Source organism: Phoenix dactylifera, chromosome 1 (genome assembly GCF_051530095.1).
Source record: "Phoenix dactylifera cultivar Ajwa chromosome 1, Ajwa_hap1_PhDact_Kaust_v1.1, whole genome shotgun sequence".
NCBI classification, from domain to species: domain Eukaryota; kingdom Viridiplantae; phylum Streptophyta; class Magnoliopsida; order Arecales; family Arecaceae; genus Phoenix; species Phoenix dactylifera.
In genome coordinates, this window is record NC_143190.1 from 74,642,728 (window position 1) to 74,714,816 (window position 72,089).

The window sequence follows — 72,089 nt, forward strand, 5'->3', positions numbered from 1 at the left end:
GCTTATTCTGGAAGCCGAGCCCAAGGACTCGGCGAAATTTTTCAGAGGATAAACCTAAATGCCTAGCGGGATCTCTTCGGAGCCCGACCTTAAAGTTTTGACAAGCTTGTTCTAGAAGCCGAGCCCAAGAACTTGGCCAAATTTTCGGAAGCTAAGCCTAAAGGATTAGCGAGACTTCTTCGGAGCCCGAGCTCAAGGACTTAGCGAATTTTCCTAAAGTCTAAACCCGGAGCCTTAATGCGATCCCTAAGCCTGACAATCTAGCGAATGCTACCAGAATCTAAGTCTATGAATTTAGCCGAGATTGAAGACTTAGAGAAATTCGAGGGAGAGGAATTCAACTTAAGCAGCCAAGGTAAAAGTTTACCTACTATGCAAAAAAGAGGCAAGCATAAATTTAGAAAAAAGCTCTCCATTGATAAAAGCCCGAAGGCTAAAGTACAAAATTAATGTTCGGCCGTACAATGACTTCAATGACCGACCTCATTTACAAAAAGGAAAACAAAACAAAGAAAAAGAAGAGACCAAGCCCTAGGAGGCTGCGGCTTCATCGGCATCGGGGTCGTCCACGATGATCACCTGGGGGTCCTCGGTAGGATTTGGCTCGGGACCTTCCGCGGCGACCTCAGACGGAGCTTCGCCAGCGGCCTCGAGAATGCCCCCGGCAACTTCCCCAGCGGGAGTCTCTTGAGCCGTTCACTCGGCCGTGCCAGTCTCGGCCTCGGCGACCTCTTCCTCGGCCTCAAGGATTGCGGGGAGATCGAACTCGCTCTCTTCACCGACCCCCAACCTAGGCCGAATCCCCCCGAGGTCAAGCTGGGGGCAGAACCTGTGCATCTGCCTCCGAAAATTTTCGAAGCCGCGGAGAAACCCATCCACAGCCTCCTCCTCCAATATATCGCGGAACTCCTCCGATTCCTTGAAGAGGTCCACTGCATTCTGGGCCTGCTCCAGTGCCCTTTTCTCTCGTGCCTCGAGCTGCTCGATTTTCAGGCGGAGAACCCCGCCCTCATACTTGTGGCCGACGACTTCGGCGCGCGCCTCGGCAAGACGCGCCTCGGAGGCGCGCAACTCCGACCTTGCCAGAGTGTGCGCGGCCTTCTCCTCCGCGAGCTGGTCAAGCGCTGATCGCCGCTCGGCCTCGGCAGCCTCCATCCGCGCGATGGCCTCCGCCTGCGCGGCCTCAGAGTCGGCGAGCCTCTTCTCGGCCGTCTCCAGCTACCTTTGGAATCGCCGAGCCTCATTCTTGCTTCCCGAGGCTATGAATACCAGTGTGTCGATCTCGTAGAGATGCTGCAGGAAAAACAACGATAAGTGAAAGTGGAGGAAATGCCGATAACCAAAGCCAAAATGAGAAGGCAACTTACCCGAGCAGCATTGCAGTACGTCTGATCGACGATATCCCCAAGCTCGATGGCTTCGAACTCGGCTCGGTCGGCCGGGAGCAACGCGCGGCGAAATACTGCGCGCGCGACATCGCTATCTCGGAGGGCCGAACTGCCCTCACGGATCGGGGACTCTGGGTCACTAGACCCCCTCCTAGAGTGATCTCCGGCCCCCGAAGAACTCGGCCCGCCCGAACTCACGACGGCGGGGCGGCACGCGCTCGGGACCCTAGGGCCTCTGCTCGGCTCAGGGCCCGAGCGCCGCAGACGGACGATTGGTCGACCTGCCCGTTGATAGATGAGGGCAGGGCAAGCTGGAGGCGCTGAGTCCGACGCCCCTCCAGAACCCGAGCTCGCGTGCTCGGTGGCTGGGACCCTTTCCTACACAGATCCGGACGTTTCGGCCCCAAAGCCCCTCGCCTCGGCAGGAGCAGAAGTGGAGGCCGACCTGGCCTTCTTTTTGGGCTCGGGAAGAGCCCCGCCAGCCTCGGCTGCCCTCCTCTTCAGTTGGCCGAAAAGGGATGTGTTGCTTGTCACCATGTTGGGAATGTCTGAAAAGAAGAAAAATTCTAAGTGTTAGATTAGTGCTAAGAAAAGAAGGAAAGAAGCAAATAAGGCAAAAGACAGCAAAGTGAAGAAGGAGCAGTGCGACTGCTTTCACCCTCAGGGCGCGCCGAGCTCAAGCTGACGTTCGCCGAGGCCTCCTCGCTTAGGAGGTCGGTTAGAATGATATCCTTCCTGAGACTACGCAGAGCGTCAAAAACCCTCTGCTCGTCCGCCGAAAGCTGGGTGAGCCTGTTGAGGGCCTTCATCCTGGGATGCCCCCACCTCGGGTCAAATCCCCACGAAACCTCGGACGAAGGGAAGAAAAACCTCCCCTTCCACTCATGAATAGAGGAAGGGGCACCTCGGAAGAGTGACATACCGCCCCGAAAGGTGAAGTAAAGCCACTCTCCGTTCGCCGGGTACAACTTCAACAAGAAGCACCGGCGGAAGACACTCACCAAGGTCGGAATTCCGTGCGCAAGGCAAATGGATAGGAACCCAACGATGGTTCTCCATGAGTTCGGAGCGAGTTGTGCTGGGACGAGCTGGTACTCCACCAGCAAATTGTTCACGAACTCGTGAAGAGGGAACCGCAGGCCAGTCTAGAGTGTCTCAACGTACACCCTGATCCGACCTGGAGGAGGTCTCGTCATCCGATCCTCCGGCCTCGCAGGCTCGAGATGAAACCCGGGCCGGAAAAACAATCGGGAACGGACGAGCTTTAGCTCCTCCTCAGACAGGTTAGACCCGACCTCATTTGGACCAAGACCCATTTCAAAAAGAAGGGCAGAGAAGAAAACAAAGAACGAAGAAAGAAAAGAAGAAGAAGAAGGGGAATCCCCGAGCCAACGTGGGAAAATGACCAACAAAGGGGTCACCGGAAATCGCCTCAGGGCACCGTCGGGAAGGCTCGGTCACAGCTGGGAAAAGAGAAAAGAAATAGAGGAAGAAGGGGAAGCAGCAACAACAAGCGGCCAAGCAAGACCTTTCTAGGGCTAAGTTAAGGGGTTTATATAGATCCTCCCGACGGCCCAGATCAGCGGGATTGGATCCCGCCTTCTGTTCAGATCGTGCCACATGTCGGTCCCAAAAACCGAAGCGACATATTTAATCTGGATCGACGCTTCGAATACAGAATCAAGGTGCGTCCCATCGGATCTCGGAGCCCCATCATGAGCCCACCATGCGAGGCGGCCTCCACGGGCGAAAGGGCATCGCCCCATCTCCTCTCATTAAAAGTGCCCCGAAGCGCGCGGAATGCCGGAATAATTTAAGGTTTCCTGGCCCCCACCACTGCAATAAAGGCAACTACTTCCTACGCCCGAGCTCGCAAACGGCTCGAACTCGGAAGTCGGAGGGTAGTGTTGGGGGAATATAAATTGTCCCAAAGTAAGTGAGCACATCGCCGGCACATCATCAGAGGCGCCCAACCTCGGGACGCCCGACCTTAGAGGCGCCTGATCTCGGGACGCCCGACCAGGCGCCCGACCTCGGACGTCCGACCAGGCGCCCGACCTCAGAAGCGCCCGACCTCGGACGCCCGACCAGGCGCTCGACCTTAAAAGCGCCCGACCTCGGACGCCCGACCAGGCGCTCAAACTCAGAGCTCGCGACTTGGCGCCCGACCTCAACATTCTCGACCTCGGATGCCCGGCCTCACCATCCACCCGCCGCAATTGCAACTCGACCGGGGACCATGCCCTGCTACCGCTGCCAACAATTAATGCGCATGGCCTCTGCTGATTTCCGGCTCATTCAACAATCAATGCGCATGGCCGCTGCTGATCTCCGGCTCCCTCAACAATCAATGCGCATGCTATCTATGGATCTCAAGCCCTCCACGGCAAACAGCTGACCCGCTCGGCTACGTCCGATCAGCCACGACGACTCGTTGGCTTCGGCCTGATCTCCTACGGCAATGCATTAATTAATACGATCATGCATTAATTCATACGACAACTCGTTCGCCCCATCACATCACAGGTAATCCTTTACCCCTTTATAAAAGGGGAACCCTTCCATCTTAGAAGGGGTTGGACTCTGAAATTCCTGAGATATATTTCCTCTCCTCTCATACATTTGCCCCCTTTGACTTAGGCATCGGAGGGCCGGTGCTAGAAACTCCGGCCACCGGCTTTTTGCAGGTCCTCCGGAGGACGCTACCCGCCGACGGACCACCACCCGCCATCTCATGCCGGAGCTCCTCCTTCTCAGCCGATGGTCGCCCCCGGATCCAATTTCCAGCAACAATCAGAATAAAGTTTCAAATCCAATCACAAATACTACGATCAATTTATGATCAGTCACATATGGACTGTAGTATCTCTTAGTCCATATTGGCTATAGATCAGCTCTACTCTAGTAGTATGTAACAATCTAATATGTCACCCAAAAAGACTAGACATAACGTATTATTTGGGCTCCTTGGTTCTATATATGTATTCAAGATTTACCTTATGTGTTGCCACCAAAACTTGATCGGGTAGTCGGAATGCTCTTGGTCAGTTGGCACTCCTGTGAGACAGCGGTTCACGGCATACTCGCTGCGTTGTACACTAAAGAAGAAAGAAAGGCCTGCTAGATTTGCTCTGGTTAGATCCTCCGGTACTCAAGTTAGAAAGAACTCTGGGAACAAAAGAGGAATAAGTGAGAAGACCAGAAAAAATAGAGTATGAAAGGAAAAATGCTGTGTATCCTCTACACCCTGTATGTGGGCCTTTGTTTATAGACAAAGAGTCTTCCTGGCCTTTGATGGAGAGATATTCAGACTTCTTTTATCTGGATCAGCCCGAGTATTTGAATTCGAATCAAAAAACGTTCATGTTCCGTCATATGTCACCGTCTGGTCGGCCTATTTTGGCCATAATATGTACTCACGTGAATCCTCGTACAGCCCAAAGGTCAAGCCCAAGCCGTAGCATCTTCCCTACTCCCACACGTCACGGCATTCCATGGTCCGTACCGTCCTTGTGATCCTCTTCCACCTTCACCTCCAACCCTTCCAACCTTTGTCTCTCCTCTACCTTATTTTCCTCCCATTCTATCACCTCCCTTCTTTTCTTCCTCCTCTCCCTTGCCCCCTTAATTTTCTTCGCCCCCTCCTCCTTCCTTTTCCCATTATCCTTCGTCATCGTCATCCTCTCCTTCGCTCTCCCCCTTCTCTTCTTTACTCTTTCCCTTGCCTCATTCCCATGATCTCTCTCTCTCTCTCTCTCTCTCTCTCTCTCTCTCTCTCTCTCAACTGTCAACCTCTACTCCACTCTTTCCTTCACTCTCCTCACCCCCTATATTCGTCCCCATGCCCTATCAGATTGGGCTTCGCTCGTCATAGGTCCATTTGGGCTTTTGGGCCTAGTTTGAGTTTGGGCTCCAATCATCCTCGGGTCGGCCCAATAAAATTTTGGGGGTTTAGCTCCAGCTGTAGACTAAATAATCTTTTGTACTAAGCTCAATAAAAGGATGGATCCAACCTAGCATGGCTTGTTTTCGGTTCTACTCCATGGCTTTGTTATACATTTGTAGCTATTGAGTCTGATGGGAGAAATACTCGATACTCTGACCTTGAACTTGACCGACCTCTCTGTCCTCAGACGTAAACCGAAGCAAATGACTTCAGCTCAGCAAACTTCGACTTTGACCGAGAAGTCGTCGGATTCAGAAAACAATCAACACACGTCGACAAGTACTGACAACCCCAACAATCAACAGTCCTGTCAGACCGTGATCATGGTAGTTCCACATCCCGCATCAGATCTGCCCCCTACTCAGCCCACACAGACTAACCTCTACACCGCGCCCATACCACCAGCTACCATCTGGCGTTATTGTACGTCACGTCGGTCCAGGTAACAATAAGGTTGGCTTCCATATGTAAGGGGAACAACTCAGGAGACTTAAGGTATACAATACACTACCTTTCTCACAAAGTCCTCACATTGCTAAAATCTCTTCTTTTCATACTGTTGCCTCGTTTTGATTTAGGCGTCAGAGGGTCTCACCGTTTCCAGCCAACCTTAGGATTGTCCGAGCTGCGCTCTCATCTTTGTTTGGATACGGCGGCAACAGAATCCTTGCTTGAATATGTATGTTCTTAAGAGAAGTTTAATGTGGTGTATAAAATGGCACGCCTATAGAGAGTTGTACTACTAAATAGGTGCGAGGCAACCATTAGATCTTTCCAGAGAAGGATTCATGTTCCTTCGCACGTATCTACCTTAGAATTGTCCGAGCTGCGCTCTCATCTTTGTTTGGATATGGCGGCAACAGATCTTTTCAAGCAAAAGAATGACAGAGCTCGGAGCGCTCTGAAATCTGTGCAATAGATGATCCAGCAGTGAATTCGCGCTAAGGAACGCGAATCCTTTTTCCTTCTTTCCCTAGTCCAATTTTTTGCAGGTAATTCTTCTTACCGGCCAGTTACTTTTTCCGTATTTTATTCTTCTTTCCATATTTCCTCGTGCCTAACGTACTTCTCACTAGATTTACCCACTGGTAATCGCGAGACTTTTAGTTGGACCAGATCCCACTCTGAGTTGGTGGACCAGTCCGTCCCGAAAACAGCATGGAGGCGTCCGGTACCATGGAGGCGTCGAGGACGATGAGGGGCCCATGAATGAGATGTGTCCACGTGATAGTGCGATCACCAGATGGTAATGAAGTAACGCCCACGGAGATGGTATGAAGTAAGGCCCACAGAAAGCCCAGGATTAGGATTGGTAATGATCCCATCTATCATCATCCCCTACATCTGATTTTTTTTTTTTTTTTTTTTTTTTTTTTTTTTGCACGTAAGATGCAACCTCAGAGCCTACTTTTGTGAGTCTCAAGACCTTGTGACCCCAAGCTGTTGGCTCTCACCCTGCTGTGTCTGATATGGACGGGTCACGGATCTTCTCATCTCCCCTTTGTTTCAAATAGGGTCCATTCTCCGACCATGGAAATACGGGATTGGGTAGACTCCATCGAGATACATCCACCATGGTACGGAGGCCGCCAACTGTGACAAGGCCCATAGTTATCGTGCTAATAAGGAACGGCTAGAGACCCGGCACCGGTTGAGGCACGAACTTGAGACTGATCTCGACTCGATGTGGGCTCCTCGCCAGGGTCCGCGGATCCAATTGATTATTTGGAGTAAACGGCTTTGAAGCGGCGCGTGGCCTTGGCAATCGGGGGGAATGAAGGAAGGATAGCGTGGACCGGACGTGGGATCCCTGGTCCCCTTGTGCGCATGTGACCCATCCCAACTGCGGCACGTGAAGGCTGCGGTACCTGTGCCCCTCCGTCTCCCTCCCCACGCTCCCGATCGTACGCCCTCCTTTGCTTCTGACCGCCTGATGGGAATCAGAGGGCCGTCTAGGGCCCGGTTTCCAACGCCTCTGCGAGAACCGAACTGGCATGCACATAGTAAGGGGAAAGCGGATAGTGCCACGTCTCGGACGACGCTCTCGGATCGGTGACAATCCACGTGACGGGACGGGATGTAGGTGGAGCCCCCACAGGTTCCCGCACGCACACCCAGTAGAATCTACCTCCCAAACTGTGCCGTAGAATTGGCGCAGCGTGATCCGCTGCCCTTCCGTCGGTTACCGCGCCCACGGTCTATCATCAGCACGGTGGAGCTGGACCCCTTTAAACGTGGGTCCCCCCCAGGGACAAAGAAATCATGGTCCTTATGAACAATGCGGCCGAGTATTACGGTACAAAGAAAAAGCGATCAATGAAAGACACAGGCGACCATGATTTGGAAGTAATTAATGACAAAGGCGATGCGATAAATGGGCAATACTTTACATCCCGATGACGGTACCATAATTATGCTGATCATTAGCAGCAGCGTTACCGTCGCCGCTGCTGTCATTTATCAACTGAAAATACTCTTATTATCGCTGCTGCTGATAGTACTAGCAGGAGCACGGGCGGTAATGCTAGTGTTGAAGAGTTGGTTATCCGGCGGTGGCGCCACGTCATCGTCGGCCCGCCAGGCGGAGGCGGAGATGAGGGGACGGCTATGCCACCCGAGCGTCAAGCAACCATCCACCTCTTGGACGCAGTAGCCCTCGCCGGAAAAGAGGGTGAGCAGCATGCTGGCCTGCTTGAAGGCGTTGGACCCGAGGTGGACCGCCTTCAGACCGGCTCGGCCCAACCGGGCCCGCCACCTCGCGAGCGGTTCGTGCCGCTCCACCCGGGCCGCCCCCTCGCAGCACACGATGTTGCAGATCTCCCGCTGGAGGTACAGCTCCGCCGCCATCATCGCCTGCTGCTGCTGCAGCAGCAGCTGGGCGGGACCTCTTCCGCCCTCCAGCGAGTCGAACATGGTGGAGAAGTAGAAGAGCGCCTCCGTGAACCGGTCCAAGAAGGCCGGCTTGTTGTGATCCGCCTCCTGCTCCACCACCGTTACGATGTTGGGCCGGAGTCCCACGATCCAGCCCAGGACCGAGTCGATCGGCGCGGCGCCGTCATCACCCGGGTCGCGGAGTAGGCGGTGGAGCTGCAGGACCGAGTTGACTGCCACGGCCTCCCCTGGGACAACCTGGAGCATCCAGGGCCGCACGTCGTCGAGCCGGGATGCGGCGACCCCCCGGAAGGCGAACCGGACGCGGACCGAGCGGGCGAGCTCGGCGAGGCGGAGGCCGACCTCGCGGAGCGCGTCCCGGCCGTCCGGAGAGGGTGGCCCGATGCCGGTGAGGCGGAGGAAGGGGGGCCCGCCGGCGCGGAGAGCGAGCGCCTGGATCAGGGCTGGCCACTGGAGGCCGTCCATCAGGTTGAAGTCGATCACGTGGACGCGGTCATAGCCGTCGAAGGCCTCCAAAATCGCCTGATTCGCCATGAAGTGGGCGAACTTGAGGTAGGGGCAGGCCTCGTAGAAGTGGTGGTAGAGGATCTCATGCTCCGCCGCCGATCCGGCGACGGAGACGGTGGAGGAGGAGGAGAACGAATAGATCCGCCTGCAGAGGGCGTCGACGAAGTACCCGGCGACCTTCCCGATCCCGAAGCCGGTGTTCACACGCGTGAGAACGACCCGCATCTCCTTGGTGATGGTCCCCGCCAAGCCGGAGTCGCCGCGCTGGACGGCGTCGGCGCAGCTCATGAGGAGGTGAACTAACCGGATGGCGGAGTCCTCCTCCTCTTCCTCCCGCTGCCGGGTGGCGGCCGCGACGACGGCCATCTGGTAAGGCTGAGGAGGGAGGGGAAAGCACGTGGGATCTGGCCACGTGTCAGCGGTCGGGGAGGCTGGAAGGGGCCCCGCCGGCCGAAGGGAAGGGGCGAGCTCCGTGAGCATGGAGTCGACCCAGGCGGTGAGGTCGGAGGGGTTGTAGTGGACGGCCTCGGCGGCGGCGAGGTGGTCGGCGGGGGCCCCGCCGATGGCCGACTCTAGCCGCTCAAGGCTCTGCGCCACGTGGTGCAGATCCGATGATCGGACACGGTAGCCGGCGCCCGCGAGGAGGCCGTCGATCTCCGCGGCGGAGCATTGCTGGCTGGAGTCGGCGTCGGACCACCCACTCGCGGCCGTGCCCGATCCGAACGGGTACGGTCCCATCTCCTCACGCTCCCAGACGCGTGCCGCAGGGATAGACGAACAAGGAGGAGGAGGAGGAGGAGGAGGGGAAGGGGACGGAAGCTGGAGACCCCTCTCTCTCTCTCTCTCTCTCCATCTTATTTTTGGAGACAGGGGGAGAGAGAGAAGGGTGAGTGACGTTGGCACGGGTGACAAGTACACGTGGCTGGCTCTATTATCGAGGTGCAAGGACACGTAAGCACTAACTCGAGATTTTGGGTGAGTTTTTGCTTTTCTTTTCTTTTATTTTTTTATTAATTAGAATTTGGTGGTTGGTTGGTCACTTTGGCTACGCATCTGTTCTTCTCGAGACAGCGACGTTGCTGGTGCCGTTACGAACTTACGATGGTTTTCTTTGTTGAAAACTTGGGTCGAGCACTTGGATACGAGAAGAACCCCGAGGAGAAAAAAAAACCCATCACGCTGCTGTAGCCACGAGGGGCTTCCAATCCCGTGATAACCCAGGTCACGTTCTCCTATGCGTGGGTCCCCGTTGCTTTGATAGCGGGTTCCGAATATAGGGTCTTTTGCCGCGGACCTACAACTTCCGTAACTTTAAAATCCTATGTGCGATCCCCATCCAACGCCCACGCTTGCACCCACTCTGTGCGACGTGGGCCCTCCATGATTGGTTATTAGGGGTTCATCCGGTGGAGGTGTGCCTCTCGGTGCTATTAGAATAGGTCTCCATCATTATGAAAGGCAGGCGAAACGATCAGGTGGTGGTGGTGGGGCAAGAGTCGCTCTCGGGGTGCGGGGGGGTCTCAATCGGAGCCGTCCAAGCTCGACCCGGACGGCTACTCTGTGGGTCCCATTCGTTGAATCGCAGGGGACCGGCAGCGCCAAGTGGCCGTTTCATTGAATGGACGGATAAGATTGACGGAGCTTCTTGGAAAGCGGTTGCAGCGACGGGCTGGACTGGAACCCAGTCGCCAACGGGGTCCCGAAAGTAACCAAGCGGCCATGGTCCCTGGGAACAGGTTAGCATGAACTGCACCTGGGTGCACAGCTGCATGCCTAATTTTCGAAGCTTGGCTGCCCATCCGTCGTGTTACACTGCAAATAAGTCTATATTCCGCCGTTGAGTGCCTCAATATTTTTTGGGATGTAAAATCTTGTGAAAATATTTTTTTGCTAAGTCTTTGGTGATAATATTTTGGGTCATGGGGCTCTATCAATATTTATGAATAATATTAATCTTCTCAGATCATACGGCCGGTTAGGTTTTTATATACATAAAATGTGGCGCCTAGTATTAATTTTTTATGTAGCATTAGATTTTAAATAAGCAGTCGAATACAAGTTTTTTGCTTAAAAAAGTGCTTATAAAACTTGTCCATGTCAAATGGTTAGCTTTTAGCATCAAAGAATCAAGTGTTTATAGTCTTTATCCATATTTAGGGTTCAAACTAGAAGGGCAATGGTTACGATCATTTTAGTAATCAGGACCTTTTTGAATTCAAATCAAAATTGGAAAGAGCTAATTTGCTTATCACATTAATCATTTGTGTTAGGCACGACGGACATAATTGGATGAGCCCTATGGAAGGGCTCATAATCGAATAAGCTTCACATGATATGTGGAGCAATCATGGAGCCATGTATGACCTATTCAATTATGTCCGGTGTACAGAGCATGAATGGCCATGATTGGAGTGCCGTCCTTGTCTTGCTCGTATGGATTTTGAAACCTACTCAAAAACCTAATTCCATATCCTGGTAATCTTATGAATGTGTTAAAAGTTTTTGCCCTGAAACTTGCTTCCACATAATTTTAAATGATCATTGATACGACGTTATTATTTTTAATGGTAGGTAGAAGGCATCCATTACTTGTTTTGCAGGAGATTATTGTTGAGACAATAATGTATCCATCAGCTAGCAATTATTAGATTATAATATAAGCCACCTCATCAAGATAGCACAAGTGTGCAATTGTTGTAATATATTTTATTAGGGCACCTAGGTTGAGGATTCAGAAAGCATGCGATGGGAAAAAAGTTTAGTGATCGAGGGTGATGACGTTTTGGTATAAACTATGATAATTTCCTATCCGACCAAACTAGACTACACAGATCTGCATCCCCAACATCAACCTAAAGGGATGGGACCACTCAATCTTTATATAAAATTTCCAACTCACCATTATTTTCAAGTGGGTTTTCTTAATTCACCATGGTCTACAAGTAATTGGACATTCACTTATATATCATGAATGTAACAAGAGAATTTGAAGGTTATTTATGCCACAAAAGACTAAAATATCATGAATAGTATCAAAGGTTGGTACAATTTGACTCATACAATGAGAAAGTGGCTCAAACAATGTTAAATCTTAAGACATTTTGTCAAAAAATTAAGAAGCTTAGGTTGAGTCAGTTGCACATTTGTTCCTGGCCCCCGGAGTATATCAACTATTCAATTGAGCGTACCACCTGTTCCGGTGCAAAGTGCAAGTTGATATTTAGTACGAACCGATACAAAATGGGCCAAGTGTGAAGACTAGGTGTGTGTAGGTGGATAGCTACAATGCTGCGAGGTTTCAACAACACTCTTTCACACTCAAATAATTATATTATATTGCCTTCTATGTAGGAATATAGAAGTTGGGTAGAAGGTACACTAAAATATTTATCAATGCCATCTCGTGAATAAAATTTTTTTATTTCTTGCACGCGTGTATGTCCCCCTTTTTTTTCAGTGGCATCTAAAGTTTGAATTCTGAAGCTCCTGCTAAGCAAGTCCCTAGATGTGAGGTGCCAACTTCTATATTACCATGACATGCATGGTTTATCTTAATGAATAACGGAAAAATATAGTCTAAAAGTCTATAAGAATTACTAATTTTCCAACAAATATAATTTAGATAGATGTAAACTATTTTTTTTTGGTAAAAATGACAAATTATATAGCTCTAAAGTAAGTACATCCTGGCAGATCACGAAAAAGTAAAGAGTACAAAGAGGAGGAAATATCTTCTATAGATGTCCAAAAGAACTCCTTGAAATAGATGTAAATTATTTACGAATTAGTATCCATAAGAAATATGTGCATGTCATTGGCTATTAAAAGACAGCAAACAACTCATGCTGCATGTTCAACTAATTCTAAATAGCTGGTGATTATTGCCAAAAAGATATAGATGATCATATATTCCTATTAGATATGGTTGACGCAAGCAAACTGCACTTTCAACGCCAGCGGCATGAATTGGACCTTAATGGTGTACCAACTTGCAATATAGCACTCATGTCTCATGGAAGCAAGGTCTTGAGAAAATTATATCATGGGGAAAAGTTGCCGAGAATTAAATCCTGATGGAATTTGATCTTTTCTCTCAGAAGATCAGGAAAGCAGTATTGCCATAGAGGCAAGGAGTCGATGACGTAATAATAGCAGGTGAGGGGACCAAGAGCAATGCCTCTGGGTTACTTAATGCGTGGAGAGAACGTAACCGTAGGGTGGTGGCGGGGATACAACGTAAATGAATGCCCCAGCGCAGAGTGGAGAAGGAAAATATTATTTGGGTGGAGCTCGGGACGAGTGAGGACCAGAAAAGTGGATGGGCGTGAAGCGAAACGTCCGCCGCAGCAGGCTTTGATTTGCGTCTTTCCCGCAGTTTTCGCTGGCACCGACACGATCGCACGGCGCAGTGTGAAAACCGAAGTGAAAGAGGGAGGCTCCAAAGATGCCTCCCTTTTGCTCCCGACTCTCGAAAAGCGTCAAGGGCTGCCATCCCGTCTTTTGTGTCTTCCAGAGGATTGCGCCATGAATGCCTTCTTTCTCCATTGCTTGTCATTATTTATGCTGATACACTATCTAGAGCTCTTCGGTGCACAGTGATCACCCAGAAGTTAGAGAGCAATAGGCCGGTGCCGGGTGCCACTCCGATCTCTTACTTCCTTTTTACCGATGATTGTTTATTGCTAACCCGGTCAACGAGGTAGGATGTTCGGGTTATTTGTAGAATTCTCCGGAACTACTATGCAGTATTAGGTCAACGGGTTAATTTGTCTAAGTCAGCTATCTGTTTCAGCCCGAAGATCAGACCGGCAATGAAGACATCCATTCGGAAGATTTTGGGGGTGAGGGAGCATGATGGTACACTGATATACCTGAGGTCCCGATCACCAGCCAGCGACTGTGTGCCACAAACTGCTCCTCTCTCGAGCAGAGTATCAGGCATAAGTTGGAAGGGTGGCAGATGCATACATTATCTATGATAGGTAGGATTACCCTGGTGCGGTCAATGCTATCTTCGATCCCTGTACATCTACTATCCAACGCTTTCGTTCCAGTGGCACCTTTGAGGTCTCTTGAGCAACTTTTCAGAAACTTTTTATGGGGGAGGAGCAGTGGTAGAGGGGGCATCCATTTGTTGGCATGGGAGCTATTTGTTAGCCGACCAGATATGGGGATCTGGGGGTGCAGTCCCTGATGGTAAGACGAGAGGCCTTAGCGGCTCGATATGTAGCTAGATTTGTGCTTGAGCCAGATAGCATGTGGTCCTCTTTGATGAGGGCCAAGTATGGTGCCCTATTGCCCGATACTCGTGCAGGCCAGCATCACTCACCAGTCTGGAGGAAGATCTGTGCCAGAGCCGCGCTGGTTTTCCGGAGATTAGATGGGCCACTGGTGATGGACGGTCTATCGATGCTCCGAAGGATAGTTGGGTGATCGAGCAGCCACTCAGTCGGTTGTCGATCTTGGTGGACACGACGAGGCTAGCTGGGTATAGGGTTGGCGACCTGCTGGACTGCGGGTGGGAGGGGGGAGGTTTGTTGGAGGGAGGGGCTGGTTTGGAAGGCTTTTGGAGAGCAATTGGTTGAGTTGGTCTTGGCTATATCAGTTCCTGCCTGGGAGAAGCCAGATAGGCTAGTATGGGTGCCCACAGGACGATCGCGGGCGCAAGCCAGGGACCTTTATGTTCTGGTCAGTAGGGAGCCAGCTCGGCAGATCAAAGGAGGATGGATTTGGAAGATGCAGATACACTCGCAGGTGGCCCTCTTTGTTTGGAAGGTGGCATGGGGCAGCTTACCGACTAGGAGTCTGTTAGCCTGTCGTGGTGTTCGGATCACTCCGTGTTGTGAGGATTGTGGGGATATTGAGGAGACCGTTGACCATGTTCTTCTGTTGTGCCCCAGGGCTAAGGCGATATGGAGTGGGCTTCCGGGTCTGCTACCTCACTCAGTGGAGTGGGCACAGGATTTGATTCATCTGCTGAAGGCCTCCATGCTGAGTCTTAGTACTTTTGAGGCCGAAATACTTAGGGCATATCTGGTTTACCATATATGGTCGGACAGAAATGCTGGTCTCTTTGACGGCAGGAGGTCATCCTCGAGATTGGTGGTGAACAGAGCTATACTTTAGGCAGGGGAGATCACTACCGCTACTCCTATGTTCTGTTTCGGGATGGCTTGGAACATCTGGGGTATCCTATCCGCTATCACAGCGCCTAGGTTCGTCTTTGTTTTTTGGGTACCTCCACTCATTGGTCATCTCAAAGTGAACTTCGATGATATTATGACGTCGGATGGTGTATCGGGGGGTGTAGGGTTTGTCATTCGAGACCATCTTGGCAGTTTGATAGTAGTTGGAGGTCGTCGCACGGCTGGACTCACTGCTCTTGGGGCAGAGCTTTGGGCAACTTGGGAGGGGATCTCCTATGCGAGGCGGGTATTGGGTACAGAGTGTGTGTGCCTCGAGAGGGATTCCTCCATGGTGATTGACTAGATTCGGGGAATGGACAGGTATGGTGATGGTCATCCTCTCATTCGTGAGTCCCGTAGACTGCTTCAGGAGCCGAGAGATGTTTAGATAGCACGTGTTCAAAGAGGCAAGCAGTGCAATTGATTGGGTCGCTTCTATTATTGTCCGGCATTCTGGAGAGTCTCTATAGACATCGGTTGACGACATTCCCCAACCCTTGCACTTTTTGCTTTCTCTTGATTTGGTAGGATGTACTCAAGTTAGAGGTATATGAATTACCGTTTAAAAAAAAAATCGCCACGATCTTCTTTTTTTTTTTTCAACTAGTCAGCCGCACTGTTCGTCAAGGTCCTTTGTAGGGCCTTAAAATTTTAAAAAGGACAACGAGGACCAACACAAATCCAACTAATACTTCCAATATTACACCTAAGAATCGGGTCTCACATTCGATCCATAATTTTAACTTCTAACTTTTAGGAAATGCATTTGGCTCCTCGAAAGGGTTCTGAAGTGCCTTTTTATTTTAGGTAAAATGATTGGGTTAAACGAATCAAGTATAAATATATCCATAAAATCAGAAAATAAAAAATTCAAAAATTTAGCTGTTGAGTTCCATTCTTAAATACCTTCTGAAACATGGTTTTCTATTCTACATCCGGACCTGTACTGAGGTCAGGTTCACAATCTTTCCAAGGACATTCATGGGGAGCCAAAGCAGTACTCTTTAACTTTTTATGAGATGGCTAAGATTGTTGGAATTTTGAGGCTTGCATCTTAAAGCTAACATGCAATAAAGAAATGAGTTTACATCTACTATAAAATTTAATATTCTAAGTAGAAAAATAAAAATTTAAATTATTGAATGTGACCTGGATGATCTAAAATATATGCATATACATACATGAACACATAAATATATATCTAAGTTCATATATTTTTGAAACTCGCAGTCTATATATCAAATTATTATAAGCAAACAGCTATAATAAAACGATATAATATGTCGATTTCGCTAGAACTTGATACATAAGCTAGGGTGATTTTTTGTATGTGGAAACCATAGCTCGAAGGGTGTTGAGCTCTGGTCAGTCAAGGATGGCGTTGTAGGCCGATCCGATCCTGACCACGAGAAAGTTTAACTTCACAGTGCTTTCTCGAGGTGCGCATCCGGTGGTGACTAGTAGGCTGATGATCCCCTATATCCTATGAATCCGACTAAAGGAGTGCTCATTTTTTCAAGTTGCTCTACAGTCATTTCCATTCTTTGAAATGCATCATAAAATAAGACGTCTGCAGAACTTTCATTATCTATCAAAATTCTTTTTACATCTAAATTTGCAATGATGAGAAAAAGAACTACAGCGTCATCATGGAGGGTCTCAACACCCTTCAAGTCTTCATAAAAAAAGGAGATGACTTCCGTAGTGCGAGAACGCTTTGAGGAAGCTCCTTCTCCCTGGCTCGGTGCTTCAGATGCCTTAGCTTGCCCCCCTCTGATGGTGTGGATGATGCCTGCAACAGATCGATTGTCGTTCCACTGCTCGGGCGGCTGTGGGTTCTGTTTCTCGAGCTCCCTCCTTTCGGCCCAATCACAGACAAACCGGCCCAACCGACTTTGGCAAATGAGTGCCTTGATCTCATCACGGAGTTGGTAGTATTTTTTTCGGAGTTGGTACTTCCGAGCTCGGGCCAACATCTCCACAAAGTTGGCGGAAAAGTTCTTCTCGATGGAGAAGAGGAACTTGTAGGATCGAGCTCCAGTCTTCAGCGCCGACATGACGATGGACTGGTCAAGATCGCGAACCTCCCATGTAACCGAGGTGAAGTGATCGATATAGTCTTTTAGAGACTCTCCCTCTTACTGCTTGATGCTAAGAAGGGAGTCTAAAGTCCGGCGCTGCCGCCAACTGGCAGCGAAGTGGGTGGCAAACTATCTGCCCAGCTGCTCAAAAGACAAAACTAAGATAAGCCGCAGTCTAGTGATACTCCCTTTCGTCGGACGCTATATGTTGCTTGGCAGGAGAATGACATTGCAAGTGCTATCCTATGGATTCACACCTGTGTAGAGGGAGTGCAGGTTGGCCCCCTGCCTACTGTAGGTCTTGAACAGCAGCATTGAGCATTTGAATTTGCTGGGCGAGCAGGTTAAACTGCTCTAGCTGGATTTGGGGAGTTTAGTCCGCTGGTATAGGTGCTGCAGGGGGTGGACTTTGGAGCGAGTTGCCGAGAGTTGGCACCTGGCGCCTCAATGCATTTGAAGCTCCTTGGCTCCTTAACCTCATGATCACGACTCAGTCCCTTCCTCTAGCGCCAGATGTTGTGGTTCGAATTTGGCCCGAGGGTGATCACGCCGGAGGAGTCGGGGAGCTTCCGGTTGGGATGGAGAAAAAGTACCACCTCATGGGCCCTAGCATACTTGCACAAAGCTTTGGCCGAAAATTCCGGCGAAGGCCCTCCGATGGCTAAGTTAGCCGGGCCTTTTTTGTGGGGGGAGCTTTCTGAATACCTTTTTTGGTCTCCACTAGCTCTAGACCACCTATGATGGCTTACTAAAAGCTTGTAAGGGCTTGTTGAAGAACCTCCCCCTTCGGGTCTTCCTCTCCTCTTTTTTTATGGGGTCAGGGTGGCGGTTGTTACCTGGATCTCCGGCAAAAAAGTGACTAGCTGGCCAATAGTTGGAGATGGCGTGTGTCGACAAGTGTGGTGGGATATGACCTTTAACGGATACGGCAAGATATAACCTTTGATAAGTGCAGCAAGATATGGCCCTTGATAGGTGTAGCAGGGTACGATCCTCGGTGGGTGCATCATGGTGGTGAGGTTGGTGCAGTAAGCGTGGAGGTTGGCCTAGCCTCCTTAGTTTTGGGGTCTACAGGACACCCCGAGCCCAGCTCAGAGGGCGTCATTGGAGGTACCTTAGGTCACGCAAATCGAGCTCGCGGTCGACATTACAGGATGCCCCGAGCCCAGCTCGAGGGGTGCCATTATAGATATCTGCGGTCGCACGAGCCGAGCTCGCGGTCGACACCGTAGGGCACCCCGAGCCTAGCTCGAGGGGCATCATTGTAGATACCTACGGTCGCTCGAGCCGAGCTCGTGGTTGATACAGCGCAGGGCGCCTTGAGCCCAGCTCGAGGGGCGTCATTCGTAGATACCAGAAGCGGCTGCTACTGGTCGTGTCAGCGGAGAAATATGGCCGAGGTCGGCTCGTCCTTCGGCAAGGTTTGAGGTCAGACTAACTCCAGTGGATCCGAGGTCTGGCCTGGTCGGTACTGAGATCTGCTTTGTTGGAATGAGGTGGCTCCGTGCCGGAGTAGGACGATCCGTTTTGCCCCCTATCAAGTGCCATCCTATAAAAAGGCTCGGGTGTGATATGCTGCAAAAAAGGCGAACCAGTCAGCCACATTATTCCTCAAAACTTTTTGTAGGACCTTAAAATTCTAAAAAAAACGAATCCTGTTGGAGAAAAACCCAAGTCGCGCCAGCCCGGAGGCGCTCGACCAGAAGGCGCCCGACCAGGGGGCGCCAACCTCGCAACACGAGAAAACCCAAGTAGCGCCCGACCAGAAAGGCGCCCGACCAGAAAAGCGCCCGACCAGAAAGCGTCTGACCAGGAGACGCCGACCAGAACGCGCCGACCTCGAGACGCTCGAGTCAAAGGCACCCCACTGAGCAACTGGCTCGGCTCGGCACCCGGCCAGGTGCCGAGCCCTGAAGATGCCTTGTCTAAATATTTGACCCCAGCCTAATTCCTTAGAGAGAATCTGACAACTAGATATCTAACTCCACCGTACTCTGCTACCGTCGTCAAGCCATTAAGGCACGTGACCTCCGTAGGCCTCCGGCACACCCGATCATTAATGCGTGTGACCCCTGCGGGCCTCCAGTGCACTCAATCATTAAATGAACACGGCCCAAGATGATCTCCGGATCACTGGACCATCAAAGCGTATGGCTCTTCCTGATCACCGGTTCACTCAGCAATTAATGCACTTGCTATCTACGAACCCTAAGCCCACCACGGCCGGCGGTTGAACCACTCCAACAGGTCCGATCAACCATGACAATTCGCTGGCTCCGGTCTGATCCGGTCTCGTTCTCCACAACGCCATTAATGAGCATGATCGTGCCTAATTATCACGAAGAAGACAATTTCCCCTGTCACCTCCCAGGTAACATAATATCCTTCTATAAAAGGGAACCGGGGGAAAAGGAGAAGGGAGAAACGAACAAACATTCTCCTTTTTTACTCCACTCATATACGAGCCCCCTCTGACTTAAGCATCGGAGGGCCGGCGCCGGAGATCCCGGCCATCGGCTTCTTGTAGGAATCTCCAGGAGGACGCCACCAGCTGACGCGCCGCCGCCCACCGTTCCAGCAGCAGAGCTCCTCCCCTCTCAGCTCGCGGCCGCCCCTGGGTCCAATTTCCAGCAACAGTTGGCGCTAGAGGAAGGGCCCGAGTCACGGCCATGAAACTGAGGAGCAAGGGAGCTTCTAATGCTTCTCGACGTCCCCCGCCCTGTCCTGGACACTCTGTCCAAAACTCGCCGCCTCCGGCCGAGTCAACTCCCCAAGTTCGGCCGGAGCAGTTTGATGCCCTGGTGCAACAAGTCCGGGCCTTGGCCACCGCTGCCCAAAGCCTGCAACCTAGGGGTATCCCGACAGCACCGCTCCCTCCAGCCCCAGTTCAGCCGGTGCCTCCTGCAAGCGGGTTCCCCCTCCGAGGTCAGGACTCCCAAGTTCAGGCCTCCCTCTGGAGAGAGCACCCGGTGAGAGGTCCTGGCGGCTGGCCACAACCATCAGAAGCCGAATCAGTCCCAGGACAACCTACGCCAGAGCGGACCGCCGTGGCGATCCTCCAGAATGATGAGCTCGACAAGAAGGTCGAGAGGCTGGAGCGCCAGATTGAGGCACTCCATGGAAGGAGGTCGGGACGCGATGGTGACTTCGAGTTCACCACGAGGTCCCCCTTCTCCCAACAGATTGAAGATGAGCCTGTCCCGCCAAGATTCAAGATGCCCCAGGTGGAGCCTTACAACGGCAAGACCGACCCCCTTGACCACCTGGAAAGCTATCGGGCCCTAATGGCCCTGCAGGGAGCCTCGGAGGCTATGTTGTGCAAAGCTTTCCCGGCGACACTCCGAGGACCAGCCCGGCTTTGGTTTATCGAGTTGAAGCCAAGCACCGTTTCCTCCTTTGAGTAACTTGGCAGACAGTTTGCCAGCAACTTTGCTGCCAGCCAACCCCAACGGCGGACCTCGGACTTCCTCCTTGATATAAAACAAAAGGAGGGAGAGTGTTGCCCAGATAGACAACCCAAGAGGGGGGGGGGGGTGAATTGGGTTTTAAAATAATTTAGATATTTCAAACGTTGTGGATGACTAATTAAAACTATTGCAAGTTGTTTAATTAAATGCTATGTGCTGTGAGTGATAAGAGAGGAAGAAGAAGAGAGACAATCAAACACAAACACCAAGTTTTATAGTGGTTCGGAGCTAACCCTTGCTCCTACGTCCACTCCCCAAGTCTCACTTGGGAATTCACTATAACCCCCTTGGATTACAGCCGGTTGTTTTTCAAGCTCACAACCAAACTTGTTGTTTTACGAGCTCACAACGAACTCGGTCGGTTTTTCCAGGCTCACCGACTAGAACCACCCCGATTGTTTTCCCGGGATCACAATCAAACCCTTACACACGTTGGTTTTAATCACTAGGCTCACCAACTAACCTCTATACCCTTGATTCAATCTCCCGATTGAATCAAGCAAATACAAGTTGTAAATAAATTAGACAAACAGAAAACTAAGCTTCTCAAAAGCAGATGGAAGACAATATAATCTAAAAGGAGTTTAGAAGCCCTCAAACGCTTTTAAGTTGGAGAAGAGGAATGGCTTCTTAAACTTCGGTCTCCTCTTGAATGTGTGTCGACTTGAATGCAGGAGGAGCTTCTTTAATTGCTGGAAAGATGTAGGTGGATGCAGTAAATGCAGATCTTCCCTTTTTCTCGTTGAAGAACAAGTTGCAGAGTTGAATGCTTGAATACTTGGAGTGGAATGGTTGTTTTCTTCCTTGCTACAGTCCTCTGTGGCTATTTAAACCAACCCCCACGGAAACTAGCCGTTAGAGAGCTTTTTCTGCCCGTTCTGCACACTCTGTACAGTCTGACAATGTGTCCGTTGGTGGGTTGGAGTCGACTCGCGCGATCAGGAGTCGACTCGTCTGTAGCGGAAGTCGACTCATACTTTTCCGGAGTCGACTCTGCAACTGTTCCAGATTTGAATTAAAGTTGCCTTCGCGACTGGGAGTCGACTCGTCTTGACCCAGAGTCGACTCGCCAACTTCTGGAGCTGACTTGGCTTTATCGGAGTCGGCTCATCCCATGAAGTCCGTGGACGTATTTTTGAATTTGGTCCACTCGAGTCGACTCGACTGTCCTGGGAGTCGACTCGGCGCTCAGAGCCCGAACTCCCTATCTTCTGTCTTTTGGCTCGTCCAGCCTTGGAGTCGACTCGAGCTTTCTCGGAGTCGACTCGGCTCTCAGTTTCCGAAACTTGGTCTTCTGCCCTTTTGATGTGAAGCTGCCTTGGAGTCGACTCTAGCTGTCTAGGAGTCGACTCGAATCTCAGAGGCAGTAACTTGGTCTTCTGTCTTCTTTGTGGTCGCGGAGTCTCGGAGTCGACTCGCGTAATGCGGGAGTCGACTCGAATCTCAGAGTCCAGAATCTGCCCTCTGACTTTTTCTTTGTGTACTGCTGAGAGTCGACTCTTGCTGTCTTTGGAGTCGACCTGCCAACCATCGGAGTCGACTCGCGTTCCACTGGAGTCGACTCGAATCTCAGACCCGAAAACTGCTCTCTGACTTTTTCTTTGTATTCCTCTTGGAGTCGACTCTTACTACCCTGGAGTCGACTCGGTGAACATCGGAGTCGACTCGCACACTTCGGGAGTCGACTCGTTGACAGGTTCTGAGTTGAAGCTTTCTGTTCGTCTGTCTGTTCCCAGTCGGAGTCGACTCGTACTGATCCGGAGTCGACTCGAGCTCGTGCCAGTGAACTTGATACGCTTGGAGTCGACTCGTGATACTCTGGAGTCGACTCGAGTCTCAGACTTTGGTTCAAGCTGACTTCTTAACTTATCCAAAAATTATAAACCAAGTCTTGAGACACTTAGACAAGATTTTCACTGAAACACTTAATTGAATTCATTAGTAAATAAGAAATATACTCAAATGCTTTGAGCTCATCAAAATCAAATAGGGTTTTAATCAATCACTCCACAATCTCCCCCTTTTTGATGATGACAAAACATTGAGTATATGTAAAGTGAATTGCACAATAAACAATCAAATAAAATCCATAAATGAATTCAAATGTCTGGTAATTCAATTTATCCAAGCTTGAAAGGAGTGAAACAATAAATTTCGGAGTTAAAGCTCCCCCTTTCATTTGGAATTATATAAGCCTTCATATCATGCATTCAATTGTTTGGCTTATATATAATTAATGATTTAGCTTTCTTAAAATTTCAGATTCTCTCCCTCAACATATGCATTCTACTTTGTTTTGATTCTTTGAATTTCCTTTTAATGCTTTGAAGTTTTTGAACTGAAATTTTGGTTTTTAGAGGAAAAATCTGTCAATTTGTTCTTGAGTAGGATTCAGCTAATCTCCGAATATCTCTTGAATAGATTCTGGAGATTACTCCATTAGGAGCCCCAAAAGAGAGATAATGAGCCTCGAGGTACCGAATCCACTTAGAACAAATTTGTGTGTTTTAAGAGTTTATCTTTTTATTGATTTCCATTGATTCCTTTTACATATTTTATACATATTTTTCCTTTTACATATTTTATACATATTTCTCCCCCTTTTACATATTTTATACATATTTCTCCCCCTTTTTGTCATCATATCAAAAAGGAGGTAAACAGAACACACAATCAAACATAGATCAAAAGGCACATTATTGAAGAAAAATGCGGCTACTCATTGTATTAATTTGTGTGTAAGTACATTTCAGAATACAATAAGTAACGTAAAGCAATACATGTCAAAGCAAAATACAAAAAGTAGCTACGGTCTCCTCGAGGATGTAGGTCCTCCTCTCGAGGATGTGGCTCCTCCTCTCGAGGATGTATCTCCTCGAGGCATGCGCTCCACGAGTGATTGGACCGCATTGGTCACGTTCTCTAGCTGGCGAATGATGGCCTGGATGGCCCTGCTCTGTGTCGTATCCAGCTCGAGTACTGACTTCTGCAGTCCGTCCAGCTTGTCGATGAGCACATTCGACAAGCGCTCGGCCCCTGCGGTGGTGGTGGACATGTCACGGCCGATGTCATCCCGCATCCGTCGAGTGGTACTCGTGACCTCACTCATGCTGTGGAACTGGGCCTGTATCAAGGTCCTCATGTTGTATATCTCTTGCCACACCTCAGCCGTCATGTCTGTCACGGCTGTCAGGGAAGGGACCAATGCGGAAGATGTGGGCGCAGGAGAGGGAGTAGGCACCGAACCTCGAAGCTCCCGAAGCAACTCATCCCTCAGATCTCGGACTATCTCCTGCCGCAGCTCCCGGAGCTGCTCAGAATCAATGCGGACCTCCATGGATGGTGGAGCCGAGGAGGAGGGTCCGGCGGAGGTGGTAGGAGCAGGAGTGGATGGAAGATCTGGTAAGTCTAGAAAGTCAGAGTCTGGCTCAGGACTGGGGGAAGGTCTGGTGGTCTGTGTGGTGAGGAAAGACTTCCTAACCCAGATCCCCTCTCTCTTCCAAAAGCCCATCCTGTGTAGGGTCCCTGCACGCGTGCGATCAGTCCATCGCAATACGCGAAAGGGTTCCCCCTCAGGAATGGGAATCTCGTACTCCCTAAACAGAAGAGTGAATATCATGCCGTATGGGAGGGTGAGCCTAGGTCTATCTAGGGGCTCACACGGATACCTATAGATGAGTTTGGGGAAGTTGATTGGAGTGTCCTGAAGAATATAAAACATCAGAGCTAGGTCTCTCTCATTTACAAAATCAAATCTCCCTGTCTTAGGGAAGATGGACCTAAACAATATACTCAAGAGGATCCGCACCTCAATCGGTAGTGAGCTAGCGGATACCTCGTCTAGAGGTGACTGGGGTGGATGCCCTAGAACGGCCGTAAGGGCCTCAACCCTATCCTCAGGGTGTGTGGGAGCCACCCCTACTTGTGGAAGGTGGAGGATGTGGGAAATGAGATCCTCCATAACGAACAGAGGGACACCGGCTACTGTGCCCTCGATACCCCCATCTCCCTGATGGACGGTACCGTAAAACTCTCTAACAAGGCCAGGGTAAGTGGGGAGGTCTAATGTAAGGAAAAACTCTAAGCCCTGGACCCTAAGCCTATCACCTATGGTGAACCCTTCCCGGGAGAGATAGTCGAAGTCGACATATCTCCCGGTGGTGATGGCCTTCCCGGCCAATGGCCTCACGGGAACCGCCCTAGGTGGGGAACGAGCCGGAGGTGGTGGCCCGCGGGATCGTGCCGCGCCTTGGAGCGCCGCTCGGGACCGGCCTCGGGTCGGGACCTCTTCCGAACTACGGTCTTACGCGGCATAATGACCTAGACGGGATAAAAAAAAACTAAAGGACGGAGAAAGATCGACGGAGAAGGCTTGGGACCGACCGGGGACGACCTAGGAAGGGATGAAAACCCAAAGACCGGTGAAGAATCGATTGGAAAAAGCCTTGGGAAGGATTGGGGACGACCTAGGAGTCGGCTGTAGGGCTTGTGAAGAGTGGCGGCTTGAGAAAGAAGTGTTTTCGAAACGACAAATCTAGGGTTAAAAAGTCGGATCCCGACTGCGAGTCGACTCCACTGAGTCGCGAGTCGACTCCAGAATATGCGCGAGTCGACTCTCCTTATGCGCCTGTAGACCTCGAGTCGACTCCCGACTATATGTGAGTCGACTCCCCCTCTGCTGCCATCTATGCGAGTCGACTCCCGCAAATGCGCGAGTCGACTCCCCCTTAGGAGCCGACTCTGAAACTTACTCGAGTCGTCTCTAACTTTGGCACGCACCTAAAAATCATGCTTCGTTTGTGCCAAACGAGGGAAAATCACTAAATTAAGATCTGATTTGATGATCATTGAAGAGAAACTCTATTTTAACCACAAACTAATCATCAAAATCAATGAATCTAGTGGAAACTACCACTAGGATGGATCAATCACTCCTAATCCCCTCCTAAGCACACTAAACCTCTCTTCACTTAGGGGTTTTGTAAAAATATCTGCTAATTGATCATCAGTACAAACAAATTGGAGTGTCACATCACCATTCAATACATGATCTCTTATGAAGTGATGTCGTATCTCAATATGTTTAGTTCTTGAATGCTGAATTAGATTTTTAGTTAGATTAATGGCACTTGTATTATCACAATTAATGGGAATTTTATCTTGTTTAATACCATAATCTTCTAGTTGTTGTTTAATCCACAAGATTTGAGCACAACAACTCCCGGCTGCAACATATTCAGCTTCAGCAGTAGATAATGCAACCGAGTTTTGTTTCTTGCTAAACCATGAGATAAGGTTTTCTCCTAGAAATTGACACGACCCTCTGGTACTTTTTCTATTAAGCTTACATCCAGTGAAGTCTGAATCTGTGTATCCTATTAAGTTTAGGCTAGATTCTTTAGAGTACCATAGCCCTATATTCTTAGTTCCTATTAAATATTTAAAAATTCTCTTAACTGCAACTAGATGTGATTCTTTAGGATTAGCCTGATATCTAGCACACATGCAAACACTAAACATAATATCAGGTCTACTTGCAGTAAGATACAATAAGGATCCTATCATACCTCGATACAGTTTTTGATCTACAGATTTACCTGATTCATCTTGGTCTAATTTGCATGATGAACTCATGGGGGTGCTGATTGATTTGTTTCCCTCCATATCAAACTTCTTGAGCATCTCCTTGATATATTTGGCTTGATTGATGAAGATGCCTCCTTCAGATTGTTTGATTTGGAGTCCAAGGAAGTAAGTCAGCTCTCCCATCATGCTCATCTCAAATTCACTCTGCATCAAGTTAGCAAATTCTTCGCAGAGACGATTGTTAGTAGCACCGAAAATAATATCATCAATATAAATCTGTACTAACAGCATATCTTGGTTTTTCTTTTTCAGAAATAGAGTTGTATCTACATTACCCCTAGAGAACTCATGTTCTAATAGAAATTTGCTAAGTCTCTCATACCATGCTCTAGGTGCTTGTTTCAAACCATAAAGTGCTTTGTTCAATTTATAAACATGATTAGGGTATTGATGATTTTCAAAACCAGAAGGTTGTTCTACATATACCTCCTCATTAATATACCCATTTAAAAATGCACTTTTTACATCTATTTGAAATAGTTTGAAGTCCTTAGAGCATGCATATGCTAATAATAGTCTAATAGCCTCAAGTCTAGCTACAGGAGCAAAGGTTTCATCAAAATCTATACCTTCTTTTTGATTATAACCCTTTGCTACTAGTCTAGCCTTATTCCTTATAACAGTTCCATTTTCATCAAGTTTATTTTTATAAATCCATTTAGTACCTATAATTGGATATTCAGAAGGTCTCTCAACTAGATTCCACACTTTGTTTCTAGTAAATTGGTTTAGGTCTTCTTGCATTGCATTTATCCAATTTACATCATTTTCGGCTTCTTCTATATGTTTGGGCTCAAAGTGTGAGACAAAAGCTAGATGGTTATTCAAATTCCTAAGGGATGCTCTAGTCCTAACCGGTTGAGATGGATCATCTAGAATTAGTTCTTTAGGATGCCCGTGAGCATACCTCCAAGCTTTAGTTAGCCCATGATCCACAATAGCCTCTTGGCTTGATGATGCTCCTTCACTCAACTTTTGATTATCATCTTGTAATGCCATCTCATCTATCTTTTCTTCAAGAATTTCAACATCATCATCAAAATTATCTTTCTTACTAGAGGAGATGTCACTAGAATCATCAAAAACAACATGTATAGATTCTTCTATAATTAAGGTTCTTTTGTTAAAAACTCTATAGGCTTTGCTAGTTGTAGAGTAGCCTAAGAAAATTCCCTCATCAGATTTAGAGTCAAATTTACCTAGATTATCTTTTCCATTATTATGAACAAAACACCTACATCCAAAAATATGAAAGTAATTAACTTTTGGTTTTCTGTTTTTCCAAAGTTCATAAGGTGTTTTCTTTATGATGGGTCTCAATAGAACTCTATTTAATATATGACAAGAAATATTAATGGCTTCTCCCCAAAAGTACTTAGGGAGGTTACTTTCACATAACATAGTTCTAGCCATTTCCTCTAGAGTTCTATTTTTCCTCTCCACAACTCCATTTTGTTGTGGTGTCCTAGGTGCAGAAAAATTATGGGTTATCCCCTTTTTACTACAAAATTTCTCAAATGACTGATTTTCGAATTCGGTACCATGGTCACTTCTAATAGCTATTACTGAGGTATCTCTAGCATTGGTTACTTCTTTATGGAATTTCTTAAAAACAGAAAATGCTTGATCCTTATGTGCTAGGAACATGACCCATGTGTACCTAGAATAATCATCTACAATAACTAGACCATATTTATTTCCACCTAGGCTTGTTGTTCTAGTTGGTCCGAATAGGTCCATGTGTAATAATTCTAGAGGCCTAGAGGTAGAGACACATTTTATGGATTTAAATGAGTTCCTAGATTGTTTGCCAAATTGACATGCTTCACATATTTTATTCTTTTCAAATTTTAATTTTAGCAAACCTATCACGGAATCTCTTTTAACTAGTTTAGTTATTGTGTCCATGCTTGCATGCCCTAACTTACGGTGCCACAACCAACTAGCATCATTATCCTTAGTTTCATTAACAACTAGACATTGGTTATGTTTTGCAAGATCTTCAAGGTCTACAACATATACATTTCCTCGTCTAATTCCTTTAAAAACTAAACTATTATCATTAGGGTTTGTTATAATGCATAGTGATGGTTTAAACATAACATCATACCCTTTATCACATAATTGACTAATGCTTAATAAGTTATGCTTAAGACCATCAACATATCTAACATTATCAATATAAGTAGAAGGGGTGATTTGAACTTTACCAATACCAATGATGTGACCTTGGTTGTTGTCTCCAAAAGTCACAGCACCTCCCTTCTTAGCTTCAAGGGTGAAAAATTGATCCTTGTCACCCGTCATGTGTCTTGAGCAGCCACTGTCCAAGTACCAGCAGTTTTTGTTGACCTTGGCTGCAAGACACTCCTACACAAGTAGATCATATAATCTTAGGTACCCAAGTTTTCTTGGGTCCTTCATGGTTAGTCAAATTGGTTCCTTTTGGAACCCATACCCTTTTAATTTTTCTTTTTGTTTTACTTTTCCTATAGTCACATACATTTGCCTTATGTCCTATAGTCCCACAACAAAAGCAGGTTATTTTCTTAGTTTTAGTTTCCCCAGCTTTAACAAAGAAGTTACTAAGAAGTTTTTGTTTATTTCTTGGTTTATACCCTAAACCCGCTTTATTAAATACTGCTCGTTGACTATTGAGTATCATATTTAACTTTTCAGAGCTATATGTAAATTTTTCAACTAAGGGTTTGTATTTGTTAAGTTCTTTAGTTAGTGTTTGATTTTCTGCTTTTAGATCAATAAGTTCTTTTGTGAGATCCTTATTTAAGATTTGTTTATGTTTTTTAAGTTCTGAAAATTCCTTAGTTAGTTTTTCATTATCTTTAGTTAAGGTATTAGTCTTTTGAGTTAAAAGTTGGTTGCTTGTCTTAAGTTCTATATTTTCTTTGGTGATTAAATCCTTATCCTTAACTAATTTATCGTATTTATGTAGGTATGATTGATAAGCTATTTTTAGTTCTTTATTCTTAAGATTTATTGCCTTATATTCTATCATTAATTCATTAAATGCATCATAAAGTTCATCAAAAGAAAAATCAAGATGCGTGTCGGAAGTTACCTCATTTTCATTGGCCATGAAGCAGAAATTGGCCTTCTCTTCTTGTTCATCATCCGATGAAGAGGATGATGAATCGGAGTCGGATAGTGTTGTGACAAGAGCCTTCTTCTTCTTGTACTTGCTCCCCTTTTTCAGTAAAGGGCACTCAGCTCTTATGTGACCCGGCTTCTTGCACTCGTAACACCCAATCCCCTCATTTTCCCTTTCCTTACCTTTGTCCTTGCGGTAGGAATTAGAGGGGCCTCTCCTTTGATGATAGGACTTCTTGTGGTTGATGAATTTTCTGAATTTGCGCACAAGAAGTGCCTCACCATCATCTTCCTCATGTTCTTCTTCTTCACTGCTGCTACTGCAAGATAAGTCCTTGTTAGATGAAGTAGATTTTAGAGCTATTACCTTTTTCTTATGGGAGGACTCTTCCTCGTTGTGTTGTTTCATGGTTAGCTCGTGCGTCATTAGGAATCCAAGAAGCTCCTCAAGTGGTAATTTGTTCAGGTCCTTGGCTTCTTGGATTGCGGTCACTTTAGCTTCCCATGACCTTGGTAGACACCGAAGGATTTTCCTGACAAGCTCACTGTTAGTATAGTTCTTGCCAAGGCTTTTTAGGCCATTGACAATGTCAGTAAACCTAGTAAACATGCATGTAATTGTTTCATTAGAATCCATTTTAAATAGTTCATATTTATGAACCAAAATATTTATTTTGGATTCTTTGACTTGATTCGTGCCCTCATGGGTCACTTCAAGTCTGTCCCAAATCTCTTTTGCAGAATTGCAAGTAGAGACCCTATTGAATTCATTTCTATCTAAGGCACAATAAAGCACATTCATAGCTTTAGAGTTTAGTTGTGCCTTTCTCATGTCATGTTCATCCCAATCCTTTTCTAGTTTGGGTACCGTGACACCCTCTACATATATGGATGGGATGTATGGCCCATTTACTATAATGGTCCACATCTCATAGTCTTGGGCTTGGATGAATATTCTCATCCTAGCCTTCCAATATGAGTAGTCGGATCCATTAAAGAATGGGGGTCTTTGGGTGGACTGACCCTCAATGTGGGAAGATCCAAATGGAGTTGTCATTTTGATCTTTTACTCTTGGGTGGAAGAGTTTAGGCTCTGATACCACTTGTTGCCCAGATAGACAACCCAAGAGGGGGGGGGGGGTGAATTGGGTTTTAAAATAATTTAGATATTTAAAACGTTGTGGATGACTAATTAAAACTATTGCAAGTTGTTTAATTAAATGCTATGTGCTGTGAGTGATAAGAGAGGAAGAAGAAGAGAGACAATCAAACACAAACACCAAGTTTTATAGTGGTTCGGAGCTAACCCTTGCTCCTACGTCCACTCCCCAAGTCTCACTTGGGAATTCACTATAACCCCCTTGGATTACAGCCGGTTGTTTTCCAAGCTCACAACCAAACTTGTTGTTTTACGAGCTCACAATGAACTCGGTCGGTTTTTCCAGGCTCACCGACTAGAACCACCCCGATTGTTTTTCCGGGATCACAATCAAACCCTTACACACGTTGGTTTTAATCACTAGGCTCACCAACTAACCTCTATACCCTTGATTCAATCCCCCGATTGAATCAAGCAAATACAAGTTGTAAATAAAATAGACAAACAGAAAACTAAGCTTCTCAAAAGCAGATGGAAGACAATATAATCTAAAAGGAGTTTAGAAGCCCTCAAACGCTTTTAAGTTGGAGAAGAGGAATGGCTTCTTAAACTTCGGTCTCCTCTTGAATGTGTAGTCGACTTGAATGCAGGAGGAGCTTCTTTAATTGCTGGGAAGATGTAGGTGGATGCAGTAAATGCAGATCTTCCCTTTTTCTCGTTGAAGAACAAGTTGCAGAGTTGAATGCTTGAATACTTGGAGTGGAATGGTTGTTTTCTTCCTTGCTACAGTCCTCTGTGGCTATTTAAACCAACCCCCACGGAAACTAGCCGTTAGAGAGCTTTTTCTGCCCGTTCTGCACACTCTGTACAGTCTGACAATGTGTCCGTTGGTGGGTTGGAGTCGACTCGCGCGATCAGGAGTCGACTCGTCTGTAGTGGGAGTCGACTCATACTTTTCCGGAGTCGACTCTGCAACTGTTCCAGATTTGAATTAAAGTTGCCTTCGCGACTGGGAGTCGACTCGTCTTGACCCAGAGTCGACTCGCCAACTTCTGGAGCTGACTTGGCTTTCTCGGAGTCGGCTTATCCCATGAAGTCCGTGGACGTATTTTTGAATTTGGTCCACTCGAGTCGACTCGACTGTCCTGGGAGTCGACTCGGCGCTCAGAGCCCGAACTCCCTATCTTCTGTCTTTTGGCTCGTCCAGTCTTGGAGTCGACTCGAGCGTCCTCGGAGTCGACTCGGCTCTCAGTTTCCGAAACTTGGTCTTCTGCCCTTTTGATGTGAAGCTGCCTTGGAGTCGACTCTAGCTGTCTGGGAGTCGACTCAAATCTCAGAGGCAGTAACTTGGTCTTCTGTCTTCTTTGTGGTCGCGGAGTCTCGGAGTCGACTCGCGTAATGCGGGAGTCGACTCGAATCTCAGAGTCCAGAATCTGCCCTCTGACTTTTTTTTTGTGTACTGCTGAGAGTCGACTCTTGCTGTCTTTGGAGTCGACCTGCTAACCATCGGAGTCGACTCGCGTTCCACTGGAGTCGACTCGAATCTCAGACCCGAAAACTGCTCTCTGACTTTTTCTTTGTATTCCTCTTGGAGTCGACTCTTACTACCCTGGAGTCGACTCGGTGAACATCGGAGTCGACTCGCACACTTCGGGAGTCGACTCGTTGACAGGTTCTGAGTTGAAGCTTTCTGTTCGTCTGTCTGTTCCCAGTCGGAGTCGACTCGTACTGATCCGGAGTCGACTCGAGCTCGTGCCAGTGAACTTGATACGCTTGGAGTCGACTCGTGATACTCTGGAGTCGACTCGAGTCTCAGACTTTGGTTCAAGCTGACTTCTTAACTTATCCAAAAATTATGAACCAAGTCTGGAGACACTTAGACAAGATTTTCACTGAAACACTTAATTGAATTCATTAGTAAATAAGAAATATACTCAAATGCTTTGAGCTCATCAAAATCAAATAGGGTTTTAATCAATCACTCCACAGAGAGTCCCTTAAGGAATATTTGGACCGATTTACCGCCACGACATGGGAAGTCCGGGAGCTTGACCAGTCAATCGCCATGTCAGCACTAAAGATTGGAGCCCGGTCTTACAGATTTCTCTTCTCCATTGAGAAGAACTTTCCTGCTGACCTCACTGAAATGTTGGTTCGAGCGCGGAAGTACGCGAAAGCCGAGGAAGCTGTTTGCATTAGACGGGGCGGGGCCGAGCAGACTTCCAAGAAGCAGAAAAGATGCCGTGAGGAGCGCGGCCATCCTAGAAGCCCGTCCCTGCGCCGAGCTAAGAATCCGCCCCGTCTGAAGAGTCCACCCCGATTACGGGGACCACCTTGGCAGAGGTCACCGCTTCGCCCGAGGTTTCCACCACAGGCCCGCATACCCGACGGGAGGTACGAAAACTACACTCCCCTTACTGCTCCTCGGGCCGAAATCCTCATGGAGATTGAGGGCCGGGACTATTTCCGGCCCCCGCCCCCGAGACGAGATCCCGGAGCCCGGCGCGATCCCCGGAAGTACTGCCGTTTTCACCGGGATCATGGCCATGATACGGAGGACTGCTTCCAGCTCCGAGACGAGATCGAAGCACTCATTCGCCGAGGGGTGCTCGATCGGTTTGTACGAGGCCGGCATGAAGAGAAAAGGCGAGCGGAGAGAGCCGCACAGCCTGAAGATTCAAATGCCAACAAGCCCATCGCCGGCACCATCAACACCATCCGAGGCGGGGCCTCGGTCGGAGAAGCCCCAGAGGAAGGAACCTCCTCGAAGCGCCTACGCGCCTCGGAAACCATCTCATTCTCAGATGAAGACTTAGAGGGAGTCGAAACTCCCCACGATGATGCTGTGGTCATCTCGATGATTATGAATAGATTTGATGTAAAACGCATCTTAATTGATAATGGAAGCTCGGCGAACGTTTTATATTTTGATGCCTATTCTAGAATGGGGATGACAGGAAAGCAACTACGGAGGATGAATGCCCCGTTGGTCGGATTTACTGGAGACTCAGTCCCAGTAGAGGGCGAGGTCAATCTCCTGGTCACGGTCGGGCTCGCCCCCCCCGGAAAGTACCGTGAGGATGGGCTTCCTTGTGATCCGCCTGCCCTCGGCTTATAATGCCATTCTTGGAAGACCAGGGCTCAACGCTCTTCGAGCCGTGGTCTCATCTCGCCACCTGCTTATGCGATTCCCCACCAGTCAAGGAGTCGGCGAAGTACGTGGGGACCAAGCGGTAGCGAGACGACGCTACATGGCGACCCATGAGGCGAAGCGACCGGCCGAGGTACCGGTCCCAACAACAGACCAGCCTTCGGCTGAAACTCTGGAGGCACGGGTCGGCCCTCAGAAGGATCGGATAGAGCCCGGTGAGCTACTAATTCAAGTTCCTTTGCACGAAAATTTTTCCGAGCTAACCGTGCAGGTTGGATCTGGCCTCAATGATCGCGAAAAGGATCGCCTCGTCAACTTCTTGCGGAATAATATGGACGTCTTCGCCTGGTCATCCGCAGATATGCCGGGGATAGATCCGGAGGTCATGGTTCACCGACTTCAAGTAAAACCAACCTCCAAACCTGTGCGACAAAAGAAGCGAGGTGCCGCTTCATCCGGAGGTATCCTATCCAGAGTGGCTCGCCAATGTGGTCCTCATCAAAAAGGCTAGTGGGAAATGGTGCATGTGCGTGGACTACACCGACTTGAATAAGGCCTGTCCAAAGGACAGCTTCCCACTCTCCAGCATCGACCAACTCGTGGACTCCACCTCGGGACACGAGCTATTGGCATTTATGGATGCCTTCTCCGGATACAACCAGATCCGGATGGCGCCAGAAGACGAAGAAAAGACGGCCTTCATCACCGATGGGGGTACCTATTGTTACAAAGTAATGCCATTCAGCTTGAAGAATGCTGGAGCAACTTATTAGAGACTGGTCAGCCGGATCTTCAAAGACCAACTAGGCCGAAACATGGAGGTCTATGTTGATGACATGTTGGTGAAAAGCAAAGCGGCGCAAGATCACGTGACCGACCTCAGTGAAGCATTCTCCACACTCCGAAGGTACCAAATGAAGCTTAACCCGGCTAAATGTGCATTCGGAGTCACCTCAGGCAAATTCCTTGGCTTCGTAATTACGCAGCAGGGAATTGAGGCCAATCCTGAAAAGATCCGAGCGCTCCAAGAGATGACGCCTCCAAGGACAGTCAAGGAGGTACAACGGCTTACGGGCCGAGTCGCGGCCCTCGGAAGATTCGTCTCCCGATCGGCCGAGCGCTGCCTTCCATTTTTTGTGGCTCTTAAGAAGCCAAAGGACTTTCTATGGTCGGCCGAGTGCCAGCAATCTTTCGAAGTGCTCAAACACCTTCTTGCTTCCCCTCCTCTGCTCACAAAGCCTCAGCAGGGTGAACTCCTCTACCTGTACTTAGCAGTTTCCCCTGTAGCGGTGAGCTCGGTCCTGGTTCGGGAGGAGAGCAAGCTCCAAAAACCGGTATATTACACCAGCCGGATCTTGAGGGATGCTGAGACCCGATACACAAAGCTGGAGAAGACTGTTTATGCCTTGGTCATCTCAGCTCGGAGGCTCCGGCCCTATTTTCAAGCCCACACAATGGCCGTGCTGACCGACCAACCAGTAAAGCAGATCCTGCAGAGATCAGATCGTGCGGGCTGGATTACTAAGTGGGCCGTCGAGCTCGGAGAGTTTGACCTCGAGTACCGACCCAGACCGGCGATCAAGGCGCAGGCACTCGCTGACTTCATAGTCGAGTGCACTATACCGGACGAGGCCGAGCCTGAACCTGAGCCCGAACCTGAGCCCGCGCCAATAGAGCAGACCCCGAGCTCGGCATGGGCCCTGCACGTTGATGGTTCTTCAAACTCGGGGGGTAGCAGAGCGGGTCTCATCCTTACCAGCCCGGATGGCGTGGTTGTCGAACAAGCTCTACGCCTTGAGTTTCCTGCTTCCAATAATATGGCAGAATACGAAACACTCATCGCCGGGCTCAAGTTAGCCAAAGAGCTAGGAGTGAAGGACCTGAGGGCCTTCAGCAATTCCCAGCTCGTCGTAAACCAAATTCTAGGTGACTTCGAAGCCAGAGACCCCACAATGCAGGAATATCTCCGGAAGGCACGGGACCTCACCTCGACCTTGAATTCTTTCCACATCCAACATGTTGCCAGGTCAGAGAACCTTAGAGCAGACCAGCTGTCAAAGTTGGCGTCCTCTCGCATGAGCGAGCTTCCCAAAGCGGCGGCGCTGGAGTATCTCCAAAAACTCAGCACGGAGGAGCCCGAGCAGGCCCTTTGCATTGAGCTCGAGCCAAGCTGGATGGACGAGCTCATCAGCTATCTGCGGGACGAAGTCCTCCCCAGTGATGAACGTGAGGCTCGCCGAGTGAAGCGTTCCGCCGCCTGGTACATATTGTACGAGGAAAAGCTTTATCGAAGATCTTTTACCTCTCCCCTCCTCAGATGTCTCCACCCGACAGAAGCGGATTATGCAATGCGTGAAGTCCATGAAGGGATTTGTGGGAATCATCTGGGGGGACGAGCACTAGCGCATAAGATTTTGCGCCAAGGATACTACTGGCCGACACTCCAGAGGGATGCCTTGGACTTCGTCCGAAGATGCGACCGATGCCAGAGAAACGCCAATGTCCAACGTCGACCCTCAGCTCCGTTAACCTCCATTAGCTCCCCCTGGCCTTTTGCCCAGTGGGGGACTGACATCTTGGGACCCTTCCCTCTGGCGACCGTGCAAAGAAAATTTCTAGTCGTCTCCATCGACTATTTTACCAAGTGGATGGAAGCTGAGCCAGTCGCCCGGATCACCGAGCAGAAGATGCGGGATTTTGTCTGGAAGTTAATAATCTGCAGATTCAGACTCTCCCGCATCCTTGTATCAGACAACGGCCGCCAGTTCGACAACCTTCGCTTTAGAGAATTTTGCTCAGAGCTTGGCTTCGACCACCGTTTCACCTCGGTCGCGCACCCTCAGACGAACGGAGAAACCGAGATAACAAATCGTACTATTTTGCAGGGGCTCAAAGTCAGGCTCGACAAATCTAAAGGACAGTGGGTCGAAGACCTATACAATGTCCTGTGGGCTTACCGAACCACGTTCCATGTCCCCACCGGCGAAACTCCCTTCAATTTAACATATGGAACGGAAGCCGTCATTCCGTTGGAGATCGGACTCCCTTCTCCAAGGGTAGAACATTATGACGCCAGCTCCAACTCCCCACAGCTCAGAAATAACCTGGACCTAATTGAGGAGACAAGGGAGGCCGCCCGAGTTCGCATGGCGAGGTACCAGCAAAAAACAGCACAGTACTACAACGCCAGAGTCAAAATCAAATCCTTCAAGGTAGGGGACCTCGTCCTTAGAAGAGCTGAGGCCTCCCGGCCGACCGAGCAAGGGAAGCTGGCTCTGAACTGGGAGGGACCTTACCGAGTCGCACGTGTCCAACGGCCCGGAGCGTACAATTTGGAGTCTCTCGATGGGACTCCCATCCCACAAAGTTGGAGTTCCGAAAATCTCCGGGTGTACTACCAGTAAAACCCCAAGGGGTCCCCCATTATAAATCTCACTTTTCTACAACAGCTTATGTGCAATTGCTCAAATGTGCCAAAATTCTCCTAATGATTGTCTCATGACTACCAGACTAGGCCCAGCTCGTCAATCGGCACTGAGCGAAGCCGGTCGCCTTAACGAAACTCCGGAGCATCGCCATCGAGCTCGGCTCGATCTCCATCGGCCATCGAGCTCGGCTCGATCTCCATCAAACATCGAGCTCGGCTCGACCTCCATCGGCCATCGAGCTCGGCTCGATCTCCATCAAACGTCAAGCTCGGCTCGATCTCCATCGGCCATCGAGCTCGGCTCGATCTCCATCAAACATCGAGCTCGGCTCGATCTCCATCAAACATCGAGCTCGGCTCGATCTCCATCGGCCATCGAGCTCTACTCGATCTCCATCAAACATCGAGCTCGGCTCGATCTCTATCGGCCATCAAGCTCGGCTCGATCTCCATCAAATATCAAGCTCGGCTCGATCTCCATCGGCCATCGAGCTCGGCTCGATCTCCATCAAACATCGAGCTCGGCTCGACCTCCATCGGCCATCGAGCTCGGCTCGATCTCCATCAAACATCGAGCTCGGCTCGACCTCCATCGGCCATCGAGCTCGGCTCGATCTCCATCAAATACCTCGACTACGGTCGGGATGCCCCGATATTTCGAGATGATGGAGTACCTTCGTGGTCTCCCCGAAAATGTTCGTGATCCAACAGTTCGAGATGCGGTCCACCATCGAGCCCGGCCCGATCTCCATCGACCATCGAGCCCGGCCCGATCTCCATCGACCATCGAGCCCGGCCCGATCTCCATCGACCATCGAGCCCGGCCCGATCTCCATCGACCATCGAGCCCGGCCCGATCTCTCGTGATCAGCAGAATGTTCGTAATTGGCGATGAACATTCTTGATGGCAACTGGTTCCTATTATGCCGGCGTCCCCAGAGAACGGACTCCGAGCAAAAGAGCGTCCTCAAAAGTTCGCCGAGGAGCAAAGCTGACGACCTCGGCGTAAGACGCTTGACCCCAATGGTACCAGGTACCCCTTTCGAACAATGTTTTACACTCATTTACTTCATTCCTGATTAAGCGCCTGAATGAAACCCCGACTAGCGTCGAGGTACCTGGCCGGGCCAATCGTTGCCTGGCCTCGCCCGTCTCGCATGCACTGCTCGACGGCGAACTCTAGCCTGGTTTTACACCGACAGCTCGACGAATCTCCGTCCCGAGCTTCGGGATATTGGACTTGCTTTAAGTCGGAAGAGGTCCGACAATCCGCATCGGCAACCCGAGGTCCGAGCTTGCGGAGTCCGAACAAAATTCGAGTTGGGTTAGTGACCTTTGGTCCTAGGGCTCGGCCGAATTCTGAGCCAAGCTCGAGAAGGCTCGCCGAGCCTAAGCGTATTTTCTTTTTCCTAAACACCGCAACATCGCTGACCAAAGGTCCGAGCAATGGAAACTAGGGACCAGAGCTCGGACTGGGCAAATGTGCCGAACCTAAACGTAGGTCTAACTACGTAGCGGACGAAATTGGGGCTGCGGAGCCCAGGTCCTCGGAACCTAAAGCGGATTCGATTGAAGAAACCTAGGTCTACTGCGAATCGAAACATAAACCAATCGCAAGTTAAAAAAAGGATATTCATTTAGGGGAGCCCGAAGGCTAAGTACAAAGTTTGGGCTCGGCCTTATAACAATATGAAGGCCATCCCGATTTACAAAAATGAAGAATATGAAAAACCTAAGGCTCGACCCTATTGTCTTCGGCAACTTCGAGAACGGCTGGTTCATCCGCGGCCGAGGTCTCTGCGTGACCGTCTTCAGTGACCTCGGGAGCAGCCTCGGGCGCCCCAGCCGGGCCCTCCTCGGTGGCCTCGTCGACCGCCGGTGCTTCCACCTCTGACTCTTCGACCCTCGCTCCTGGTTGAAGCAGATTAAGGTCGAAGTCGGGGAGAAGTCGCCGCAATTGATTGCGAAAGTCCTTGAAGCCCTGGATAAGCCTGTTCACGCCCTCTTCTTCCAATAGGTCGCGAAACTCTTCCGATTCACGGAAGAGCTTGACGGCATTTTGGGCCTGCTCCCGAGCCTCCTTCTCCCGAGCCTTGTGATACCCGGCCTTTCGCTCCAGATTCTTTATTTCTCGTTCGCGAGTGACAAGCAAGGACTGCGCGTCGAGCAAACGGGCCTCGAGCTCCTAGGCCCTGAGGTGAGCCTCCCCCACCTCCTGCTCGCGGATAGACAGCGTCGATTCGGCCTCGGCCAGACGCACCTCTGTGGCGCGCACTTCGGATCTGGCTAGGGCATGTGCGCCCTTCTCCTCTTCGAGCTCGGCGGTCAGAGCCCGAATTTCGTCCTCGACTGCCTCCACCCTTGTCTGAAGCACTTTTTGCTCGGCCTCGGATGCGAGGCACCTTGCCTCGGCCTCCTCCTGCCTGCGTTGATGCCTTCGGGCCTGATCCCGGTAGTCTTGGACTATGTGCATCAGCGTCTCGATCTCGTGGAGGTGCTGTAAAAGAAGGAAATAAGAAACAAAATCCGAGCCAATTCGAAATGAACTTACACAAATACGAAGGCTAATTTATCCGGACGGCAGAGCAGACGGTCGCATCCATGAAGGCACCATAATTCATGGATCGGATCTTGGCCTGGTCGGCCGGGAGCAGCGCGACCCGAAGAACTTCACGCGTTGTCTGAGGATTATCGAGAGCCAAATCGCCCTCGAAAACCGCCCAGCCGGGAGCGTAGGGCACTTTCTCCTGATGACCCGACGGGCCCGGTAGGCTGGGCCCTGCTGGGCTCGGCGGACGCGGTTCCGCGGCCTCCTGGCTGCTCCCCAGATCGGGACTAGGGAGTTGGGGTCGGTCAGGTTGCCGATCCGATTGCTGGGGGGTTGGGGCGGGGCACGCAAGCGCGAAGACCGCCGTAGAGCTCATCCCTCCTTGATCGGTGTTCGGAACTTCCTGCCGACCAGGAACTTGCGAAATCGGCGCCGGGCACGGGAGCGCCACCGTAGCTCCAGCAGAGCTCGCGCCCCGACCAGCCTCGGAATGCTCGGCACGAGGAGCACCCTTCTCGGCGGCCACGGCAGCCGAGGTCTTCGCCTTCTTCTTTTTAAGCTCAGGCGGGTCTCCCGCAAGCCCGCCGCCCTTTTTCGGAAACGGGCGTACAGGACGTCGCTCTTGGTCACCATTTTTGCAATATCTGCGAAGACGAACAAAAAAAGTTAGCCAAATATTGCAAAAGGGAGGACAAAGGAGAATTCCCTAGTTACCACCCTTACCCGGAGGGCGCGCCGAGCTCAGACCAACATTGATCAAAGCATTCTCGTTTACGAGGCCGTTCAGAAGGATGCCATCCCCGAGGCTGCGGATAGTGTCAAGGATTCCCTGCTCGCGCGAGGAAAGCCTGGGGAGTTGGTTAGCGATCTTGAGCCGGCTCCGCCTCCACCTAGGGTTGAACCCCCATGGTCGCTCGGAACTCAAGAAAAAGAATTTTTCCTTCCAACCATGAATGGATGACGGGGCGCCGTGAAAGAGTGGCCGACCAGCCCAAAAGGCAATGTAGAGCCACTCTCCGTCTCCCGGGTTAGATTTGAGCGAAAAAAGTCGCCGGAAGACGTTCACGGAAGACGGAATCCCGTACGCCATACACAGGGACAGAAACCCGATAATTGTCCTCCATGCGTTTGGAGCGAGCTGCGCAGAGACGATCTCGCACTTCCCGAGCAACTCGTTCGCAAACCCATGAAGGGAAAATCGTAGGCCGGCCCAGAGTGCCTCCAACTACACTCCGATCCGGCCTACAGGGGGGTTCGTTACCCGGTCCCCCAACCCAGCGGGTTCCAAACGGAACCCCCGCAGAGGAAAAAACCATTCCTCGACCATCTCAACCTCTAGCTCGCTCATGGTGTACCCGGACTCACTCGGACCACGACCCATTGGGAACAGAAAAAAGGGAAAGAAAGTTCCGAACAAATGAAAGAGGAAACACCTTAGGGAGTTCGTCGGAGGTAATGGCGGAATGGTCATTTCGGACTGAGAAGAAAGTGAAGGTAGAAGAAGACAATAAGAAGGTAGCTGGAGGCCAGGTGGGGGTTTATATAGATCCCTCCACCGGCCCAGATCAGCAAGGAAAAACGCTACTCCCCGTTCAGATCATGACGCGTGTTGGCTCGAGAGTCGGAGCGCCGCATTTAATTCAGGCTGACGCTTCGAACACAGAAGCGCCTCGTCGGATCGTGCGGCCCCATCATGAGCCCACGATGCGAGGACGCTTCGAGAAATGAAAAGGTACCCTAATAATGAAACGTTTCGGGAAAGAAGAGACGCCGCCCATTAAAAGCGCCTCGAAGCGCGCGATAATTCGAAATTTTTCTAACCCATGGTAGCCCGACTAAAACTACTTTCCGCGCTCGAGCTGGTGGCCAGCTTGAGCTCGGAAGTCGGGGGGTAGTGTTGGGGGAAAACCCAAGTCGCGCTAGCCCGGAGGCGCTCGACCAGAAGGCGCCCGACCAGAAGGCGCCCGACCAGGGGACGCCAACCTCGCAACACGGGAAAACCCAAGTAGCGCCCGACCAGAAAGGCGCCCGACCAGGAAAGCGCCCGACCAGAAAGCGTCCGACTAGGAGACGCCGACCAGAATGCGCCGACCTTGAGACGCTCGAGTCAAAGGCACCCTACTGAGCAACTGGCTCGGCTCGGCACCCGGCCAGGTGCCGAGCCCTGAAGATGCCTTGTCTAAATATTCGACCCCAGCCTAATTCCTTAGAGAGAATCTGACAACTAGATATCCAACTCCACCGTACTCTGCTACCATCGTCAAGCCATTAAGGCACGTGACCTCCGCAGGCCTCCGGCACACCCGATCATTAATGCGTGTGACCCCTGCGGGCCTCCAGTGCACTCAACCATTAAATGAACATGGCCCAAGATGATCTCCGGATTACTGGACCATCAAAGCGTATGGCTCTTCCTGATCACCGGTTCACTCAGCAATTAATGCACTTGCTATCTACGAACCCCAAGCCCACCACAGCCGGCGGTTGAACCACTCCAACAGGTCCGATCAACCATGACAATTCGCTGGCTCCGATCTGATCCGGTCTCGTTCTCCACAACGCCATTCATGAGCATGATCGTGCCCAATTATTACGAAGAAGACAATTTCCCCTATCACCTCCCAGGTAACATAATATCCTTCTATAAAAGGGAACCGGGAGAAAAGGAGAAGGGGGAAAGAACAAACATTCTCCTTTTTTACTCCACTCATATACGAGCCCCCTCTGACTTAAGCATCGGAGGGCCGGCGCCGGAGATCCCAGCTACCGGCTTCTTGCAGGACTCTCCAGGAGGACGCCACCAGCTGACGCGCCGCCGCCTACCGTTCCAGCAGCAGAGCTCCTCCCCTCTCAGCTCGCGGCCGCCCCTGGGTCCAATTTCTAGCAACAAATCCAACCAATACTTCCAATATTACACCTAAGAATTGGGTCTCGCATTCGAATTTAGCTGTTGAGTTCCATTCTTAAATACCTTCTGAAACATGGTTTTCTATTCGTACATCCGGACTTGTACTAAGGTCAGGTTCACAATCTTTCCAAGGACATTCATGGGGAGCCAAAGCAGTATTCTTTAACTTTTTATGAGATGGGCTAAGATTGTTGGAATTTTGAGGCTGGCATCTTAAAGCTAATATGCAATAAAGAAATGAGTTTACATCTACCATAAAATTTAATATTCCAAATAAAAAAATAAAAAAATAAATTATTGAATGTGACCTGAATGATCTAAAATATATGCATATATCGACATGAACACATAAATATATATCTAAGTTCATAAATTTTCGAAACCCGCAGCCTGTATATCAAACTATTATAAGCAGACAGCTATAATAAAATGATATAATATGTTTTTTTCGCAAGAGCTTGATACATAAGCTAGCGTGATTTTTTGTAAATAGATATTTTGGATGTTCTGCATCATATATATATATATATAATTTTTATTTTTCAATCACTGATATTTAATTTAATAGTGCGTGTGAATTTTCTCATTGCACCCTATGTGTATTGTGACCTTGCCCTTGGTGACCAAATTTAGATATAGCATGACGCGCTTTATAGAGAGGTATGGGTGTTATGATTATGATCTTATAAATATGTTTCTACTCTTCATGCAATTTATACATATATTTCTTTTTCTACCAATGCATTGTTCATACTATGATAATAGAGATCATAGAGATAAGCATACTTCCTGATATTAGCACTTTGATCTAGGTGTCTCCCACCCATCATCTCACATTTTTTACAAGGTAGGATCTCGGATTGAGGCTTGCCCCAATGTTTTAACATGCGATATGCCCAACCTAAGTATAGAGATTAATTCTGATATTTTCAAAAAGAAAAAAGGGAAAAAGAACTACTCATGATAAAAACTAGGCACTGGTTGAGATAATTAGATGGTGCAATAAAAGATAGATAGATGTAGGAGGGAGACCCTGTTAGATTTTTATTAAATAATAATTAAAAGTTTTCATACTTAAAACATATATATTATGCATATATGTTAAGAAGGGAGAGTGGTGTGGATGGTTGGTGTGCCCGCTTGAGGTAGGTGGTTCGAATCTCTGTTCCCTCCTTTTTTAAATCTCTCATATGGAGGATTTATTTACGTGAAGGCTCGGTTCTGTGCCTGTGCTCGTCCGACCCGACGGTCTTTGCGCTCGAGCCTGTGCTCGCTCGGCCCTGCTCGTCCGAGGTTACTTGCGCCTCACAGGCCCTGCTCGTCCAAGGTTCCTTGTGCCTGTGCGACCAGAGGTTCTTTGCGCATGTGCCCTGCTCGTCCGAGTTTCCTTGCGCTCGTGCCTCTGCTCGTCGGCCCTGCTCGTCCGAGGTTCCTTGCACCTGTGCGACCCAGAGCTGAGGTCGTCCAAGAGACTGAGGCCCTGCTCGTCCGAGGTTCCTTGTGCCTATGCTCGTCCGAGGTGCCGAGGCTGAGGTCGGACCACAGGTGCAATGAGCCCAGAGGAGCCGAGGTCGGACAACAGGTGCGATGAGCCAAGAGGCGCATGAGTCGTGCTTCGCACCCTTAGCACGAGGAGCCACGTCGCTTCCTCGATAGCACCTCTTCGCAACCGACCTCGCATCCGCTGGCCATACTCCCAGTGTTTTTTCAAACTTTCTTACCGGTTTTGACCGTTGGATCGGTTTTGGGTCGCGTCTGTCCCGAAGAAGTCTATAAATAGACCTCTTCGGATTAGACAAAAAACATATATAATTTGAAAGCAGAAAACTACTATTCTCCCTGTTTGCTATTTTTCTTTCAATCAACGGGCTTGCTGCATACTGATTCTGGGTTCGAAAGCTTCTTTGATCCGTGCAAATCATTGAGGCAGAAGGAACAGTGCGAGAGGCTGTTGTATCTCAGGAGTAGAACGCCATCCAAGCCTAGTGCACTGTAAGGCGGCGAAATCTACTTCAAGGAAAGTGACCAACATACCACGCCTCAGCATCTCGGGTTCCATTTTTCCACTTTCTCTATTTATTTTCTGTAAGCCTATTTCTGCCTATTATTTGTTGAAGTAGAGTATTATAGATTTAAAATTTTGTGGGAAAGTATATTCCCAACATTCTTGAAGTAAATTCTCTCCTACATATAATAGGCTAGTACTTAGAGTTACCCCAATGGCCAATGCAAGTGACCGGTTCCTCCTGAAAAATTTAATGGAAATAACTTTAAGCGTTGGAGACAGAAGATGGAAATCTTCTTAACCACACTTGGGTTATTTTCCATAATCTTTGACTCTCCTCCAAATGAGGAAGAGAATGAACCAGCTAGAACTTGTAATTTGGAGGAATTTAAGAAGAAAGACTACCTGTGTAGGGGAAGGATTCTGTCCTATCTTACTGATCCCCTTTTTGATGTCTACTGCACTTTTAAAACCTCCAAGGAGATTTGGGATGATCTTAATAAGAAATATGGTATCCAAGATGCCGGAATGGACAAGTATGCTGCTAGTCAATTCCTGTCTTATAAGATGGTTGACACCAAGCCCGTAGTTGACCAAGCCCATGAGTTAACAGTGATTTATCATGAATTAGGCTTAAGGGGAATGGGAATAACTGAGAGCCTTCAAGTTGCTTGTACCATTGACAAGCTCCCACCTTCTTGGAAAGACTTTGGGTTATCCCTGAAACATAAAACCGAGGATATGACAATGAAAACTCTATTGTCTGCCATTAGGATCCAAGAACAACACCTTGAGAAAGATAATGAGCAACTCATGAATCCTGAGCTTCTAACCAAAGTGAACTTTGTAGAAGGCCAGAATAAGACCTATAAGTTCAAGAACTCCAAATTTGAAAAGGGTGGACCTAGAAACAAAAGAAAACCTATGAAGCCAAAACATCATATCAATAAGAATGATCGGAAGCCGATTTGCTACAATTATGGAAAATTCGGTCATATGGCTCGAGTATGCCGGATGAAGAAGAAGAAGTATCAGAACTATGAACATGCGCCTTCTCAACCTGCAAATCCACAAACCAACATGGTGCTATCCAGTACTGGTCCTACTAGTACTGATGATCGGTATGTAACTTTAAGTCCAGAATTTTATTTGGCAATTTGCTCTACCGATTGGTTAGTGGATACAGGTGCGAATGTTCATATGTATACTGATCATACCCTTTTTACTACTTATCAGGTCCGGAGCGGCCTAACAGTAACTATGGGGAACTCCACCTCGGCACGAGTGCTTGGAACTGGAAAAGTACTTCTAAGGCTTACGTCTGGGAATGTGCTTACACTATTTAATGTGTACCATGTGCCCGATGGAAGGAGGAATCTAATCAGTGGATCTCTTCTAAATAGGAGTGGTTATTCTTTGTTATTTCAATCTAAGAAAGTGATTATAACAAAGAATGGAACATTTGTGGGCAAAGGCTATGAGTGTGATGGCTTGTATGTAATAAATAATGTATCTTTGGATTTTTCTTCTGATAACAATAATAAAATTGTGCTTTCAATATGTTCTTCATCTCTTTGGCATGCTAGATTAGGACATGTGAATAATAATACTATTAAAAGAATGATTAGCTCTGGTTTATTGCCTAATGTTTCATTAAATGAAAAGGAAAGGTGTCAAATTTGTGTTCAATCTAAACAACCTAGAAAACCATTTAAAATAGTAAATAGAAATTCAACTTTATTAGAATTAATACATTCAGATGTATGTGATCTAAATGGAACTTTGACTAAAGGGGGTAGAAGGTATTTCATTACCTTCATAGATGATTATTCTAAGTATTGTCAAGTTTATTTAATGAAATCTAAAGATGAAGCATTTGAGATGTTCAAGACTTACAAATCTTTAGTAGAAAATCAACTTGACAAGAGAATAAAGATTCTCAGGTCAGATAGAGGAGGAGAATACACCTCTAATGACTTGAATGAATTCTGTAGAGTTAATGGAATTCTACATGAAGTTACACCTCCCTATTCACCTCAGTCTAATGGAGTGGCTGAAAGGAAAAATAGGACTCTGCAAGATATGGTAAGATCTTTGCTTGCCAACTCAGGTTTACCTGAGGTTTGGTGGGGGGAAGCAATGCTTACTGCATGTTTTCTGCTTAATAGGGTTCTATTTAAAGGTTCTAATAAATCTCCTTATGAACTTTGGAAAGGAAGAAAACCTAACCTAAATTTTGTAAAAGTTTGGGGTTGTTTGGCTAAGGTTAATATTCCTTTAATCAAGAAAAGAAAATTAGGACCTAATACTTTTGATGCTGTGTTTCTTGGTTATTCTCTTAATAGTGTTACTTATAGGTTCTTAGTCATTAGTTCTGATATTAATGGCATAGAAAAGAATACTATAATTGAATCTAAAGATGCTTCTTTCTTTGAAGATATTTTTCCATTTAAGGATAAAATAGAAAAGCATGTAATAGATAGATCTAATGATGCATCTTGTAGTTCGCCATCTAATTCTCTAATTATTCCTAATAATGAAAATAAAAATGAACTTAATGATATTAATGAACTTGGTAAAGGAAAAAGAATTAGGAAAAAGAAAGATTTTGGATCTGATTTCTATACTTTTATGGTTGAAGATGATCCTAAAACTTATAAAGATGCTATGAACTCATTAGATTCTATGTTTTGGAAGGAAGCTATTAATAGTGAAATGAATTCACTTATGACCAATAAAACATGGTTGTTAACTGACTTACCACCTGGTAGTAAGGCTATAGGTTGTAAATGGATATTTAAGAAGAAATTAAGACCTGATGGTTCTATTGAAAAATATAAAGCAAGATTAGTTGCTAAGGGCTTTTCTCAGAAAGAGGGTATTGACTACTTTGATACATATTCTCCTGTAACTAGGATAACCACAATTCGTACTTTAATTGCACTGGCTTCAATCCATAATTTGATAATTCATCAAATGGATGTCAAGACTGCCTTCCTTCATGGTGATTTAGAGGAAGAGATCTATATGGATCAGCCAGAGGGATATGTGGCTCAAGGACAGGAAAGAAAAGTTTGTAGATTAGTCAAATCCCTCTATGGTTTAAAACAAGCTCCTAAGCAATGGCATAGGAAATTTGATAAAATCATTGTTTCTTATGGCTTTAAAGCAAATGAATCAGATAAGTGCTTATATTCAAAGTTAGAAAATGATTCATGTATTATCTTGTGTTTATATGTTGATGATATTTTAATTTTTGGTACTGATATGAATATGGTGACTGATATCAAAACTTTCTTGTCTAATAATTTTGATATGAAAGATTTAGGTCAGGCAGAGGTAATTCTTGGTAACAGGATTACCAGAATACCTGATGGTATAATTTTTGATCAATCACAATATATTGAGAAAATATTGAAGAAATTTGATAAGTACAACTGTAAACCAGTGAGTACACCTTATGAGCATGGTTTGAACTTGAAGTGCAATAAAGGTGATCCAGTGGCCCAAGAGAAATATGCTCAAATTATTGGGACACTGATGTATGTTGCAAATACAAGTAGACCTGACATTTCTTATGCTATAGGAAAGCTCAGTAGGTTTAATAGTTGCCCTAGTCTTAGTCACTGGGAAGCACTGGATAGAGTACTTAGATACTTGAGAGGTACCATGTATTATGGTTTACATTACTCAAGATTTCCCGCTGTACTTGAAGGATACAGTGATGCTAGTTGGATCACTGATTCAGTGAACCGAAAAGGAACTAGTGGATACATATTCATGTTGGGTGGTGCAGCTGTTGCTTGGAGATCATCCAAACAAACTGTGATCACAAGATCCACTATGGAGGCTGAGATTGTAGCCTTAGATTCTGCAAGTCAAGAAGCAGAATGGTTTAAGAATCTTATGTCTGAAATACCTATTATGGAAAAGCCTATACCTGCTATCTCTCTATTATGTGATAATGAAGCTGCAATTAATACTTGTAGAAATACTGAGTATAACAAGAGAAACAGAAGACACATTAGTGTGAGACATAAGACTATTAGATACCTAATTAAAAATGGTATCATAACTTTGGAATTTGTTGGATCTAAAGATAACCTAGCAGATCCTTTAACTAAAGGACTGGCTAGAAGCAAAGTCATAGAAACATCAAAGGGGATGGGACTGAAACCCATAAGGAATCATTGACAATGGCAACCCAACCTTTTCTGACTGGAGATCCCAAGACGAAAGGTTCAACGGGAAAAACAAGTTGTTTAATGATTAGTTAGCACTATTATAAAATGACTTTATGTCATTTAGTCTCTCCCTGTGATGTGAGTGCTAAATACAGCAGAGGTATACGGAAGAGTTTAAAACTCTGAATGAGTCCGAGACTATGGCAAGGTGCTGTGCTGCGAGCACCCTTAGAGGACTCACCTATGTGAGTGTGACTGTGTGGCCGCAGTCTATGGGGATAAGGGTTTAACCCCTAGAGCACTCATGAAACTGAGATATTGGTGCATAAGGCCAGAAAAAGCACCACCTATAATGAACCCAGTATTTGCATTTGTCATGGGTGAAGTATATAGAAATCTGAACCAAAGGATTTGGTTCAAAGCTTTTTAGCTACCACTATACCTTTCAGATGAAAATATACTTTCACTAGGTAAAGGTTCAAAGCCGCAAGCTACCTTTATTGAAGTCGTGACATAAACAAGCCCAGTTTGACTATTTTTTTATTTTATATAGTTTTTGAAAACATTTTAATCAGGTGGGGGAATGTTAGATTTTTATTAAATAATAATTAAAAGTTTTCATACTTAAAACATATATATTATGTATATATGTTAAGAAGGGAGTGTGGTGCGGATGGTTGGTGTGCCCGCTTGAGGTGCTTGAGGTAGGTGGTTCGAATCTCTGTTCCCTCCTTTTTTAAATCTCTCATATGGAGGATTTATTTACGTGAAGGCTCGGTTCTGTGCCTGTGCTCGTCCGACCCGACGGTCTTTGCGCTCGAGCCTGTGCTCGCTCGGCCCTGCTCGTCCGAGGTTACTTGCGCCTCACAGGCCCTGCTCGTCCAAGGTTCCTTGTGCCTATGCTCGTCCGAGGTGCCGAGGCTGAGGTCGGATGATGGGGACATCAGAGCCCTTCATCCAGATGATCCTGAGCCCCCGGATTGAGCCAGACCCGTTTATTTGCATATTTATTTTATTATTTTATTTTTGGGCTTATTTGCATTTTAGGGCTTATTTGTGTTATTTGTGGTTTCATTAGGATTTATTTCTGTGTAAGGGGGGTTTATGCAAGTTGTGTATTTGGGCTCTATATATAGGGAACTATTTTCATGATTAGGGTTTAATGAAGAATTAGAAATTTTCTCCCCACCTAATCTCCTGCTCTCTTCTTCTCTTCTCCCTCTTCTCCCCCTCCTCCTCTTTCTCTTCTCCCTCTTCTTCTGTTCTGGTTTAAAATCCCGCTGAAGTTCTTCCTCCAGATTTGGTCCGGCATCAACTTGGTATCAGAGCAGGTTGGTTTTGCTTCTATTGCCAAAGCCACGATCCAACTACAATCTTCCTTTCCCTCGGTTCCCACCAACAGCAAGAACAGGACCACTCCCTCTGCCAGTTCCGCTCACCAGAAAAGAGATCTTCCGCTCTCTCAATTCTCACAAGAAGGAACAGAGGGGAACCACTCCTGGTTCACCGGGCTTCTCGGTTCCTTCTTCTTTCCCTCTGTCAGTCTGCTCAAAAAAAAAAAAAAAAAAAGGAATCTCTCTCTTTCTCTCTCGGTTCAAACCAGAGGAGAAAGGAAAACCCCTTTCCACCGTCAAGCCGCACCGCCTCCATCCTCCGCCTGCGCCACCGCCAGACCTCACCCGAGCTCCAGACGTCACCCGAGCTCTTGTGCAATCTGCTCGTGCCGCCGCTCTCTTCCACGACCGCCTTCGCCGACGTCCCAGTCGACGCCACCGCCCGCCGCGCTCCGCCTCATCTTCTGCACCACCGCCGCCATCTGTCGCCAAAAGTCCGCCACCGCCACCAGCCGGAGCTCGTGACCGGTTGCCGTCCGCGCCTGTGACCGCCTACCCGAGGTCGGCCGCCCCCGTCGCCGCAGAGCCGCGGCCGAGATCTCCGCTCCGCCCGCAAGCGCCGCCGCGAAGCGCGGCACGCCCTCCCGAATCCGTCGGGAGGTTGAAGAAGACCGGCGTTCACGGGTAAGAGCCAAACCCATTAGCCCATTACCCGCTAGCCCGAGTCCGGCTCCAACAAATCAAAAAAAAAAAAAAAAAAGTTTCACGTGACCCACACGTGACGGGTCCGTAAAGGGTATCGGATCGGGTCAAACCCGTTAACCCGAATCCTAACGGGTCTGAGTTAAAAAAAAAGAAAAAAAAAAGAAAAAAAAAGAAAAAAAAAGGGAAAAAAAAAGAAAAAAAAAAAAAGGGTACCTGTTCATCTTCCTCACCGTGAGCACCCTCGCCACCGCCTTCGTCCGCCGTCGCCGCCCGCCTCGCCGCCTTGCCACCGCCTTCGTCCGCCTTCGTCACCGCGGCCGTCCGCAGCTCCGCCCGTCCTTGCCGCGACCGCCGTCGCCGTTCCACCGCTTTAGCGCCGCCTCCGCCGGGCCCTCCGCCGAGCTTTCCCTCCGAACGCCGCCTTCCCCAAGTAGACCGCCCGCAGCACTTCTTCGTGCCCTCTGAGCACGCCGCCATCGAACCACCGAGCCGCCCCACCTCTGTGCCTCTTTCTCGGCGCCGAGATCCATCTCCCTGCCTCTGCTCCGCTGCCTCGCCGCTTCTCGCTGCTTCCGCTCTCGCCCCAACCCGCGTCCGGCTCCCTTTGTCCCTCTCCTCCCCCACTTCCGCCGCCCCCGCCCCGCTCCCCTTTCCCCTCCCTTCTTCTCCGATCAAACCCCTCTTCCCTTCAAACTCCCACGGGCCGACTCCACAGGGGTTTCATCAGGCCCCACACCCTCACACTCGCCCGCCCCTTCCTCAACCTTCGGGCCAACAAGTCTCAGGTCCGCGCCACCACCATAAGCATAATCCACCCCACCCCCTTCATCAGGCCATCACAAAACAGTATTCGGCCCATTCCTCCCCATCAGACCCAGCCTGAAAACCACCCTTTTCTTCGCAATCGGGCCACTGTCGCCAAGCACGCCACTCCTTTTCAGAGCCGCTGAGTATAGGCCTACTAATTAGAATTATTCAAGTCTGCAAATTGCTGAAGTCAAATTCGGTCCGCCAATTGAAGAGCCTACCAGCTGCATTCGTGCCCCTGATCGTCGCCCCAGTCCACAAGCACACGATTTTGGTCGACTACTTCACGACAGGTGATAGGTTTCTACTTTTTCTGGCTTGTTCATTTAATTATGTTCTAGTTCTCTTGCATGATAGCCATATTCTTGAAAATTTATATTGTTGTCAAAATTCAGAACATTAAACCTTTCACTTCCGAACCCATCCCATTACCCTTTAAATCTTAACATTAAATTAGCACACCCTAATAACAGGATGTTTCTCAACATTATTCGATCAGATTACTTTAGGATAAGAACAACTGTACTACTTGATTGCAATCTAATTTCTTAAATTGAATAATCTTAATCCTTAATTCTGAATAACCGAAGTAAAAATCAGCAACATTTAAATTTTAAGTTATTTTGTGAAAACTTGCTGATTTCTGAAATCATAATAGATTGCATTAGTAGGTTGTCCTGCATCAAATCTGGTCCTGCATCATACTTATAAGGGTTTCATTAGTGACACTACATTTCACATCATCACCCAGTGTCATCAGTGCAAGCCAACCTGTAGTGATATGGAGCACTATCTCAATCAACCTAAAACCCCTGTAGCTACCATGAATTCCGACATTTTGAGGTCTCTCTTAGAACATATCGTTGCCATGCGGGCTGGATACAAGGAATTCCAACAAGAGATCCGTGAGCTCGTGCAAAATTCTAGGACCCCTAAATCGCCAACCCCTGTTACAGCCCAAACTAAAATCGGTTTGGTCGCACCACCTGTAGTCCTTCCCCACTCTCCTAGGCACCAAACCCAATACTCTAGGTGTCAACAATTCGGCTATATAGCGCCCCAATGTTCCACTAAGACCTACCCGATTACTGAACCAGAAGTTAGGAACCAAGAGGCCGAATATGTCGAAGAAGTCTATGAACCAAATATAGAAGACTATGAAGAAGACTTTGAAGACGAACCTACAGAATTAGACTTTGTCCAAAATGATTCCCAAAGGGAGACTATTGATCTAAGTACAACCAAGCCACTTCACATCACTATTGTGGAAGAGGTAGTGGCAGATATTGAGAGCAAGTCACCTGAATTGGCACTTGTAGCTAAAGATACCCATGCAGAGTCCAACCTTGAACATTCCCCAGTAGTAGTTTCTCTTCTAGAGGAGTTTCATGATGCACTCCCTGATGATCTTTCGGATGCACTTTCTCCAATGCGTGATATCCAACGCGCAATCGATCTAGTTTCCGGAGCATCCTTGTCCAACCTTCCACATCATAGGCTCAGACCGAATGCATATGCTAGGACCTGGAATTTAATGTTACCAACAGTTGAGTTTGCATATAATAGTTCGGTTCATAAGTCCATAGGCATGAATCCATTCGAAGTGGTGCTTGATTACAAACCTAAGCAACCCATAGACCTGTTTTTCATGTCTTATCAGTATAGAGTCGTTGAGTCTGCACAATCAATTGCATCACATCCACATTCATTGCATCAAGAAATCAGCAACTGTAGTCACTTTAATAACTTAAAATATAAATCCCTTGCTGATTTAACTAGACGTTATAATGAGTTAAGTAAAAGAGATTACGTCATAATAAGAATTAGGTTTGAACGACTTTCTTCGGAAATGTTTAAGAAATTGCAAATTTGTAGTGCAGAACAGTTCAAAATCTTAAAGAAAACCAGTTCGAATGCATATGTTGTGGATCTTCCTGATGACTATGGGATTAGTGCGACATTTAATATTGAAGATTTAATCCCATACCAAAAGATAATATTCCTGCCTTCTGACCCCTTTATTGATATACCTGCCCATGTTGGACACCCTGCCCTATTACCTGCTGTTGAGCCACCACCTCCCAAATTTCATGCACGCAGAGAACAAATAGGACATATATTGGATGAGCAGGTTATTTCAAGCAGGAACGGTGGTTACCAACGTTACCTTGTTCGGTGGAAAGGTCGACCAAAGTCTGATGTGACGTGGATTTTCAAAGCACAGTTGCAGCGCATTGACCCCGATCTTCTGGAGCAGTACGACAGCCGGCCAGACCTGTACTCGACGGGGTCGAGTTTTTCTCACCCGGGAGGAGTTGATGGGGACATCAGAGCCCTTCATCCAGATGATCCTGAGCCCCCGGATTGAGCCAGACCCGTTTATTTGCATATTTATTTTATTATTTTATTTTTGGGCTTATTTGCATTTTAGGGCTTATTTGTGTTATTTGTGGGTTCATTAGGATTTATTTCTGTGTAAGGGGGGTTTATGCAAGTTGTGTATTTGGGCCCTATATATAGGGAACTATTTTCATGATTAGGGTTTAATGAAGAATTAGAAATTTTCTCCCCACCTAATCTCCTGCTCTCTTCTTCTCTTCTCCCTCTTCTCCCCCTCCTCCTCTTTCTCTTCTCCCTCTTCTTCTGTTCTGGTTTAAAATCCTGCTGAAGTTCTTCCTCCAGATTTGGTCCGGCATCATCGGACCACAGGTGCAATGAGCCCAGAGGAGCCGAGGTCGGACAACAGGTGCGATGAGCCAAGAGGCGCATGAGTCGTGCTTCGCACCCTTAGCACGAGGAGCCACGTCGCTTCCTCGATAGCACCTCTTCGCAACCGACCTCGCATCCGCTGGCCATACTCCCAGTGTTTTTTCAAACTTTCTTACCGGTTTTGACCGTTGGATCGGTTTTGGGTCGCGTCTGTCCCGAAGAAGTCTATAAATAGACCTCTTCGGATTAGACAAAAAACATATATAATTTGAAAGCAGAAAACTACTATTCTCCCTGTTTGCTATTTTTCTTTCAATCAACGGGCTTGCTGCATACTGATTCTGGGTTCGAAAGCTTCTTTGATCCGTGCAAATCATTGAGGCAGAAGGAACAGTGCGAGAGGCTGTTGTATCTCAGGAGTAGAACGCCATCCAAGCCTAGTGCACTGTAAGGCGGCGAAATCTACTTCAAGGAAAGTGACCAACATACCACGCCTCAGCATCTCGGGTTCCATTTTTCCACTTTCTCTATTTATTTTCTGTAAGCCTATTTCCGCCTATTATTTGTTGAAGTAGAGTATTATAGATTTAAAATTTTGTGGGAAAGTATATTTCCAACAGACCCTGCTTGATTTAATAGTGTTGGATAAAATTCCAAATAGGTGGCAGCATAGGATGCAGAGGCATGGTTGTGGAACAAAACAAACGCACGGTTTCAAGGACTTACAGTTGAGCGGAATGAGCGGGGATTAGATGGGAACTTTGGATTGGACACTGCTGAAACCAAATTAAGCCGGACTTAATTTAAAAAAAATAGAAACGTGGACCTAACGTCTTCAAGCTTGGACAAGTTTCAGCAACCTAACAAGAATTAGTTAAATTATTAAAGTAATAAATTTGTAAATGTAAAATTTTTTAGACTGTTTTATATTTTTAAAGTGATTGAAAGGATAATAGTATATTGGGTTACAAAGAAAAAGAGAAAGAAAATAACAGGGTAAATAATTTTATACAACATTTGTTGGGTCATATCGTTGAACTTAAAACAACTTCGGATCTGGTTAGATAAAAATTCTAAAAGCCGTCATGTTACAATCAAAATTTGATCTTAACACGCAGGGCCGACCAAATCAAAGACTGGTTAGTGAAAACCTCTAACTGTGCTTATTTTTTTATTGGAGAGATGGTGACTCCAATGTCTGGCTTAACTTAAAACCTGAATAGACAACGATCAAGCTAAAGTAAGCAACCAAGGTCAATATATATATATATATATATATATATATATATATATATATATATATATATATATATATATATATATAACACCAGCTACTCCACGCAAGGTGCTTCTACGTGTCAAAAACAATCAACCATGGTACATCTTTTGCACCTACGTGTTGGATAGCCGCTACATCATACATCTCGAAGATGGATGACCATTGCTCATCTAGAATGCAGGCCGTGTACGGCACTAAACAAACACGGGTGCTTAGATTCTAATAGACAACAGCAGCCATTCATCTTCGAGATAGACAACACGGCGGCCGTCTAAAAAAGTACAGCCTCTTCTGTACCAATGTGTTCGTGGTCTTCAAGTCGGGATCCTCGGCACATCCTTCATCTCGAAGTCACTGATGCCATCAAGCATAAAGACGAAGCACACTGCAACCGGCCGCCCGTGATGAAGTAGTCTTGGTGGGTAAAACAAGCCCGACCGAGTACCATAATTGGCTGCGTACTATGTGGCATGGATGAGCACAATAAAGAAGAAAGGTCCATGGATACAGCTTTGTAGATATTATATATGATATATATACAGAGCCATGCGCCAACATCCTGGCCCTCGTCGTCGCCAGTCTCACCGCGACATTCCCCGCCGAGGGCCTCAGCGCCCACGCCATTATCGGCCTTGCACGCTGCGTGACCATCCGCGGGCGCCGGCATCTACAATGGCCCTAACGTCGGCCTGCCATTCGCGACAACGCCGTGCATGGCCTCCTCCGCTCGGACCAGGAGCACTTCACACGGCGTTGATGCTGCAGCCTTTGCGGGAGATTTCGCGTCAACCATGGCGAAAATGGGGAACATCAGCCAGCTGACGGGAACCGGAGGGGAGATCAGGTTAAATTGCTGGTTTTTAAGTTCATCATATCATGTAAATAAATGAAAGAATTTATTTATTTATTTTTTTATATTTTTTCTAAGACGGGTGGATCATACTTGACGAGTACGGATGCACCCAATAAAATCGAAAAACATAATACCTCGGAGTGCCAAGGGCAACTCCCTATGACTAGCCCACAGGATGATATCGAAGTGGCTGGCTACTTATCTCCCTATGACTAGCCCACAGGATGATATCGAAGTGACTGGCTACATAACCACCTAATCTACAGCCCCATTAGCTTCACGGAACACATGCTTGGTCTGAAAGGCCCCATCATCCCTCACTATAGTGCAGATGTCTCGCAACAAAGGATGGACGCAACCATTGCTTCTAGCCCCCCCGGATCTAACTGATGACAGTGGCTGAGTCCCCTCCAAGACAATGGAACTAGCCCGTAAGACACACCGGGTGTGACGAAGGTTCGCCCAAGCGGCCCGCAACTCTGCACCTAGAACTGATGTGTTGAAGAGTTGATTGCCCCTGCAGCTACAACCCTGCGAATAAACAAAATCCATACCGCCCCACGTACATCCATCCAAGATAGATCCGTCAAAATTGATCTTGAGAAAACTCGAATATAGAGGCTTGCAGGTGAAAAATACCGTGTGGAATACTCCTAAAGCAGAAAAGAAACTCCAAGTGCCTTAAGTTGCCAAGGTGTCTTCAACAAATGCGATGTGACTGAGCTCCATCGCTTGCATGCCGACACTCTCCACTACCAACTTAGTGATGGCTTCGCTTAGTTGTTTGCGGATGTCAATGTGGATGCGGTTGATACTACGCCGCTGCTGACATGAACTTACGGATGGAAATGACATGTCATTTAAGCACCTGAGCCTTCAGATTTGAGTCTTCCTTAAAAACACTGAGCCCAGGCCCAATTTCTAGAATGGCATAGCCCAAAGATGTGCCAGCCAGTTCCTAACCAAGCTCGGTTAAGGGTTTGACCAACACCCTGATTCCTAGGATCTGATGTTGGTCCGTGCAAATTTCCTTAAAAAAATAAGTTATATGCTTTGTACCGAAACCAGCTGCCACTTGCTCATGACCCTCCTGTCCTGACGTAATAAAACTAATATATTTCATTTTTTCCGCCGAAAGCAAACATGTGGAAACCCATCATTTTTTTGTCAAGAAGATGCAAGGGAGCGCAAGTAGAACATGCAATTTCAAGCCTCATTTAACATCCATACAAACTCAAAATTCCGCTGCAAAGTAAAAGTTTAGGAGGTTGAAGCCCTGCATCTTATACTCTTTCAAGAATCACACAACAATATATTGCTGTGCGAAGCAGAAATTGTAGTACAACAAGTCGGAGACAGAGTGCTTCTTTCATCGCACTTTGCTTGATAAATTTACATCATAATTACATCATCTAAAAGAGTGTAACACGGGAGAATGTCCTCAAACCTGTTGTAGCATTTCAATTACTTTAGCAAGCTGGCACGCATCGTTTGCTCGTCTCAACTGTGTATGCCCAAAAGTGATGGAGATCTATCACATATCTTGATCTACCATTGGTGGCGTAATGTTTATCCTTGGCACCAATTTGTTCCCACAGTCTTCGTAGAAGTTCAGAGACATACCTATTTAGCATCACATTGTTCTTATAAAACATTTGAGGTGTCATGGTGTCTATCTGAACCTTATTCTAGATGGCTCATTAACTGGTATCGTGATGCCGCTGAAGAAGAATGGTCATGAAATATATCTGAGCTGTCCGATGCTCTTATTCAGTCTTACTTTTCCAGTATCCCTCATCTCCGCAAGAACATCTTCCATCTTTAAAATGGTGGAATTGCTCGGTGTCCCTAACTGTTATCTCTCGTCGGACAATCTTTGAGATCATTTTCACAATGCTATGGCAGCTCTGGCACATGTACAGGTTTTTGGTTACCCGAACAGGCATCCCAGGTAGGCTATTGATGAGCCCAAAAGCAATGGCAAGTCTTTCACTGTGGCCACAAAATATATCAGCCTTCGATGCTTCAGCCTCATCGGACAATCCATCCTCAGGCAGAGGAAAACCAGCTGCCTTCATCCTATCATACAACCCATTTATGACTGCATAAATCTCCTTTATCTGTGGATGTGATTCATCAGCACTAAGAAATGCATGAACAACTCCCTTTGCTTCTACCCAACTGCATCCAGGATCTACAACTAAGCCCTTCTCTCTCATTGCCTTCCTCACTCTCACCACTTGGTTCCATTTGCCATCATCAGCGTATAAATTACACAGCAGCATGTAATATCCAACACTATCTGTGTCCAACTCGAAGATATGTTTTGCAGCAAGTTCACCAAGCTCGACCTTGCGATGTATCCTGCATCCATTCAACAATGCTCCCCAGATTGCAGCATCCGGCTCGATAGGCATATCTTTTATGAACTGGTGGGCTTCCTCCAAGAAGCCAGCTCGACCCAACAGGTCCACCATGCAAGTGTAGTGTCTCAGATTTGGAATTACCAAGTACTTTTGGGCCATGCTGTTAAAATAGTTCCAACCTTGACTCACCATTCCAGCCCTGCTGCAAGCACACAAGAGAGCAACAAATGTGATTTCATCTGGATGTACTCCCACATCTATCATCCTACTGAACAAAGCCACAGCAAGATCTCCATGTCCTCGCATGGCATAACCTGTTAGCATGATATTATATGACACCACATCCTTCTCTTCAAGTCGATTAAACTGCATCCATGCATATTCCATCCTTCCACACTTAACATACAAGTCTAGAAGAGCATTTGGTAGATAGCCCTCAGAATCTAAACCGCTCCGCAGAGTTTGAGCATGGATCTCCTTTCCGCACATTAAAGCTCCAACGGCAGCACAAGCAGAGAGGGCAGCAATCAACGTGACAGAATTTGGTTTTACATCAGCCTGCATATGGCGAAAGAAAGTCAAAGCTTCAAAGCTCTGGCAGTTGATCCGGAAGCCCGAAATTACTGAACTCCAAGATATCACATTCTTCGCAGGCATGCGTCTGAATACTTCTAGTGCTTTATCGATGCACTTAGACTTGGAATACATGTCAAGGAGTGTGTTCCCGACTATGGTATATGGCATAAGCCCGTTCCTCCTTGCAAGTTCATGCACCTTGATGCCCATATCCAAACGTCCCAAGCAAGCACAGGCTGATAGAACACTTGCTATCGTGATCTCATCAGGGATAACATCATTTTCTTCCATCTGTTCAAATACTTTTAAAGCTTTATCTGGCAAGCCATTCTTCTCATATCCTGATATCATTGCTGTCCATGACACCACATCCTTGGTCTCTATCCGCAAAAAAATTTTCTCAGCTTCATTCAAGCTACCGAAGCTAGTATACATCTGAATCAATGAATTGCTCACTGACACATCGACATAAAACTTCTTCTTTACCGCATAGCCGTGAATCTCCTTTCCTAACCTCATATCACAGAGCGCCCCAGATGCAGAGATGACACTTGTCATCGTCATCAAATCCGGATCAAATGAAAGATCCTGCATTGTTAAGAACAATCTCAACCCTTCAAAATGCTCCTCGTTCTCAAAATAGCCAGAGATCATCGCATTCCACGAGATGCAATCCCTCCTTGGCATTTCGTCAAACACTCTCCGAGCACAGTGAAATTCACCGCACTTTGCATACATGGTGATCAGAGAATTCAAAACATCGGTTTCCAAACCGAAACCAAATCTAATCAGATGAGCATGGATCTCTCTCCCACTCATCAAGTCCGGGATACCGCCGGAGGACCTCAGGACGCAGGGAAAAGTATATACATCCGGCCTGATACCGTTGCCGGCCCACAGCATCCGTTGGTACAAATCCAGGGACTCTTCCAAGAAACCATTTTTCCCATACCCGCCGATCATCACGTTCCAAGAGAAGACGTCCCTCTCGACCATTTTGCCGAACACCGACCACGCGACGACGAGTTCGCCGAACCTGACAAACATGCTCAAGAGGGCGTTGCCGAGACGGACGCTGAGGTGGGCGTTGGAGGAGGAGATGTGGGAGTGGACGCGGGAGCCTTCTGGCACGGCGTGACGCCATTCGCAGAGCCTCAGTAAGGTGACGTAGGTGTCCTCGTCCACCGGGCGTTCGCCAGCGGAGTCCAGCAGTAGGAGGGCTCCTTCCAAGTCGCCGTGGAGACAGAGGCGGCGGATATCGGGATTGGGGTCGGCGAAGGAGGAGGCGGTGGGAACGGGGGGGACGTTGGGGCTGAGGGCGGAGAGCTTTTGGGCCTTTCTGGGGGAGAATTGGGGACTATTGGGGTTGGGAGAAAGGTTGAGGGATTTGGGTCTAGTGGATTTGGAGGGAAGACAGAAGAGGTGGTCTGTGAGGAGGGGAGTGGGAGGTTTATTGCTGGGAACTGCCATTTTTGGAGGTGGAAGAGTTCATGGTTCTCACGGGGTTCCTGGAGTAGCTCAATGTCGAGAGTGTCCCAAAAACTGTAATAATCCCAACTCTCAAGTCGATTTTGTCGGCTTCTGGAGGGTGGCCGGCTCCGCTCTACAATGCTTCGCCTGGACGTTTAATTAATGATGCAAACGCCGTGGACATCTAACTACACAAAGCACACCTCTGGCCTTCGGGTGGTTGAAGCCGGATAACATAGTTTGTACGCGAGATTTTGTTTTGAATTTATATATTGTTGATGTTAAAATTTCATCCGACAATGATCCGGATGATCTGGAAATATAGAGAACACTAATTGATCTGCTCGATCCATGATAATGGAAGATAAAATGCATGGAGAACCACGGATTTGAGCGCGACACACTAGAAAAAGAAAAGCTTATCGGAATTGTTTTTACCGGAGCTCCGATGCTTAAGTCGCGCGAGGTATTAAAAATAACAGGAGAAAAAATAAGAAAAGTATAGTGTAGAGTAACCTGTGTCTCTCTCTTGCATATCTAGAGATCTTGAGCCATTTGTATAGATGAAGAGTTCTTGTCCCATCAAAGTTGGACTCTCTAAAGTTTGAGTTTTAGTAGAAAACTATCTCTTGACCTTCGTTATCTAAATCAACCTGAGAATAAAAATTCCATTGAAATTGGCCTTTTGGTGACTTAGGCTCCTTTTTGTAGGATGATCTATATGATAGGTTAGCATGGAGAGCTTGGTCTTGCTTGGTGATCCATCGATGTGGTCGGCCTTCTTCTGATTGGCTTTTTGGTCGACCTTCTGATTAGCCTTCTGCTAGTCGACTTGGTTCTAGTCGGTCTACAAGAGGTTGGCCTCTCTGACCTTACATGTCCTTCGATTCTATTTATATAAAGAAAGAAATCTGAATCAAGGGATAAGCCATAATCATCCTTCCTTATGGGCCATAACCTCTTTTCTTATGTGGATTCTCTTAATTGTTGCCTAGAACTGCCGAGAACTCAAATGTGTTTAAAATTGCTTGCCATGTGTTGACCTTTGATAGGCAAGTTAGATATAGTTCATATCATACATCATAATAAGGTTCATTTGGTTGGTATATGCCAGATTATGGAGTAATCTGCTGATTCCTAGGAATAATTTATATGAAAAAATTGCTCTGTAAAATCGCATCCTAAAAAGATTACTATATTTGGTTGGAGATAATCTTATGTAGGAATATTGTCAAATTTTTAACAATGCCCTTGAATAAATAATTAAGGTGAGAACATTTTTTTCTCAATCAATTAGTTGACCATTTATGGTCTACTTACATAAATATTGTTAATATTGGTTATCGCAAATATTGAAATATATTTAAAGATCTAATATTTTTGTAAAATTAATTATACATTGTAGAATACCCCAAGTATAGGGTGTAGCAAAGTAATATTCTCGGTGAGTCCGAGATCGAATCCACAGGGATTTGACAGTGAACAAAAACTAAAGGCTAAATAATATTCGGATTGATAAAAATATAACTAAGGTATTAGGATTCAGTCTAGCACTTCATCATACTTTTCTTAAAATCATCTATTATCTCAGTTAGATCTGAGTGAAGACCTAACCAAAAAGTGGAGTAGTGAAAATACTAATTAAAAAATAGATTTAGTTTTATGGGCACCATTACAGTAATTCTATTTTAAACTACGGGGATTTCTAAGCATCTGTTATACCCGGAGGAAATAACAAATCAAAAAAAATATATAAGTTTGAAATAATTTCTATAAATTTACTACACTATAAATCAAATCAAAAACATTAAAATCCCATTGATGATTAAATGAAATACATGAAGAAAATGCTAGGCTTTTCCCTAGCCTTAGCTAAAAGAGATTTAGCTATCCATATGAGATGCAAGCATTTTTTTCCCCTATTTTTTTCTTTTCTTCTCTTAAGAAAACAGAGTGCTCTGTTTTTTTTCTTTTCTTTTTTTCTTCTCTCTTCCGATGGTTCCCTGGCTTCCTCTCTTCCCGAATGGCCTCTCCTCCTCTCTCGCCCGGCTGGCTTCTCTCGATTCTTCTCCCTCTTCTCTTGCCCGGCTGGAAAAATCGGAAGAGGAGATGCAGATGCTTCGCTGGTTCCCTTGGTCTCCTCCCCTCCTTGTTCCGTGTCCTCCTCCTGCCTCCACCGGATGGAAAGTTGGGAAGACATTGATGTTGGGAAGTTGCTTGGAAACAGATACTTGGTTTGAGAAGCAATTGAATTGCTTTGGGACTCTCGAGACGGCTCGGGGACGCTTGAAGATGTTGGAAAATCACTTGCTTTAGCCTGTTGACATGGATGCATGGGAATTTTAGGTTAGAAACTGTTGGATCACCTCATCACGGACACTGGGAAATTTGTTGAGCTCGGGCTGCCGGGCATTGGGCTGAAACCAGCGTTATTGAATCTCTTGGATTACTTACACTCAAACACAAATAAAACATTAATTAATTAATTTTATTAATAAAGATTAGCTATAATACTAATTAAAATGGTATGAAGATTGTACTTTTGTGCTCTCATCACACCTCCCAACTAGCTTATTGCTAGTCTCTAGCAATTTAGTGTGAAAATGATAAAATGAAGGTGCAAAAGTATTATTTATTTTTATTAATATGCATGAATTAAAATAAATACTCATTTTCGTAGAGCATTACGATTGCACTTAGCACGTGCAACAAGCCATTAAATCCCTAGGTTACCCTAGTGGACGAGTGTTGTCTCAAGAAGGTTTGCAGTGATGTTACCCACAAACATCGTTTTTAAGTTAAAAGATACTTTAAATCATAGCAACCCTTAAGGCAAATGTAAATGTGACATCTTAGAATACCTATACCTCCACCACAATTGGGTACCCCTTGAGTTCTAGGTGCACTACTCAAATTCACAAGTGTTAACTACCATTTGTTAGCTTCCGACCCACTAAATTTTCCGAATATCACATGTTATTTGTCCAAAATGGTTCGCATATAAAAATGAAGCTATCAATCCCAACTAGACATCCCAGGTACACAGAGTTCTAAAACAGTGGAGTCAAACCAGTTATCCACATGTCACTTGGTTTTAGTTTAACTAACCCACTCATCATTTTTTTTTAATTATTAATTTTTTTGTTTTACAGTGACTACAACAGTCCAACTCCATTAGGCTGTAGTAAGGTCCATGTAACGAGCTTTGGGTCAATGACTCTTGATCCAGTTGGCTCAAGGCATTAGGTGAAACACCCCTCGGACTTAATTACTCGAACCAAACTACGCCATGAGGTCAGACTAATCACTTATGTCAGTGATATTCACCTTTTTACGCGAACACTCGCTGCTTTGTAGGTAAGAGGCCCGGTTACTTAGTGAAGACAAACTGCATTATTTCTCTCTTTTTTTTTATGTAACGTGACTGTATTGTGACTATAGGTCAACCAGGGTCAGAACATAAGGCACCCAGGTGATCTAGTCGGAAATTTCAAACTTTATCTTTATGTGAAAACCAAATCATGAACTTTAAGACAAGGACACTTATACTTCTTTAGCGAATCAGGTCAATAAACAAATAGGTAACACAAGTGAATTCCTGAGGCTTTCCTATTGTCATTGAATACTTGTGTGGGGATCTAATAATAGGTCCCTAATAAGTCATAATGTGCTTCTTGCCTTAATAGCTGCACATGTTTATTTGCTTCGAAAAATTAAAGTGGTAATTAAATGCAACAAAATATATGTTTGTTATTATTATTATTACTATTATTATTATTATATATATATTTATTTTTATTTTATTTATTTTTTATTATTCTTATTATTAATTTTTTTTTGCAAAGATATGACAATTGGTATGATATATAGAAAAAATACAGTAATCTCTCCCTCCAACTTAAATTCAACATTGTCCCCAATGTTGTAACATGAATGCATGAAATATGGCATTAATAATTGTATGAAAAATAAAAAGGCTGAAGGTTAGAATCTACCTGATAGAATGACTGCACACTGTTGTTGCTCACCAATTGTCATATCAACATAAAATGAAAGAGAGACAAATTATGATACAAACAGAGGATCTCTAGCAGATATAGAGATCAATCCTGATAAACAGGATCTCCTAGATTGGTCGATTCAACCTCTGGGGTAAAGTTATCCAAAAATAACTTCAAACGTTGGCCCTTTACTTTAAAAATATTACCGGTGTTTGGATTCTCTATCTCAATGGTTCCATACTGATAAACAGTTTTAACTATAAACGGGCCGGTCCACCTAGATCTTAATTTTTCTGAAAATAAATGAAGTCTTGAATTATACAATAGAACTTTCTGGGAAGGCTCAAATGTTTTTCTTAGAATATTTCTATCATGGAAGACTTTCATTTTGTTCTTATAAATTCGAGCATTCTCATATGCTTCATTCCTGATTTCCTCTAGTTCATTAAGTTGAAGTTTGCGTAGTGAACTAGCCTTATCCATATCAAAATTAAATCTCTTAATAGCCCAGTAGGCCCTATGCTCCAATTCCACAGGCAAGTGACACGGTTTGCCAAAAATAAGACAGTACAGAGACATATCAATCGGGCTTTTAAAAGCAGTACGATAAGCCCAAAGTGCATCAGTTAAACGCAAAGACCAGTCTTTGCGATTTGAGTTAACCATTTTTTTAAGAATATTCTTAATTGATCGATTGGATACTTCAACTTATCCACTTGTTTGTGGATGATAAGAGGTGGCGACTTTATGGGTGATCCCATATTTTCGCATTAAAGCCTCAAAAGGCTTATTACAGAAGTGTGAACCCCCATCACTGATAATGGCTCGAGGCGTTCCAAATATGTAAAGAATGTTTTCTTTTAAAAATTTTAAAACAGTTTTATGGTCATTATTCTTGCAAGGAATTGCCTCAATCCATTTGGAGACATAATCTACAGCTACTAAAATGTACAAATTTCCGAATGAAGGAGAAAATGGACCCATAAAATCTATTCCCCAACAATCAAATATTTCGATAATTAAAATTGGGTTGAGGGGCATCATATTCCTACGAGTTATCCCACCTAACTTTTGACAACGCTCGCAAGCTTTGCAAAAGTTATGTGAATCTTTGAACAAGGTGGGCCAATAGAAACCGCACTGTAAAATTTTTGCAGCCATTTTCTTAGTAGAGAAATGACCACCGCAAGCTTCAGAATGACAAAAGGAAATGACACTAATAAATTCGTCATTAGGTACACATCTTCTAATAATTTGGTCTGGGCAGTATTTGAAAAAATAAGGATCATCCCAGAAAAATTTTTTTATTTCGATCAGAAATTTTCTTTTGTCCTGTTTATTCCAATGAATCGGGAGTTCACCCGTGATAAGAAAATTTGCAATGTCTGCAAATCAGGGTGACGACGTGATCTCAAAGAGTTGCTCATCAGGGAAAGTGTCTCTTATGGGTGAATTGTCTATGTATGCTGGAAGAGTGAGACGGGACAAGTGATCAGCTACTACGTTCTCTACCCCTTTTTTATCTCTTATTTCTAGAAAAAATTCTTGGAGCAGAAGAATCCACCTAAGCAAACGCACCTTAGCATCCTTTTTTGAAAGAAGGTACTTAAGGGCAGTATGGTCAGTGTAGATAATGATTTTGGATTTAATCAAGTAAGACCTAAATTTGTCTAGTGCAAATACTACAGCGAGTAGTTCCTTTTTCGTAGTGGTGTAAGTCATTTGTGCACTATTTAAAGTCTTACTTGCATAGTAGATAACATAAGGCTTCCTTTCCTTTCTTTGCCCTAGAACTACCCCAACTGCATATTCACTAGCATCACACATAATTTCAAAAGGAAGCGACTAGTCTGGTGGTTGCATGATGGGAGCAAAAGTCAGCAAGCTTTTAAGTTTATCAAAAGCTTTTTGACATTCTTCAGACCACGCAAATTGGGTTTCCTTTTGAAGGAGATTACATAAGGGTTTAGATATTGAGCTAAAATCTTTAATGAATCTCCGATAAAATCCTGCATGACCCAAAAATGAGCGTATATCTTTGATAGTTTTTGGGTTTGGTAAGTTAGCAATTAAGTCAATTTTAGCCTTGTCTACTTCAATTCCTTCAGATGAAATGACATGCCCGAGAACAATTCCCCTAGTTACCATAAAATGGCACTTTTTCCAGTTTAAGATTAGATTCTTCTCCTCACACCGAATTAAGACTAGCCTTAAATGGTCTACACAGTTTTCAAAAGACGAGCCGAAAACCGAAAAATCATCCATAAAGACTTCTAAAAAGCACTCAACCATGTCAGAGAAAATACTGAGCATGCATCTTTGGAAGGTTGCAGGAGCATTACATAACCCAAATGGCATTCTCTTGTAAGCAAATGTGCCAAAAGGACATGTAAAAGTGGTCTTTTCCTGATCTTCAAGATCAATTGCAATTTGGTTGTAACCGAAATAGCCATCTAGGAAGCAATAAAATTTATGACTTGCCAACCGTTCTAAGATTTGATCAATAAAAGGTAGAGGAAAATGATTCTTCCTAGTGACAAAATTAAGTTTCCTATAGTCAATGCATACACGCCAACTAGTGGGGACCCTAGTTGGAACTAATTCATTGTTGGCATTTTTGACTACAGTAACACTAGATTTTTTCGGGACGACTTGGGTTGGACTTACCCATTTACTATCTGAAATTGGGTAGATCATACCCGCATCCAGAAGTTTCAGAACTTCTGTCCTAACCACATCCTTCATGTTTGGGTTCAATCGACGTTGAGGTTGACAAGAAGGTTTGGCATCAGCTTCTAGGTGGATTCTATGAGTACAAATTGAGGGACTAATTCCCATGATATCAGCAATTGTCCACCCTATTGCTCCCTTATGTTCCTTGAGAATTTCTAACAATTTTAATTCTTGACTTTGTTCGAGTTGGGATGATATGATCACAGGAAAAGTCTCTTCTTGACCAAGGTATGCGTACTTGAGCTCAGATGGCAAAGGTTTTAGCTCAAGTTTAGGTGCTTGAACACTAGATGGTAGAGGACTATTGTTGCGTGTGGGCAATTCTTCAAAACGAGATTTCCACCTATCTGTATCCAACAAAGGAGCTGAATCTAATATAGCACTGATTTCTCTAAAGTTTTGGTTGATATCTGTATTTCCGAAATGAGTAGGCATGTTTCTAACGGATCAAAAGAAAGAGATGGGACAAGAGCATCTTCTACAATAGAGTCGATCAGATTAACTCCATGAATTTCATCATTTTCGTTGTCATTATCGGGTTGTTTGCAAATGTTAAATATATTAAAATCTATAGTCATATTTCTGAATGACATTTTCATTATTTCATTTCGACAGTTGATCAAAACATTGGAAGTAGCTAGAAATGGGCGGCCTAAGATGACAGATATTGAAGTGGTACAATTCATGACAGGCTGGGTATCTAATACTATGAAGTCGACTGGAAAATAGAATTTATCAATTTGGACAAGTACATCCTCTACTACTCCTCTTGGTATCTTTATAGATCGATCAGCAAGTTGGAGAGTAACCTTGGTGGGTTTTAGTTCACCAAGTCCTAACTGTTCATAAACTGAATAGGGCAGTAAGTTAACACTTGCACCTAAATCAAGAAGGGCTCGTTATATCCTGAAGTTTCCTATGATACAAGATATGGTAGGACAACCAGGATCTTTATACTTAGGTGGGGTGTTGTGTTTGAGAATAGCACTCACCTGTTCAGTTAGAAAAACTTTCTTTTGTACGTAAAGCTTTCGCTTTATGGTACAAAGATCTTTTAAAAATTTGGCATAAGATGGGATCTGCTTAATGGCATCTAATAAAGGAATGTTAATCTTTACGTGTTTAAAGATATCCAGAATTTCTTAGTCAGGTATTCCCTTTTTAGCTGCAAGCAAGCGCTGAGGGAATGGAGCAACTATCTTGTGATGGGGTATTGGATCATCTTGTTCATTATCATCTTCATCCTTCTTTTCAATAGATTTTTCAGGTTTGTCATCTTTTGTCGGAATTTCTTTGTTAATTATTTTTCCGCTACGAAGGGTTGTGACAAACTTAACTTGTTCAAATTTAGGTTGAGATGAACTTGCTTCATGGACCTCATATTGACCCTTTGGGTTAGATTGAGGTTGGGCTGGAAATGTCCCTTTTTTCCTAACATTGAGTTGAGCCTCAATTCTACCTACAGAATTTTTAAGTTCTTGGAGTGATTGCATTGTATTCTGATTTATCTGAGTCTGCCCTTGCATGAAGGTTTGCAAAGTATCTTCAAGGGATTTCCTATGTGGTGGCACATAAGGAGTAGGAACAGAATTTCCTTGAGATTCATTGGCAGTGGGTCCATGTCTCCAACTAAAGTTAGGATGGTTTCGCCAATTAGGATTATATGTTTCCGGAAATTGTCTTTTATAAGTATTGGTGAAATTTGCTTGATCATGCAACACTTCTTGAAAAGCAGAAATTGTAGGACAATCCTTGGTCACATGTGCATTACTCTCGCAAATTCCACATATACTTTCAACAATAGTTTGTGCTTTTCCTATATTGGTCTTTCTTAATTCCATAGCTTCAACCTTCCTAGTCAGATTAGCAATATTTACATTGACATCATTATCATCTTTAATAAGATATATTCCTCCTTTTGCATTAGATGCTATTTTAGATTTTTCATTTTTATCCGTTGTATCCCAAGCTTGTGCATTTTCTGCTAAAAGATCAAAATAATCCCAGGCTTCATTTGGTTCCTTACTCATGAATTCACCATTGCACATCATTTCTACAAATTGTCTCATATTGGAGGACAAACCATCATAAAAGAAACTAATGACCCTCCAAATTTTATATCCATGATGTGGGCAAGCAAGCAGAAGGTCCTTAAATCTTTCCCAACACTGAAAAAATGTTTCTCCATCTTTTTGTGCGAAGTTCATGATATTTCTTCTAAGTGTATTTGTTTTATGTGTTGGGAAGAATTTCTTTAAAAATTCTCTTGTCATTTCTTGCCAGGTAGCTATGGTCCTAGGCCTTAAGGAGTGTAACCATGACTTAGCTTTTTCCTTTAAAGAAAAAGAAAATAACTTAAGCTTAACTACCTCTTCAGTGACATCATTGAAATGAAGTGTTGAACACACTTCATCAAATTCTTTCAGATGTAAATAGGGACTTTCAGAATCAAGTCCGTGAAACTTTGGGAGTAATTAGATTATTCCTAGTTTCATGTCAAAAGCTCCCGCAGCAGTAGGAATAACCATACAGGATGGGGTACTGGTCCTAGTGGGTTGTAGATAATCACGAAGCGTTCTAATAGGTAAATCATTTTGAAATTCATTATCTTCCTGATTACTATTATTATCTTCCATTGATTAATTGAATTTTGAACAATTAAATTTTTATATTTTGATTCAACTCGAAATAATCTATTCATTTTATCTCTCTCCCACAACAGCATAAACTGAAATATATATATATATATATATATATATATATATATATTATTTTATTTTATTATTATTATTTTTTTGGGTTGGTACAAGTACCACCTAAAGAGATCTAAACAAACACACGAACAAAAATTTAATTAAAATTATGCATTAAAACATCACCCAATAATTTCTAATGTTTTCCTAAAAATTCTAGACAGCTCCTAACTGGTTTGAAGAGGACACCTAAGCCTCCAATCCGGTCTAGTAACCTTAGTCGACCAGGTAAGCTCCCAGGTAAGTGGAGGGGTCACGATGCGTGTAGCAAAGGTTCCACTTAAAACCCACTTTCCTCGAACAGAAACTGTCTCCCTTCAATCACTTAGAGAGACAAAGCTTGCTTAGACATCGACCAAACCACAGAGCGAAATTGGTGCAACTTTCAGTGGTCTTCGTCCTATTGAGCTCGAATATCCTTAGGGGCCAACGTCTAGTTGATTTTAATTAGGCTTAGGATATTTATGCACTGGGATGATTTTTGGGCTAAGGACGAGTGATGAAATTCCGATCTTATCTTTTTAATGGGTTCAACCCTTAGATTATTTTATGCAAATGCTTTATACTATATGCAACAATCAAGAAGATTTTTAACATTTTATGTCATGACATTAAATTGCATTTGAATAGTTGATCAAACAAACTAGCTAAATTTTTATTATTTATTTATTTTTTATTTTATTTTATTTTATTTTTTTTAACAAGAGTAAAATTTTAATCTAGGAATTATTAAAATAGGACTAGTATGAACAAAACAAAAAAATTAATTTAAATACTTACGGCCGGAGTTCGTTCACTCCGTAAATCCAAAAATATGATCTTGATCTTTCTCGTTACTGGTTCTGCTTTGTGTCGCCCTTGAATCTGAAAAGATTTAAAATTTCAGCCATGTTAAAAATAAAGAAAGATTGAAGAACTAGAAATTAAAGATTAAAATTTGCAGCCTTGTTTTCGTTCGCACGTTGCAAATTTCCGGCAACGGCGCCAAAAACTTGCTACGATTTTAATCTCACTATTTTTTAAAAAGAGAAATTAAATCTAGAATACCCCAAGTATAGGGTGTAGCAAAGTAATATTCTCGGTGAGTCCGAGATCGAATCCACAGGGATTTGACCGTGAACAAAAACTAAAGGCTAAATAATATTCGGATTGATAAAAATATAACTAAGGCATTAGAATTCAGCCTAGCACTTCATCATGCTTTTCTTAAAATCATCTATTATCTCAGTTAGATCTGAGTGAAGACCTAACCAAAAAGTGGAGCAGTGAAAATACTAATTAAAAAATAGATTTAGTTTTATGGGCAGCATTACAGTAATTCTATTTTAAACTACAGGAATTTCTAAGCATCTGTTATACCCGGAAGAAATAACAAATCAAAAAAAAAATATAAGTTTGAAATAATTTCTATAAATTTACTGCATCATAAATCAAATCAAAAACATTAAAATCCCATTGATGATTAAATGAAATACATGAAGAAAATGCTAGGCTTTTTCCTAGCCTTAGCTAAAAGAGATTTAGCTATCCATATGAGATGCAAGCATTTTTTTCCCCTCTTTTTTTCTTTTCTTCTCTTAAGAAAACAGAGTGCTCTGTTTTCTTTCTTTTCTTTTTTTCTTCTCTCTTCCGATGGTTCTCTGGCTTCCTGTCTTCCCGAATGGCCTCTCCTCCTCTCTCGCCCGGCTGGCTTCTCTCGGTTCTTCTCCCTCTTCTCTTGCCCGGCTAGGAAAATCGGAAGAGGAGATGCAGATGCTTCGCTGGTTCCCTTGGTCTCCTCCCCTCCTTGTTCCGTGTCCTCCTCCTGCCTCCACCGGATGGGAAGTTGGGAAGACATTGATGTTGGGAAGTTGCTTGGAAATGGATACTTGGTTTGAGAAGCAATTGAATTGCTTTGGGACTCTCGAGATGGCTCGGGGACGCTTGAAGATGTTGGGAAATCACTTGCTTTAGCCTGTTGA

At 45.9% G+C, this 72,089-nt stretch overlaps 2 protein-coding genes, 1 long non-coding RNA gene and 1 other non-coding gene across 4 annotated transcripts; 2 read left to right on the plus strand and 2 right to left on the minus strand.

The window, feature by feature from the left end:
- Positions 1-7,647: 7,647 nt before the first annotated feature.
- Positions 7,648-9,754, minus strand: LOC120103830 (protein SLENDER RICE1-LIKE 1). The gene has a single exon (XM_008779110.6). The coding sequence runs from the start codon at positions 9,469-9,471 to the stop codon at positions 7,795-7,797; it is 1,677 nt and encodes a 558-aa protein (XP_008777332.3). The 5' UTR covers positions 9,472-9,754; the 3' UTR covers positions 7,648-7,794.
- Positions 9,755-43,461: 33,707 nt separating this feature from the next.
- On the plus strand, positions 43,462-45,146 carry LOC149768857 (uncharacterized). The gene is made up of 2 exons (XR_016398337.1): positions 43,462-43,781; positions 43,873-45,146. It is a non-coding gene; the product is annotated as an uncharacterized LOC149768857 (long non-coding RNA).
- A 12,342-nt stretch (positions 45,147-57,488) lies between these two features.
- ECB2 (Tetratricopeptide repeat (TPR)-like superfamily protein) lies at positions 57,489-60,873 on the minus strand. The gene has a single exon (XM_008779109.6). It carries the CDS (start codon positions 60,639-60,641, stop codon positions 57,996-57,998), a length of 2,646 nt encoding a protein of 881 aa, XP_008777331.4. The 5' UTR covers positions 60,642-60,873; the 3' UTR covers positions 57,489-57,995.
- An 8,620-nt stretch (positions 60,874-69,493) lies between these two features.
- LOC149768858 (small nucleolar RNA R71) lies at positions 69,494-69,600 on the plus strand. The gene has a single exon (XR_016398565.1). It is a non-coding gene; the product is annotated as a small nucleolar RNA R71 (small nucleolar RNA).
- The last annotated feature ends 2,489 nt before the right edge of the window (positions 69,601-72,089 follow it).

What these genes read in the sequence shown, in the direction of transcription:
- ECB2 (XM_008779109.6), bottom strand. Translation starts at nt 60,641, where the DNA reads ATGGCAGTTCCCAGCAATAAACCTCCCACTCCCCTCCTCACAGACCAC.
- LOC120103830 (XM_008779110.6), bottom strand. Translation starts at nt 9,471, where the DNA reads ATGGGACCGTACCCGTTCGGATCGGGCACGGCCGCGAGTGGGTGGTCC.